We start from the raw sequence: 64,069 nt of genomic DNA, 5'->3' as shown, positions 1-64,069 counted from the left end.
GCCCATCGAATCTTCAATGAAATGCAGGTTAAAAATGTGATTTCTTGGACTAGTATTATGTCTGGGTATGTGAGTTGTGGCAAGTTAAATGAGGCTAGAGAGTTGTTTGATATGAGTCCAGAAAAGGATGTTGTTCTTTGGACTGCTATGATCAATGGGTATGTGCAGTTTAACCATTTTGATGAGGCTTTAGATCTTTTTCGAGTGATGCAAATAATTGGGAGGAGTGTCAAACCAGATAGATTTACTGTTGTAGCTCTCCTTACAGGTTGTGCTCAGTTGGGAGCTTTGGAGCAAGGGAGATGGATCCATGGATACATTGTGGAGAACAATATCAAGATGGATACTGTTGTTGGTACTGCTCTTGTAGACATGTATGCAAAATGTGGGTGCATAGATAAATCTTTGGAAATATTTTGGAGAATAGAAGACAAGGATACAGCCTCATGGACTGCAATTGTTTGTGGGCTTGCTATGAATGGACAGACTGACAAAGCGCTCAAGTATTTCTTAGAGATGCTACAGCTTGGGTACAAGCCGGATGATATCACCTTCATTGGTGTTTTAACTGCTTGTAGTCACGGAGGATTGGTCGAGGAAGGAAGACGGTATTTTGACTCCATGAAGAAGATTTATCAGATAACACCTAAAGTAGAACACTACGGGTGTTTAGTTGACCTCCTTGGCCGTGCTGGACAGTTAGATGAAGCGGAAACTTTGATAGAAAATATCCCGGATGTTAATAACGATGAGGTTTTGGTACCACTGTGGTGTTCCTTGCTAAGTGCCTGCAGAATCCATAGCAATGTTGAGATGGGCGAACGTGTAGCTAAACGTCATTATCAAATTGAATCTAATAATTCTGGTCTCCATACACTTTTTGCCAATATTTATGCAGCAAGTGACAGATGGGAAGATGTGACCAAGGTTAGAAGGAAGATGAAGGATCTAGGAGTCAAGAAGATTCCTGGGTGCAGTTCAATTGAGGTGAATGGCATTGTTCATGAGTTTGTTGTTGGTGACACATCACACCCGGATGTAAGGGAAATTTATTCCCTGTTGAATGACATGGCCCGACTGTTGTTGGATTTGGAGGAAAATGTGAGAGCTAGCAAGACCTGATATCTCAACGATCTCATGCTACATAAGCCAAATTTGGTTTTTCAGCTTGAAAATTTTGTGATCCTAAATACAGTTGGCATGATATTAGAAACATGGTCAATCATTTGAGTGGAAACTATATGGCGACTCCACTTATTGATTTGTCAATCTTGCTATTGTGTTCTGACCATCCAATTTGTAAATTACTGATTGGTGATCAATTAAATCATGGAGTGGGATGCCTTGGCAACCTTCAGAGGTATAAATATTAATAATTCCAAATTGTTGTCATAGTTATGAAGGCATTGTTTATTAAGCTTTGTAAATGGTGGGAGCTCATTGTGGATGGTGCCATCAACACGTGCTCAATCGTCTTCTTTTTCGTATGTTGCATAAACTAATAAGTTTGCCGAGTTGGTTTAATTTTGCTTTCCTTCTCGTCTCTCTGTTCCTTCTTTTGCATTTGGTATGGGGATTATGAACCTATAATGCATCCTTGCTGTTTGTCATTTAATTATGAGCCTTATTCCCACTTTGTCTGCTTCACATAGTAGATTTTAATATTCCAAAAACAAAAACGTGATGAAACATCTGTGCGCATTTGTCAAAAGTATTCCACATCAGAAAGATCATATGTCAAAACATCTAAAAGAAATACGTGGTAGTCCATTTTGAATGTGATATTCATTAGGTAGTTTTATATGAACTTCCACTTGGTGGATTGCATCGAATTCATTTTGTAAAGGATAAAATTGGTATTGGACATGTGGCATAAAGAAGGTAATTTTTTTATTTTAATTTTTAGGCCATTTTTTCTTACAATGTAAAACTTTTGAGAAAAGTAGAGACTGGCGTTCGTCAAGTGGGATTAGTGCCTAACACCTTCTAATCCCGTAATGTGATCCCCAGACCCTTTTTTTTTTTGTAGTTTATTACTTTTTATCTGGTTAGAGTCATGTCTCTGTTCCTAGACCGTAAAACTAAGTAGTAACTCCTAAAAAATAAAAAGTGGATCTGCACCTGCGAATTGAAGGCACTTTCAATTGGTTCTACGTCAAACCCAACAATAAGGTTGTCCAGGCCTTCGACAGCTCAAGAAGGGGCTCTCTCGGAGAAATTGATTTGCCAGTTACTATTGCTTCTTGTACTTTTAAAGTCACCTTTGAGGTCATGGACATACCAGCAACGTTTAATCTTCTATTAGGGTGCCCATGGATTCATATTGCAGGAGTAGTATCGTCTTCTATACACTAGAGGGTCAAGTTCATAATGGGGCAAAAGATGATATTAGTTCTAGCGGAGAACCTAAATCCACCTGGCCAAACTTCGGACGTGCTGTTTATAAGCGTGGAAATGACTAAAGACAAGGAAATGTACTACTCTTACTAATTCACTGTTGTCAACCAGGTTGAGAAAGGAAGGAAAAAAAAGCAAAAGTAAAGTTGTCAAATACAAACCTAATGATTGGACGGATAATGAAGGAAGTTGGCTACTGACCCAAGCAGGGTTTAGGTCAAAGAGGAATAGGGAGAACCACCATGATCATCGCAAGTAAGCACATCCCTTACTTTGGTCTCATCTTTAGACTCACAAAAAAGGACATTGTTGACATGAACGACAAGAAAAATGAACTCCGGTTAGCAAGAAGACATAACTACGAGCCAAATGTCTGGAACCTGAGCAAGGTCTCTCGTATCAACATCAATTTCCCAATGTCACAAGCTAGACCTGACAGCCTATCCCAACAATTGCCACCAAAGCTAATAGAAAATCACATGACTATAAGTCTCAAACCAAAGCGTGTACAAAAAGACTCGATTGTTGAGTCCCAACCCTTCTTCGTGGACAACGTTGATATTTTATTCAATGGGGATTCTAATGAGAATTCACAAAAGACAACAAAAGAGCTCGCTGAAGCAAATTGCCATGAGCAAAAAGAATGATTCACCATTTCCCACCAGCATTGACTGGGCATCAATTATGGTTCCACCCAACTTGGGGGAAGCTAAGTCCGGCCCTGAAAATTGTCATTCGGAGGGAATGGTCATCTCAGAACTATCAAAACATGTTACCTTCTTACTTCATCTACCTTATAAAGGAATGGGAGATTCTGAACAATTGGGAAGAATTTTCTATCACCCTTTAAGGCTGTTAAAGCCTAAAAAAATGCCATTAGGCAAATCGAATTCACATGAGGATCATAACAGGCCCTCGTCCTCGGGAAAAGATAGTTTTGAGGGCTCCCTACATTCTAATGAATTTACATAATTGCTCTTCTTATTTCAGATATCCGAAAAATAGTAACAAAAAATTAAAAACTTTTCAAAAAACAAAAAAACCTTCAAAATCTAAATAAATAAATAAAAAATAGATATTTTTCAAAAATCAAAAAAAGAGTTTTCTCAAAATTTAAGGATTTGTCTCAATCGACTGAACCTTTGGATAGAACAGAATACGAGAGTAATGAGTACAACTTTGATCTTGAACTCGATTTTGATCTCATGAGAATCGAAGAAAAGTCAGAAGACGAAGTAGAATATTCTTTCGAAGAAATCAAAGACCTTCTTAAACATCATGAAAAAGGTGTTCAGCCAAACATTGAGGATACAGACTTGTTTAATCCCAGCACCGAAGTCGACCCACAAGTTGTAAAAATCATATCCTTGTTAACACCTTAACAAAAAGAAGAAATAATCAAACTACTGCGTGACTATCAAGACATCTTTACCCGATCCTACAAAGATATGCTTGGCCTAGACATAGAACTCGTCGTTCACAATCTACTAATCGTTCCTAGGAACAAGTTGATCAAGCAAAAATTGAGAAGACTTAAGCTAGAATAGACACTCAAGGTTAAAGATGAAGTAATAAAATAGTTCCAAGCAGGTTTCCTTGTAGTGTCTACATACCCCAAATGGCTAGCTAATGTCGTTCCGATACTGAAGGATAGTAAGTTGCGAATGTATGTCAACTATCGAGATTTGAACAAAACCAACCCTAAGGATGTTTTTCCACAATCTCATTTTGACACTCTAGTCGACAACACAGCAAGGCATGGCATATTCTCATTCATGGACGATTTCTTCGATTACAACCAAATAAAAATGGTAGAAAAAGATAATATTCATCACACCCTAAGGCACTTTTCATTATAAAGTCATGCCATTCGGGCTCAAGAATGTTGGGGCAACCTACCAACGTGCAATAATAGCATTATTCCATAATCCACAAGGAAATTGAGGTTAATGTGAATGACATGATCGCTAAGTCTAGATTAAATGGGGACCATTTAATAAACTTGAGAAAGTTATTTGATTGACTAAGAAAGTACAGTCTGAGGCTTAACCTGATAAAATGCATCTTCGAAGCAATGTTAGGAAAATTATTAGGCTTCATCGTCAGTAGAAGAGGCATCAAGCTAAATCCAACAAAGATCAAGTACCTTATCAAAATAAAGGCACCGCTGTCAGAAAGGGACGTTAGAGTATTTTTGGGGCAAAATACAATATATCAACAGATTCATAACATAACTTACATCTATTTGCGAACCAGTCCTTAAGTTGCTAAAAAAAATTTACCAAAAGCATGGAATGAGGATTGCTAGGAAGCCTTTGACAAGATAAAAAAATATCTACTCAATCCATCAGTCTTGGTTTCCCCCTGCCAGGGCAACCTTTGCTAATGTATATCTCAGTACAAGAAATGTCAATGGGCTGTGTATTGGGAAAACACAACGAGTCAGCTCAAAAAGAGCAAGTCATTTACTATCTCAGCAAGAAATTCACCGATTATGAGGCAAAGTACTCAGCACTCCAAAAAACTTGTTACGCACTAGTCTGGACATCTCAACGACTACGCCATTACCTCCTCAACTACTCAATTATACTCATCGCTTGAATGGACCTTCTCAAATACTTCTTCGAGAAACTAATACTAATAAAATCGTACCGCAAAATGACAACTGTTATTATCTGAGTTCGACATCACCTATGTCATTCAAAAGGCCATTAAGAGGCAAGTTATTGCTGACCACTTAACTGAGCACCCATTACCCGATTATGAGCCATTAAAGGCAAATTTCTCGGATGAAACCATCTTGTTGACTGAAGTTGAAGACAATGATGAAAAGCAAGGTTGGAAGATATACTTCAATGGAATTGCAAACTAGAAAAGAAATAGAATAGGGGAAGTTTTGATCAAACTTAATGGGTCTCATGTCCCAATCGTTATCCGACTGAAATTTCAATGTTCCAATAATAAGGCAGAATATAAAGCATGTATCATAAGGTTAAAGGTAAAAATTGACCTGGAAGTGGATGGAATCGATGTATTCAGGGACTCAAGTCTGGTGGTCTATCAGATAACTAAGGAATAGAAGACTCGAGAGCAGAGATTAATCTCTTACCATGAATACCTTGAAGAACTAAGCTCAAACTTCACCAGGATCTCATTCACTTTCATGTCTCAAGCCAAAAATCAGTTTGTAAATGCACTAGCCACGTTTGTTTCCATGATCAGTATCTTAGAAGACCTAGTCATCGATCCTATTGAAATCGACATCTAGAATGAGCCAACTTATTGTTTATTGGTGGATATAACATAGTCCGATAAGAAACCATGGTACTCGGTCATTAAGGCATACTCAGAAGGTCTAGTCCTCCAGTCAGATGTGACGGTAAATGAACGAAGAACCATCCAGAGATTAACAGGTCAATTATTCTTAAGTAACGAGACTCTGTTCAAAAAATCATTTCATGAGATTCTTTTTCGTTGCATTGCAGAAGCTAAGGCTAAATGATTTATCGAGACTGTACATGGGGGGGGGGGGGGGCTACGGACCTCACATGAATGGTTACATGCTCGTCAAGAAAATCATGAGAATGGGATATTACTAGATGACAATGGAAAGTGATTGCTATCAACATGTTCGTAAATGTTATCTTTATCAGATATACACCAATAAGATCAATGTTCCACTTTCGGAATTACATAGCATGACTACCTCTTGGCCTTTCTTACTTTGGGGCATAGACATCATCAGATAGATTTCACTGAAAGCTTCAAATGGACATCGCTTCATCCTAGTCACTATTGATTATTTTACAAAGTGAGTAGAAGCAGCCTCTTACACCAACGTCACAAAGACTAGTATGCTGAAATTTATTAAAAACAATATCATCTGTCGGTATGGTCTCCTAATGGGTTAATAATCGACAACACCAAAAACCTCAAGAACAAAGACATGACAAAAATAGGCGAAAACTTCCATATCACACATCACAACTCTTTACCTTATAGACCCAAAATGAATGAAACAGTTGAGGCTACTAACAATAACATGAAAAGAATCATCGAAAAGATGACAGTCACCTACAAAGATTGGCACTACATGTTATCTTTTGCCCCCCACACCTATCAAACTTTTTTTCGAACCTCAATTGGGGCAACTCCGTACTTATTAGTATATGGAATGGAAGCAGTCTTACCCCTCGAAGTTGAGATTCCCTCCTTTTAGATCTTAAAAGAAACAGAGTTGGATAAAACAACATGGGTTCAGGCTCGGTTCGATCAATTGAATTTGATATAGGAGAGATGCCTTGCAGCTATCTGCCATGGGTAGGTTTATCAACGATGAATCGCCCATGTTTAGAACAAAAATGTCAAACCTCAATTTCTCATTAGGGGACCTTGTCTTGAAAAATATTCTACCAATCCAAAAAGATGCTAGAGGAAAATTCTGACCAAACTACGAGGGACCCTTTATCGTGCAAAAAGTAATGATGTGAGGAGCTTTGATCCTCATAGAAATGAACGGACAAGTCTTTTTTCAACCAATCAATGTTGACACTGTCAAAAAATATTATACCTAAAATCTGACCCCGAGATGACGAAATGCCATAACCAACCCTAGTCAGCCATTTTGAATCATCATGTTCATTTCTTAACCTAAGACTAGGACAATTCACCATCGAAAATAAAAAACAGAAAAACCAAAGCATCAAAGTACTCTTGGCCCACATGAAGATAAACTGTGAATGGCTAAAACTCAAAAACTCGAACATTTGATCTTGAGCTTGACCCAAATCTCTAGCCTAAGAAAGTTATAAAGACGCTGAAAGGAGACATAGATCATATTTAAAATAAAAAAAATAGACAAACCTTATGTTTAGCCCACTTTAGACAGACCCAGACCTTGACCTTAACCTTTTTGTATTTTCCACTACCCATAACTTAAGCCAATGTTTTGTCCCACCAAAAGTCCTTTTAGATCAGGGAATGTTCTAAGGCATCACAATGACAATAGCAACACTACCTAAAGACATTGATAATCTTGCAACTTGATTCAGACCTCAAGTCTTATTAGTCGTTGGAAGACTCGAGAGGGGAATATAGATTAAATATTCGAAAAAAAAAAGTCTTCAAACATAGAGTAGCCAATTTCGCGGCTCAACTTGAATTGTCAAATCACGAGAAGTCGTCAGCAAACTCGAGAGAAGAATCTACATCAATCATTCAAGAAATGATGCCACTAAAAAAGTATAATCGCCGATCTCGCAGCTCAACTTGAATCATTAAGCCACAGAGACACAGAGACTCTAAGCAAGAATTGTAATGTGAAAATCTGAAAAAAAAAATAAAATAAAATAAAAAATAAAATTACAAGCATAGCTTGAAAGGGTATGGTGAAAATCCAAAAGGAGCTATGAGAAAAAAATTAGACTATGACAAGATTAAAGCCATCAGCAAGATGAAAATCCAAAAGGAAGTCGATGCGCAAAAATGTGAAAATTGGGTTTGGTGAAAATCGTAATTGATACCAAGGGCAATAAGGGAAAACAAAGCACAAATAAAATAAAATAATCAACTCCTAGCTCACATAAGTATAAACTGTGAACAGTAAAAGATTTCTCGAAATCCCAAGTCCCACGCTCAATTGATATTCACCCAATACTAGGGCATTGGGGATGACTATATAAGAACCTAAGAGCTATCAACATCTATATCCTCGGTAGTTGGCAAGAGCACAAAAATCATCGAAGTACCAAAGGATTTAAAATTTTTTTTCATATTTTATATCTACAATATTTGTTTGATAAAGAAAAATCACAAAATTCAAGTATTTTCAAAACTACTATTTTGGCCGATGAGGAAAAATCTAGGATTTATTCAAACTTCATGTTTTCAAAGCAATAGATACACCTGAGGTCAAATAAGTGAAAAGCCAATTTTATTTTCATTCAAACTCTTAAAAACTTCACATTACATTTTTGTAAACAAAAGAAAATACAAAAAATATATGGTGTAAATTATACGTCTCAATGAGAAATCAAGAAATAATCAAGTCTCTCCTCTAAGGCACGAATTTGGGCAGCTTGCCCAATCATCACCACCTCAACATCTGAAGCATCACGACTAACCAAATAAGATGTAAAAGCATTGAAACAGAGACCCTAGGCAAGTCTCTCCCGTAGATTATCAATCTCAACCCTCAAGATAAAAAACTCATCGCTCCTCAAAGACTCAAGCCGAGCTGTTTAGGTCTTCATTCATTTTCAAAACGTAGTCAAAACATCTCAATCCTCTTGTACGACACCCTCATCTCTTCTAGTTGATCACAGTGGTTATAAAATGACTTTACTCAAACTGAAGACATAAAACTAGCCTCTTTCAGCACTCCATTGTTGTATCCAAAGCCTACAGTTCAAAAAGGAATAGTCGAGAAATATGAGATGATTTAGAACCATGACATTCTTTCAAGCTTTCTCTAGCCGATCACGTATCGTCACGAGGAAGGAAAATGAGAAAATGACCCAACCAGCTCACCAAAATCACCAGACATCCAGGAAGGCAGAATCACTACCGGTCAGATGCACGTCGCGAAAGCTGGAAAAGACGGAGCCAATATCAGGATTTCTAGGAAAAAAAAAAGAAAAAAAATAATATTTTTGCAAAAGAAAAATTTAGATTGCCCAAGACTCGTTACAAAACCCTTATTTAAAAAAAAAATTTCACAAAATCGAGATCTCAAACGAGCTCCGTGCTAGGGGTCAAGAAAATCAAAAGGCTAACCCTGTCAGACTTCGTGCTTGGGTAGCCACTTCTTGTCATCAAATCCGTCAAACCAAATTGGTGTTTTCAAAACTTGTCTGAGCAAAACTTTGGGTCTATACAAATAAGGGTTTCGTCTATTCTTTGTACGTAATTCCTATAAAGAGGGGCAGTTATAGACACCCGAATTTGGACAAACCCTCCATGCAAAATGCCCCAAATCCATAAAAATTGGAATGGGCCCCAAAGCCCAAACCTTCAAGAATCTAATATTTTTTTCTCTTTTTTTCACTAAATGGCCTAAGGCCCTTCCTACATGGCCTATGGGCCAAAGACCTACCTCACCCTTCTTCTACACCATCAATACTTCTCAATCCAACCCAACCGTAGTCCAATTCAACTCAACCCATCACTATGCCTGCTCAACCTACCCCTAAGTTCATTGAACTTAAAACCCAAACACTATACCTATTCAACCCACTACTTAACCATTATCCCAAGCCCAACAATTCTACCGAAACCCAATTCCCAACCCAATCCCAAATATCACAACCAGTCATCCAAGATCATCAAAGTGGGACACATGTCACCACCTCCCTTATTCAACTACCTACTCCTATCACCTTTCTCTAACAAAATCACCTACCCACATCTCAACCCACACATTTATCTAATCTACCATCATCATTCTCTACAAACTCATCCTCACAAGTCATACCCACACTTCTTCTCTTCAATCAACTCATCTAAACACTCACCTCTATACCTTTTGGACACATGTCACCACATCCTTCACTTTTCCAAAAGCTAACCACCTAATACAACCAATTTTCTCAACCAAACACCACTTCTATTCGTCCCACCTAACACTCAACCTAAATGGGTTGAAGGATCCAATCCATTTGGGTCACAAATAACCTAGTTAAACCCCCTTTCAAAAATACCCTTCCACCACCCTCAATTCACACACCTCTCGCAAACCTCAAACCATTTTACTCATTTTCATCATTTCACCCCATCCTACCCATAAAAGTAACTCTCAAAATCCTATAAAACCCTCATCATTCCCAACACAAGCTCCCAACATGCTTGAACCCCCAAGATTTGAATTAAAAAAGTCACTCTCAACTCTCTCTACTCACTCTCTTTCAATACTCACTCAACCCACAATTCATTCTAAAATCACTTTCAACTCACAACTCCCTCTCATAACATCTACACCCACAACTCTCAATCATCAAAAGTCCAACACCTCCTCATACCAAGATTAAGTCAAGGTAACACATCATTCGAAGGTCAAGAGGAAAGCAAAGAGGAAGAAGATCAAGGATACAAACTAATAGAAGAAAAATAATCTCCCATCCCCTTCTATCCCCTTCAATTTCTCCTTTTCTACTTCTCCCCTTCTCCCTAAACTTAGACACATACCACAAAAGATTTAAGACTGAGGCCTTAGGCCCTTGCCCTATGGAAATGGGCTTTGACTAAAAAGTCTACAATTTTAAAATTGCCCAAAGGTAATAACCATAGAAGGGCCCCTTTCTCAATAAGGAGGCGCACGACAATTCAAACCAAGTCAAAGTCCCTCGCACTCAAAGGCACAAATCGGATATTTCCAACTTTTCATTTTTATTTTCAAATTAACCAAATCCAAGGTTACCTCTAATGGTGGATGGAATAGGGTAAGGTAGTCTAATGAACCTTATCCATACAAGAGTCATTAACAAAAAAATAATTTTTAAAAATTACTTTTCGGTGCCCATTCACACCATTTTCCAAAAAAAAAAATTGTGGCGACTCCAAACCCAATTAAAAGAGATATTTGGAAACAAAAATCTCATGTCTACACAGGAGACCCAATATTGATAATGGTTCGACAGCGTGCCTATATCTACTCCCAATAGATCCTACTCTAAGTTCTTGCTGTTCATTAATCAAAGAGGTTTTTGGCTCACCTCAAACTGTACATAAAATTTTTCCCTAGGCTAAATCGCATGACTTTCTTATTCGAGAAAGGTAACACTTCACTCTAACTCAAATTTTATCCTTAGGAAACTTAGAGCCTTGTCACTTGTCAAGAGTCCTAGATAACAAGTGCTTTATTTTTGACAAGGCAAAATCAAGAAACTTCATTAGAAAGTTTTCAAATTATAACAAGGACTCACTCAATACATAAGATTTGCTAAACCAAATCTTGATTTCTTCGAGTCCTTGAGCTTCACTTCTTTCGACGATTTTCACTCCTTTCTTTGAGAGATGTACCAATGTATATAAGGTGGTGAGAGAATAAGTGAAGACGATCAAGTATGACTCAATCGATGGATCTTCCAATCGAGCTCTTGAATTCTCCAAATCCTTATTCTTAGTCCTTCCATATTCTCTTTTTTGCACTTTGCTCCTTGAGTTTATCCATGTGTGTTCAAAAGAAAGGTTTGATGATGGGAGTGGGATCAAATAAGATGTCTAGAGAGGTTGAAGGTGCGTTCAACTAATGTTAGGCACTCATGTGAGTTGAGGGTGTTCTAGGACGTATGGGAGTCTTGGAAGCACAATTCCTCAAGCTTTGATCAAGTCCAAATGAAGGCAATGCTTCAAAATATATAGAAAAGACTTGGGCAACGTCTTTATGTCAGTGGCACCATCAAACATGTTAGTAACATCGACAAAGAAGCAACGGTTAGAAATTCAAAAAAATCTCACTATTGGACACTTGGTGGCACCCTCAAAAGCTGTTAGTGGCACCAATAGTAACATGCTTCTGCCACCGACAACCCTCTGAAATGTACACTTCTATTGGTGGCTGAACTTCTGCCGACAACACCAAATTCAATGGAATTTGGGCTGATTTGGGTTCAACTTTGAAAAGGTCTATGATGTACCAATTTGGTCTATTTCCAAGTCACCTAAGGTGTGTTGAGATGTTCTTGGGTGATCCATTTACCTAATTAGGTTTAACACACAAATGGTCGATCTTTGAGAATGTATGTGTCAATGTGTCGAAGTCGTGTTTGCACATGTCTTCATGTGTTTGGCATGTGTCATCACGGCTTCACGTGTCAATAACCTGTCTACCAATGAATACAGTCTCAACACATCTCAAAATCTAAAGATTGACAAAAATGAGGTACTAACAAGCATATCAAAGGCACATACTTTTATAGCAGTCTTAAAACTCTAAATTTGACTCAAATATCCATCAAGTCAAGTCAAATAAAAATTTGGGAGTCAACTTGGTCAAGTCAAACTACCCCTTGATGCTTTTTCTAGTTTGTCGGCTATAAATGTTTAAGGTTTGTGTGAATAGCAGAGCAAGAAGTACTCCGCTAAAGAGCTAAAGATGAAGGAGCTAGAGAAGTACTCTATGGAAGGATATGCATTTGGGAACTGAACTCTATGAAGTATGCCAGAAGTACTTATGCGTTGGAGTTGCATTTGGGAACCATCTTGACTTCTAAAAAAAAATAAGGCCAGAATACAATTATATATTCAACATGTTACTATTTGCGTCCTCAAATGTTATATTATGCCCCCAAACCAAATTGTTTCAGAAATTTGAATTACAAACATTAATATAATGCGTATCTAAACCCTGATCATACTAAAAATTTCAGAAAAAATTTGGCAACGCCTCCTCTAACGTTATACGAACCAATCACAATCTTGAACAAAGTTATAAACTACAACATAGTGAATACATAATATATGTCATTACGCTTTAGGTGACACAAAAAACAATGCCAACAAAATATTTCCTTTCAATTCATACCAAGAATAAGTAATGGCTTCACACCATGCATCTAATCTTTGGACAAAGTAGAAAATTCTGTAAAGCCTGCGTATTCATTTATTCATTGATTGTTTAAAAAACAAAAGACAGAGAAACAGAGATACATATAGCATCAAACAAAATCTCCCTACTTTAAAACAAACTTAAAATTGAAACAAAAAAGATAAGAAATGTGGACCATAAAATAATTAATTAAAACTCAACCCCTACTTAGAAAAAATGTGGACCACTACAATAAAATAAAATGGAATCATAAAAAAAAAAGTGGCCCTTGACCTCATGATCCCATCAGCCGGGGTCAAAGAGCTGGAATAGGATTTCAATTTTAGATTCAAACTTGGCTTCAAACCATTCCAATATCTAGAGAAAACTCAAAATAAATCTATTTTTTTTCTGCATTTAATTAATTAATTTATTATTATTATTATTATTATTTTAGAAATACAGACTGGTAGGCGAGTTTTTAAAGGTTTTCCATACCTTAGACTCAATTTCAGCCATTAAAACAAATCAGTAGTTAAGATTAAAACTCCCTAAATAACTCATAATAACAAATAATCCTTAGGCCAGAAATAAAATAACATATCTTTCATTCATTGAAATTTATAACAAAAATAAATATAACCTAATCTTAAACGTGATACAATGGACCTCTTGCCCCAAAAGCAACCCCACACACTTTTTTCATTACAGAGCCTTCTAAATGTTATTCGATATACCCATCAGAAAAATAAAAGAGTGGTGCATTTGAGGTCTTCTACCTCTAATCATCTCTTAAACCTCGGACTAGGCCCTAATAAATCCCATCCATAGCAATGACCAGAATGGAGGGATAGAGGCGTGATCATGAAGTAGAGACTGAAGAACGGAGATCATGAGCTCTGGGGAAGGTTTCAGCAATTTCATATTAGCTATTTTTCCTTCATTTACAAATCTTAAGTTATCATATTTATATATATACATTTGTGAGGGCTGAGAGAAGGCAAACTGTCATGCTTTAATCTATCACCCATTCTTAATAATTTACAAACTAGATGACCAGAATCATATAGCAGGATCCACGTAGGTTCAATAAGCGACTCCTCCACCAAAACTGTCACCATCATGAAGTAGGCTCTCTGTCAACCAATAACCGTCCCACGAACCACCAACCCTCTGTAAGAAAAGTAGCCAAAATTATCCATCTATGTGAACGAACGATTAACTAAATATACATCAAGGCATGGACTGCACTGGCATTCTCCGTTGAGTGGTGGTGTGATCTCGCAGTCTTGATAACCATAGATGATCGATTTCTTATTTCAGGAAAAAAAAAAAAAAGTAAAATAACTTCAACGGTTATTATTTTGTAGTAACTTGTGAGGAACACAAGACAAAAGCTCAAATAAGATACTTATATTTTTCAGGCATTAATTATCCATTCTAGTATTGAAAAACTAATTTAAGAAAAAAAAGCATATTATTTTTTTCATAATAAGATTATAAGGTCTGCATGTCCTACATGTCAATTTTATTATTAACAAGATTTGCATAAGAGCAAAAGTGAACAGACCTGAATCATTGTAAATTGGAATATCTCTTCTTCTCCTGGGCGGGAACCTCGTATCCAAAACCTCTGCTTGAATTGGTTCTATTGCAAAAGAAAAGTTCATATACATCAACCCATCCATCCGTCCAGTTAGAGACACAAGACTTTATAAAACCAGCAATTGGGTTAGGAATTTTGGACATTGGAATTGAAGTTATTAGCAGGTTTTATCTATAAAGTACATTGGTTGTGGCATATGTAAGCCCCAAGCCCATAACACAATCTATTTATTATTCTATTGCTTTTAACTGTTAGGCTAGAATACCTCTTTAACCCACAAACTGCTCAAGATATTCCTTTCCCTGTGCCCAAGCAAAACCCGGTAGGTTGAATGGTGGAAAATCCGCCTAAACCGCTCAAACTGCGTCGCATATTAGGAAGTCCCGCATTAAAATTAAAATTAAAATAAAAGTTAATAATTAACAACAGCAAAAACCATTACACAGTCATCAAATTAGTCAACAGTTTAGATAAAGAAGGCTCACTAACCTGTCCCAAATCAAAGAATGGTCCGAAATAGGTTGACCTCTCAAATGGATCAAAACCAGCAAACTGTCCAAGCAAAAATATTGAATATAATCTTCAGATTGCTAACCCTATTCTCCTTTTTCACAACAAAAACAGTTAAAAAATACATGTCTGCATTCACCCAGGTTGGGAGTTGGGATAGTCATTAATTACCCTGTACATCACCTCCACCCCATAATCTTGACGAGGCTGGTCATTATATTTCAGTGCATCAAGCTGGTGTTGGACTGCTTCTTCGGCACTAAACTAAAATAAGTGATTAAAGTAGACTATTAATATATTATTTAGAAATAATAATAATGATGGTTGGTAAGCATTGCTATATTCAGAAAATTACATGTAGTCTTGGGCCAAAAGGTCTTTTCCTGCGAGACTCTATCCTGCAATACAAAAGAATCAATAATCAACACATGCAAATACAAATATTCCTCTTTTATTTGAGGGTTTGATATGATTTTACCCCCCCTCAACCAGAGGTAATATTCCTTTTTTATCGAGGTGATAAAGATCGGGGATGCAACCCAATGATCACAAGGGCAATGACATTCATAGACCTTAAAGATGAGAGAGATTTGGGGACTGAGAAATGCAAACTTGTTATCTCTATTAAACCCAATAAAGTCATCATATAGAGAGAAAAATGATTTGGGTATCACTGACAGACCTGGAAAATGACCCATTTAACACCAAGAATAAAAAACTATGCTACACTTCCTTTCTACTAAGACTTCTTCCATGTATTTCTCAGTCATTCAATTCCTTGTGAACTATTTTCAAAACAGAAGGTGGGACAAATCTATTTCAAGGTTACACCCTGGTGGTACGCATGCAGCAGTAAACAAATTAGAACCCAGATGGGGAGGGGTGGTAGAAAAGGGGTTCGAGGACAGAGATGCATTTAGCTCAACCAATTTCTAACAAAAAGGGCAAGGTGCTCGATTTTCATAGTCGCAACGTTGTGGACAAAATCCACAATTTGGAATCATCCACTTAAGGGGTTTGTGAGGAATTCTCAGATCTTCATTGTCGTTTGAGCATTACTTCAATTGAAATGCTTAAGGAAGAAGTGGGGGGAACTCTTTGGAGATTCCCTTCATGAATAATCCTATCTCAGACACAGTTAGTCCATTCTTTGCAAGTCAAACAGTTTCAGTATCGGAAAGTGATTGTGATGATAAAGGGCCTTCTCTCCTTTTGAGAGTCGCAGTTGTGGACATTCCTAGCAGCTGAGAAGTGAAAGGAAATTGGGCAAATCAGTAGATTGTAGGTTGAAAGATAGTCTGTTTGGTGGTATCTACTCCTTCACAGGAGTAGAGAGTAGTTATCAATGACATTTAGAATTTTGTCATGGAATGTGAGGGGGGTTCGGGGATAAGAGGAACAGGTTGGCAATCAAGACTCTCAGAAGACTTAAGAATCCGTTCGTGATAACTCTACAAGAGTCAAAATTACTGGACTGCAATGACAACATCATAAAAGACCTTTGGAATAAAAACATTGGTTGGGAGTGGCTTCCACCTATTGGGAACCTCAGGGGGAATCATAGTGATGTGGAACAAGTCTTACATAAAAGTGTTAGATCATTTGGTGGGTGCATTTGCAGTCTCCATCATTTTTAGTTATGTAAATGAGGTTTTCCAATGGGTATTATCTAGAAGTTTATGGTTCAAATAAAGGTTCAGAGCAAAATCAGTTTTGGGAGGAGTGATGTAACAAAGTACTAAGGGAGACCGTGGTGCTTAGAAGGGGATTTCAACATCATCAATTTCCCATATGAGAAGAGAGGGGAATTGACAATCACGATGGGGATGAGAAAACTCAATTGTTTTATCAATCGTCATTCTTCAGTGGATATCCCCCTAAATTGGAATTTATTCACTTGGTCAAACAATCAAGTCCCTCCGAGCATGTCAAGATTGGATAGATTACTAGTTTGATCAATGGGACCAATTCTGCACAACAACCCATTCTTCAATAGAAAATCCAATGTCAGATCACTTTCATGTTCTTTTGGAGAGGAGGGAGGGGGGGAGTGGGGGGGAGGGGGATTCAAAATAGACAGATTTTTATTCAAGTTTGACAATACGTGGTTACTTTCACCCGAAGTTTCATGAGCCTATGGAAGAATGGTGAAATGATTTTTCTTTTTCTGGGAACTGAAGGTTTATCTTTAAAAGTAAACTTAAGACTCTAAAAAAGAAATTGAAGGTTTGGAACAAAGAAGTTTTTGGGAAAGTAGAGTTGAAAAACAATTCCATCCTCCATGAAATTGAGAGCATAGATAAAACAGAGGAAGATGGAAATTTGTTGCTAGAAGAGAAGTTGAGATGAGCAAATGTGAGGATGAAATTTTAAAAGGTGGCAATGTTGGAGATCAGTTGGAAACAAAAGTCAAAAACTTGTTGGCTGAGAGAAGGAACAATAATACTAGGTTTTTCATAGGATGGCAAACTACCATAGGAAGTATCACCACATTTCAATGGTAGTGATTAATGGTGTGCTATTGGAGGATGAGCAAGAAATAAGGGAAGGAATTGCGGGGGTTTACAAGGATCTCTATTCAAACAAGGTAGTTGGTAGACCACACCTAAAAATATGGAATTCGATGTCATTCCACGGAAAAATGAGTGCGGCTAGAAAGACCAATTGAGGAGAAGTCTTTTTGACAATCACCTTTATGTGTGGAGAAAAAACTCCTACACTTGATGGGTTCACAATTGCCTTCTACAAAATAAGTTGGGACATAGTTTCTAAGGATCTCATGAGAGTGATAAAGGATTTCCAAGGGAGGAATTATTTGGACTACGGTTTGGATAGTACTTTTGTCACGCCCCAAAAACTCAACCCGAATCCCCATGATTCTCAAGTTGAATCCCGAGGCATGATATAAAACCCATATCACGATAATCAATACATAAACGTAAATGACAAATAATATAACTATATGTCATACCTGATCATTACTCAATAGAACAGATACGTATCCTCAAATATCAGAACACTTGACATATATACATAACACAGTAATGACATAATATGGTGTTCATAATTACATAACAAAAACGACAGCTAAAGACTTAAACCTAACTCTAATTTAAGCCCCATTACTAGTAATACCCATGCTCCACTCCTGGAAGCTTGGACTGATCATCTATAAGGCCCTGACACTGAGCCTCCTCGGAAGGATCACCTAAACCAGGTGCGCCTGAAGTTTGTGATGTCGTAGGGGTGAGTAATAGGGGAGTTACCCAATAGGGGAATTTTACAATTCTAAATAACAGCATCCTATATGCAGTTTAAACATTCTAAGAATTCATAAATCATGCATATTTGATATTTAACACATAATTGAAAATAATTGAACACCGATATCATAAAATCTAGTAGGAAATTGAAACACTTAAAATCTAACGAAACAATTGTTCCTAATATAACATCAAATAATATAGTACAATAATAGAGAGTTAAGGGTCACGACTGATATAAACATCTCAGTCAAAATACGATTATTCCAATACTTCACCAATGTGGAACCCCACCGTTAGTTCCTGATTCTATAGCCAGCCTCTGCCATAATTTGGGTAACTATTTTCCGACTTAGGTTAGCCGTTGACCAAGGCCTTAAGAAACGGGCCAAATCAAGTAGGTCATTCTTCCTTTACTCTAGACTATTAATGATCATTAACTAGCCATCTTCATCTATGCCAATCTGGCGTGCATGTGATCCTCGATACTCTCTACAATCATACAACTATCTACATCTTGTTCTCTATTAAAGATAGAAAAGAAATTCCCTGATTCCTGTTGTGATGTTGTGTTCTTATGCATCCCATAATACATAAGAACTCAAACAACGCAACTATTATCCTAGAATAACACATCATTCCGGAAATGTCACAACATATTATTCATTTTAGGTTTTCACAATCTCTTTAATAAATCATTAAAATACTACATATAAGTATTTATTTTCTTTTCAAAACGTAATGAAAGTAAAACATACACGTATTTTAAATACCCAGTCCAATCTTTAATGTACAGTCTCATCTCTCTTTTCTTTTTCTTTCTTTCGTGTCTTACACAGTCTATGACTGAAGAATCACTTCATCTTTTCTCTCATTTTCGTGTCTTATACGACATACGCCGAAGCATCTTACTAACTGGGTATTTTAAACGCACGACATTCAATTGAGAACTCGTTCTCATATTTATTTTAATAAATTACTTTTCTACCCAACTTTTTAATTAGAAATATTTCTTGGAAATCCATCACTAAAATGATTAAAGTAAACTGTCTACCAGTTTAACTTATTCAAAAATCATGTATGTTTATAAAAAAAATGTGAAAAAAATATATGTATTGGGTGTAAAAACAGCAACTTATATAGTTGCTGTATTTTCTTTTTGACAAGTACAAAATACATATAAAATACGTATAAACTATGTATAAAATACGTATAAAGTAATAAATATTTTGAGCATTCAATTAAAATATACATAGTAAAATATTAGATAAAAACAACTTTCATAGTTGCTGTATTTTATATTTAACACGTATAAATATGTATAACGTACGTATAAAACACGTATAACATACGTATAAAGCAACCATTTTTTTTTTATATATCATATCTAGCATACATGTTGTCAATTTAATACAAAAACAACTTTCATAGTTACTGTATTTTGTTTTTAGCATATATAATTACATATAAAACATGTATAAAGTATATGCATGTTGTTAAAAATTTACAAAAACAACTTTAGCTTTAAAATTACTAAATCAGAATTGTTTTAAAAACAAAACAAATTCTATTTTTTTTCAATTATAAAATCAGCAATATATATATTTTGTTAAATTACTAAAACTATTATAAAGAGTTGTAAGGGCCTACATTCTTTCTTTTCCTTTCCTTCTTTTCTTTTTCTTCCTTCTTTCTTTTCTCTTCTTTGTTTTTTTTCTTCTTACTTTTCTCTTCTTTCTTTGTGTAAAGAAAATGAAACAACACATAAAAAATCAGCTAATATCTTATTTGATATTTTCAAAAAAAAATATCTAGATATTACAAAAATTCTAATTCTTTTAGAATTTCTTAAAAAGATCTTAGTCAAAGTTATTTGACTAGTCAACAATAATTGACTTGACTTGAGTCAACAATAGTTGACTTGACTTGAGTCAATAATGGTTGACTCAGTCAACCTTAGTTGATTTGGTCAACATTTTTTTTTTTAAACATTACAACTTTTGTGGCCCTTATCCCAAAAAAAGTTGGGACTAAAGATGTGGTTGATTTTAGACCAATTAGCTTGGTGGGTGCAACGTATAAAATCATTGCTAAAGTTTTAGCCTTAAGATTAAAGGAAGTGTTAGAAGACATAATAGAACCAAAGCAAGGGACATTCATAAAAGGTAGACAAATTCATGACAGAGTTTTAGTTGCAAACAAATGCATTGACTCTAGGGCCTTACTTGTTTGCATTGCAAAGACCCTCAAATAGGCGGAAACATAAAAGATTGTGGCAATTTGCGTTTTTAGTGTGCTTGATGGTCTGAGTATCTTGTGAGCTCACTCGTAAAAGAACATGAAAACTAGGTAAATAAATCAGAACTTTTTATGGGAAAAAAAGGTCCCCACAAATTTGTGGAAACCTAATCGTACCGTCTCATCTCCTTTCCATCCACTCTCCTCTACCATGCAACGACAACTAAGGTTCTCTCTCTCTCTCTCTCTCTCTCTCTCTCTCTCTCTCACATTAAATCTGTCTCACTCATCTAGGGTTTTTGAAAACCCTAAAACAACCATCTCCTATTCAAACAAGAATTCAAACTTGCTCCGTTTCACTTCCATGAGGCCATTTCTAGTGGTCGCAAGTTAAGAATATCCATTCTCAATCCTTTATCTTGATTCAATTCATGTTGTTCTTTTCACGATTTGCAGAATTCTTGGCTCTTATTTTTTTATTTTTCTTGTTTTGAAGTTTTCTATATCCAAAGTCCACCAAAATAGATGTGATTTGCAACATAATTTGGTCCGAATCAGGTCCATGGATGAGGCATTTTGTGCTTTACGAGAGAATCTACTAATAAATGTGATCATATGCACTGGTAACTTGTTCAGAGATTGAGGGAGTGTTTGGCAATGGAAATAAGTTAATTCTGACATATTTCCTTCCTTAATAATATAGCTATCTGGTTGATTTATGGGCTTTATTTAGTTGCAGACCCAATTTAATAGTCTCAAAAAAAATTGCAGATGAACCAAAATAGTGGCTTTTAAGGAAATAGGTTTCTAGTTTCATAGACCAGCAAGTGAGGCAAAGATTTTTATTAAAATGATAGTTTTAAAAGAAAAAATTGCGTATTTTGGTGTTTGCATAGTAATCAAGCACCTAATAAACATTACATCAGATATACCAAGCACTCCACTTGCAAAAAGATGTAAAAGTCTATAATTACAAACTTCCATAAACACAAAACTTTGTGATTACTGAATTTCACAGTGCAAACAAGTAGAGCCTAGATTAAAAGAAAAGAGGATAGGGTTAATGGAAAAGATGACATGCAAAAGCATATGATCATGTGAGTTGGGATTTTCTACAGTACTTGATGATAAGAATGTGATGGGGACATCAAAGCTTGAAGAGTATATTTTCTTTTTAGGATATTTTTTTTAGTTTATTTTCAATCATGAACTTTATTGTTAGAATGAAACAACATTAGGTTTATTCACAATTATGATAATTATAGGGGTCTATGACTAATTCTTATTAGTTGTAGGCGTTGTAACCATTTAAAAAGTTTATTTTTGTTGTTTTAGAAACCTATGGTACGTGGAGATCAAATCTTTGTTTGATTTTGTTTTTATTTTAGTAGTCTAACTTGTTCGAACTCTAGGATTATATTTCTTATTTGGTATTTTAGTTTTATTAGGATTCTTAGATAGTTCATATATATATAGGGGGAGTACTAACATCCAAGACCTTATGGGGACGTTAGCATTCTCCAACACTTTATTTTTCCAATAATACTCCTATTCATTTTGTCTTTTAGTGAAAACAAATAAGGGTATGATGGTCTTTTACATAACAAATGCTTGTTTGCATTGATTGCCAAATCATTTATTGCAACAAGACATTTAATTCTAAAGATTAAATGCCCTTAGCATTTATTATGAAAGAAACAAGTATTAATTAAATAAATAAGCATTTATTATGTAAAAAGACTAATATACCCTTGTCTTTTTCACTAAATGACAATAACAAAATGAGTAGGTGTAATGTTTAAAAAAAAATGTTGACCAAATCAACTAAGGTTGACTGAGTCAACCATTATTGACTCAAGTCAAGTCAAACTATTGTTGACTCAAGTCAAGTCAATTATTGTTGACTAGTCAAATAACTTTGACTAAGATCTTTTTAAGAAATTCTAAAAGAATTAGAATTTTTGTAATATCTAGATATTTAAAATATCTAGATATTTTTTTTTGAAAATATCAAATAAGATATTAGCTGATTTTTTGTGTGTTGTTTCATTTTCTTTATACAAAGAAAGAAGAGAAAAGTAAGAAGAAAAAATAAAGAAGAGAAAAGAAGGAAGAGAAAGAAAAGAAGAAAAGGAAAAGAAAGAAGGTAGGCCCTTACAACTCTTTATAATAGTTTTAGTAATTTAACAAAATATATATATTGCTGATTTTATAGTTGTAAAAAATAGAATTTTTTTTGTTCTTAAAACAATTCTGATTTAGTAATTTTAAAGCTAAAGTTGTTTTGTAAATTTTTTAACATACATATACTTTATACATGTTTTATACGTAATTATATATGCTAAAAACAAAATACAGCAACTATGAAAGTTGTTGTTTTTGTATTAAATTGACAACATGTATGCTAGATAGGATATAAAAAAAAAATTGTTGTTTTATACGTACGTTATACGTGTTTTATACGTACATTATACGTATTTATACGTGTTAAATATAAAATACAGCAACTATGAAAGTTGTTTTTATCTAATATTTTACTATGTATACTTTAATTGAATGCTCAAAATATTTGTTACTTTTTGCGTATTTTATACGTATTTTGTACTTGTCAAGAAGAAAATACAGCAACTATATAAGTTGCTGTTTTTACACACAATACATATATTTTGTTCACAATTTTTTATAAACATACATGATTTTGAATAAGTTAAACTGGTGAACAGTTTACTTTAATCATTTTATTGATGGATTTCCAATAAATGTTTCTAATTAAAAAGTTGGGTAGAAAAGTAATTTATTAAAATAAATATGAGAACGAGTTCTCAATTGAATGTCGTGCTTTTAAAATACCCAGTTAGTAAGATGCTTCGGCGTATGCCATATAAGACACGAAAATGAGAGAAAAGATGAAGTGATGCTTCAGTCATAGACTGTGTAAGACACGAAAGAAAGAAAAAGAAAAGAGAGATGAGACTATACATTTAAGAGTGGACTGGGTATTTAAAACACGTGTATGTTTTACTTTCATTACGTTTTGAAAAGAAAATAAATACTTATATGTAGTATTTTAGTGATTTATTAAAGAGATTGTGAAAACCTATAAAGAATAATATGTTGTGACATTTCCGGAATGATGTGTTATTCTATGATAACAGTTGCGTTGTTTGAGTTCTTATGTATTATGGGATGCATAAGAATACAACATCACAACAGGAATCCGAGAATTTCTTTTCTATCTTTAATAGAAAACAAGATGTAGATAGTTGTATGATTGTAGAGAATATCGAGGATCACATGCACGCTAGATTGGCATAGATGAAGATGGTTAGTTAATGATCATTAATAGTCTAGAATAATCAAGAAAGAATGACCTACTTGATTTGGCCTGTTTCTTAAGGCGTTGGTCAACGGCCAACCTGAGCCGGAAAACAGTTACCCAAATTATGGCAGAAGCTGGCAATAGAATTAGGAACTAACGGTAGGGTTCCACACTGGTGAAGTATTGGAATAATTGTATTTTGACTGAGATGTTCACATCAGTCGTGACCCTCAACTCTCTATTATAGTACTCTATTATTTGATGTTATATTAGGAACAATTATTTCTTCAAATTTTTAAGTGTTTCAATTTCCTACTAAGTTTTATGACATCGGTGTTCAATTATTTTCAATTGTTTTAAATATCAAATATGTATGATTTATGAATTTCTAGAATGTTTAAACTGCATATAGGATGCTGTTATTTAGAATTGTAAGATTCCCCTATTTGGTAACTCCCCTGTTACTCACCCTTACGACATCACAAATTTCAGACGCACCTGGTTTAGCTGATCCTTCCGAGGAGGCTTAGTGTCAGGGCTTTATAGATGATCAGTCCAAGCTTCCAGGAGTGGAACATGGGTATTACTAGTAATAAGGCTTAAACTAGAGATAGGTTTAAGTCTTTAGCTGTCGTTTTTGTTATGTAATTATGAACACCATATTATGTCATTACTGTTTTATGTATATATGTGAAGTGTTATGATGTTTGAGGATACGTATATGTTCTGTTGAGCAATGATCAGGTATGACATATAGTTATATTATTTGTCGTTTACGTTTATGTATTGATTATCATGATATGGGATTTTATATCATGCCTCGGGATTCAACTTAGGAATCATGGGGATTCGGGTTGAGTTTTTGGGGCGTGACAGTAAGGGTATTATTGAAAAAAAAAAAGTGTTGGAAAATGCTAACATCCCCATGAGGTCTTGGACATTAGCATTCCCCTATATATATAGAATATATATTGTATTAAGATTTTTTACAAAGAGTTTTGATGAATAAAGAATTAGTTTCTTTTCATAGAGGTTCTTGATGTGATTTCTCCATTATTCTACGTGTGACTCCAAGAAACCCTTGGTATGATTCCAAGGTTCTATCATTTTATCCATTCTCCTTTTCTTTTAATCTTATTTCTTTGTCTTTTCTTGATTTTCTTTTAATTTTCTTGTTTTTGATTTTCTGGAATTCAAGGAACCCATTTCCATCAATCCTTAATCCTTTCCCCTTTTCTTAACCCTCAATCCTCAATCTGCAACCCTTAAACCTAACCCTATTTAACATCCTTAAACCTAATTACAAGACCCTATCAAAAAATATTATGATTGGGATATGATTTGTAATCTAGATGCTTTTTAGTTTTTGCTTGCTTCTTGTTTTGTTCTTGTATTTTATGGGCCTTCTCGTCCCCATTTTCAATAAAATTATCAACTTATCAAAAAAAAAAATCTGCATTTTACCTTTCAACATATAACCACTAGGATTGTGAAAACCTTTCACAATAGCCAATAAAACCTTTTAGGTCAGAAACTTTTTTTGAAATCCATTTACTTAACCCTTAATCTTTAACTCACTCCCAAATCAGATACTCTACCCTAATATTTCATTTTCTTCCCTTACCATCTTGAATCATGATGAATTTTGGGGAGAATTGGATTGGGTGGATTATGAAATGTGTTTTTAAGGTGTCTTTTTCAATCCTAGCAAATGGTAGTCCAACCAATTTCTTTAGCAGTACTAGACGTTTGAGGCAAGGAGACCCTTTATCCTTGTACTTGTTGGTTAGTAACTGAGGATTTAGGAACACTGTTATCTAACACGATCAACATTGGTGCTTTGTCAAGGTTTAGAGTTGATGAGGATGTCCCTATAATTTCTCACATTCAGTTTGCAGATGATACAATCGTTTTCCTTAATAATTTCAATGATCACTTGAGAGTTTTGAGGGCTTTATTAAATTGCTTTGAGGCAATTTCTAGTTTACATATCAAATCCCAAAGAGCAAGTTGTTTTGAGTTGGTGTGGTTCATGATTTAAGTATCATTGCAATTATGGTGGGTTGTCGATAGAAATGTTCCCAGATGGAAACGTTCCATCCTCTTACTTAGGTCTTCCTATAGTAGCAAAAGAATCTGGGATCAGGTAATCGAGATAACAAAAAAAATGATTGATTGCCTAAAAATCAAGATACACGTCCAAGGGGGGGAGACTATAGACTACTTTTGATTAAAAGTACTCTTGCAAGCATAGTTTAAAATTTCATTCCGTTCCAGTTTGTTTTGGCCAAAATGATTTGATTTTTCAACTTTCTGGAATGAAACACCCATGCAATCGAAATAATCAACTAAACTTTGATTTTTCGGTTGAAAAACTTTGATTTCTCTTGTTATCTAAGAGATTTGGAAGAGATGAGTCTGATAAATTCAGATCTGAGAGATCTAATGATGTAGGACATCTACAATTCTAAGTATTTTCTAATTCTATTAGGATTTTTTTCTGTATTCTAGTTCTATTAGGATTTATATTTTTAGTTACTTTAGTAGTACTTTTCCTTATTAGTTTCTAATTTGTTTCAAATTCGTTTTTATTATTTAGGCTATAATTAGAAATGCTTAAAAACGTCCAATTTGAGTTCTAATAGAATTAGAAAGTTCGTATTATGTTATAGATAGATTAGGAATGTTAATTTTTAATAATTTAGTAGGATTCTAAATTGTTACGATAGAGTTATCTATATAAGGAGCTCCAAATATGAAAATTCAATTATCTTTTCTCTATATTACTTTTTAACTTGATGCTTTGTTTTCTTTTAAGTTATTGTTTGTTTATCAATTAAATCTATTGATTCAATTGATTTTGAATATTCCATTGAACACAACCTATCGAATCTATTGATTCACACGCTTCCGCTATGTCAAGTGGTATCAAAGCCTCGTTTGAAAGCTTTACAACCTTCAACATGGTTGAAGAACACCAATCTATTGTAACCAAAGATCAATTGGATAAAAAGTTCAAGGAAAAAGGTGAACATCGAAGTTGTCTTATTCGCAACTTATTGTCGGTACAACGTGTTGGTCTTTCAACTCAACATAGTCTTTTTAGAACTACATGCAAGGTATAAGGCAAGTTGTGCCAATTAATTATAATGGAAGTTCGAAAAATATAATTTCAAGCCACATGGTCGATGTACTCAAGCTACCCACTACGCAACACCTTACACCTTATTCTATAAGTTGGGTGGCCAATGAATGCAAGAAGAATGTGACAAGACAATACTCCCTTTCTTTAGCATTGGGCAATATAAAGATGAGATTATTTGTGACATCATCCCAATGAGAGCTTGCTACATCCTCTTGGAAAAGCCTTGGTTTCATGATAATGATATTACATACTAAAGCAAAACCAACATCTATTCTTTTATGTATAATGGTGTCAAAGTGATCTACACCCCTCCCATACAAAGCCCAAATCTGCCCAACCAATCGAGGAGAGAACATGTTTTACTTCTACCAACATCAATGAGAACTTAAAGAAAACACATCAAGTAATCACTGTGGTAATGCAACCTACCAATCGAGACCTTCCCATCAAGTTTCTCATCATGTACAACCCCTCCTTAAGGAATTTTCTTATCTTACTCCTTCGAAATTATCAAATACACTGTCTCTCATGGAGAATTTACAACACCACATCGATTTGGTGCTTGGTGCAAGTCTCCCAAATCTGTTCTATTATGGAATGATTCCGAAAGAGCATGACATATTAAAGAAACAAGAGAAAAAGAACCTTGAAGTTTTTCCTAATAAATACATAACCAATATCGATAAGCATAGAAGATTCAAAAGATATGAAGAACGAGACTTAGTTATGAATTATCTTAGTAAAGATCGTTTTTCCACCAGAATTTACAGCAAGACCAAGTTGAAGAAAATTGAACCCTTTCATATCTTGAAGAGGATAAGCAATAATGATTATGTGATGGATTTACTTGATGATATGTCATGATCAATTAAATTCTCTAAACAAAGTCTAAAGAACGGATATCACTGAAAATGGATTAGAGCGAGAGATGAATGGAAAACAAGAAAAAAATGCCTTCAAGAAAACTCAAGGATGAGTTTTTTAAAGAAAGGGGACCTGATGTAGTACATCTACAATTCTAAGTAGTTTCCTAATTCTATTAAGATTTTTTTTTCTATTTTCCAGTTCTATTGAGATTTCTATTTTTAGTTACTTTGGTAGTACTTTTCCTTATTAGTTTCTAATTTGTCTTAAATTTGTTTTTATCATTTAGGCTATAATTAGAAGTGTATAGAAACATCCAATTTGAGTTCTAATAGGATTAGAAAGTTAGTATTATGTTATAGATAGGTTAGGAATGTTAATTTTTGATATTTTAGTAGGATTCTAAATTGTTATGATGGAGTTATCTATACAAAGAGCTCCAAATCCGAAAATTCAATAATTATCAATTCAATTATCTTTTCTCTCTTTATTACTTTTTAGTTTGATGCTTTATTTTCTTTTAAGCTATTTTTTGTTTATCAATTAAATCTATTGATTCAAATTGAATTTTGAGTGTTCCAGAATACAACCTGTCAAATTTATTAATTCACACGCTTCCGCTACGTCATGTAAGAGATCTGGAAGAGATGGAGTATGAGAAATTCAGATCTGGGAGATTTGGAACAGATGTAACTTAAGAAATACAGATATGAGATATCTAAGAGATAGAAAGAATTGATAGAGAGAGATTCAAACTACCTGGATCGCCATCTTCGAATTTCAAGGTAGGTCGGTCAAATCTTCTTCTTCTTATCTCTTTTTTCTAATGATACAGTCGCACAGAGAAGTGTTTTGAGGAGATGACTTGCACTTGACCACAGTCACCTCTCAAAGACTCATAGATTTAGACAAACCCCCTGCATATTTGGATAAATTTGAAAAACACATGTATCTTCAAACTGATTACATGTCCCTTGATCTAGGTATCCTTTGAAAGACCTAATAAAATATTTTGATTGTTTCAAATGTCTCGATTTCATTTTAATCTTTGAGAAATCCGAAACATCGAAATGAAACGATATTTTAAATCTTTCTTACAAGCATCCCGATTTATTTCCTCTCATTATTCTCCATTCCAAAGGGAGTAGAGGGTAAAAGAAAAAGATTAATGAGAGTCTCCTTGTGGCATGACAAGTACAGTAAAAGAAAGTATCATTAGGTCAAGGGGAAACTCCTTTGTGCATAAAAAAAATGGAGACTTAGGATAAAGGATTTGAAAAGAACAATCAAAGCTTTGTTAGGAAAGTAGGTGTGGTACTTTACGGAGGAAAGATGAGGTTTATGGAGGAAAATAACCACAAAAAAATATAGGGAAAAAAAAGTGATTGGGAAAGCAAGGAGGGTTGGGTCTTCCTATGAGTGCAACATTTGGAAGGAAATTTTGAAAGTGTGTCGATAATTTAACGAGGTATCACGTTCAAGCTAAGGTGAGGAAATAAGGTTCAATTTTAAGAAAATTGGTAATGCAGAGGATCGCCTTTATCATAACAATTCCCTTCCCTTTATGCAACATCTTTGAATAAAAAAAAGGGTCAAAGATTATCTGACTCACCATAAGAGTGGGCGAACTTGGGATATGGGATTTAGGAGAAACTTCAACGACTAGAAGGTCAACAAAGTGACTTCTCTTCTAAAAACTATCAATCCTATCTACATTGTGTTGGACGAGGACAACAAAAGAGAATGGAGTGAAAATAAAGAAAAATTCTTTTTTGTGAGCTCCTTCCAAAAGGCTTTGTTGCTCCATTTCAATCTAGCATTGTTGGAGGCATCCATTTGGTCATCTCTTATTCCTTCCAAGGTGGCTTTTTTCATCTAGTTGGCATCTCTTAACGGAATTCTTACCTTAGAAAACCTGGTTAAAACGAGACATGCCTATGCCAAATTTGTGTAGCCCCTACAAGGCAAATGGAGAGTTGGAGTGCCATATTTTGATTCATTGTCCCTTCATTTCTAAAATTTGGAGTCACTTTCTCTTTATTTTCCAAGTTGAGTAGGTATTCCCAAAATCAGTTTTATCCTTATTTATAGGGGTGGAGCTACAATGTGTTATCCAGCAGAAAAAGGTATTTTTGGTTCATCCTCCTTTTCGCAATTTGCTGGGAGCTATGAAGGGAAAGGAATAGAAGAGTCTTTCAAGGAGATGAAAAATTGTTTAATGATGTGATCTTGGACAAATTGGGATTGCTCTTCTACTAGTGTAAATTAAGCAAGGTATATTTGAAGGAGTGTTTTTTGAAGACTTCGTTTTCAAATGGGAGGAGTTATGTTATTTGTAGTGTTGAGAGTGTTGGTGTGTTGTGTTTAACTTTCTAGTTGCTTTCTCTCTTTCTTTCTTTTCTTTTTTTTTTTTTTTTTGTGTATCTTTCCCTTGTTCCTTTTACTTCTAGGGGGTCATCTTGTCCTCCAGTTTCTTGATCAATAAAATTATACTTATCAAAAAAGTATTGTCAAATCCAATAGTTTGTATATTTGTGTCCGACTTTGAAAACCACACCATAATCACTACAACATAAAATGCCAATGGCAGGCAAATGTAACAATGAAACTAGTAAAAAGTCAAAATTAAGCATTTGTGTATAGACTTCCCAATGATAACTCTAACGACTAATGAGTGAATTATCGAACAATAAAAACAAAAAGGCTACATATTTTATTTATTTGGAAAAATTAAATAATAGATTGCATGGGAGGGAAGTGTTTCTAAATGCGCCCTGATTTTTGAGGTGGTATCTTAACAACCCTATCAGCAAAATGTTTCTTCCTTAATGCACTCACCCCAATGACATGACGAACCCAAGAAGTCAAGATTGATGATGCAAATCGTTGAGATCAACCATTCAAATCATCAATCTCGAAAATTTAATCATTCATCTAGATGATTAATGTTGAAAAGTCATGATCGAAAATTGTAACAAAGTCGATCTCAACAATTTGACTGTTGACCTCGATGCTTCACATTCAAATGTTGAGATTGTTCATTTACAATATTTGATCTCGACTGTTGTAAAAGGTGATATTGACGATCGGAACAAAAGTCAATCTCAATAATTTGAATCATCCATCTCAACAATTGAATGCCGGTCAGGGGGGCATTACGAAAGAAAAGGTTCACTAACTGGACCATCAAGTTACCGCCGAAAAATTAGGGTGATTTAGAAAGAAGTCCTTCCCTCAGGGTGCATTAAGTAACTTTCCCCATTTATTTCCCCTAACTGTTAAATCGTCTCCTCTTCCTCCACAGATCCGAACACCAAATGAATCGTAGAATTTAAAAAAATCTTGAAATCCAATCGAACTCTGAATAATCAAATAACCTAAAACAAGAAACCCTAGGATTCACAAAAAAAAAACCCTCGATCTCATACATTCAGAAGAGATGAAATTTGACAAAACAAAAAAAAAAAAACAAACTAATATATATATTCTTAAATTGACGAACGAAAGCGGGAAGCAAAGAAGACGGAAAAACATACCAATCCGTAGAAAGAAAGTCAGGAACATCTGCAGAAGCTTTGAAGCGAAAACTTACAGAGAAGTTATGAGGTCTGTCATCATTAAAGGGTTTTGAGAAGAGAGGGACAGTGCGAGCTTGAGTTCGGGTTTGAGGAGATGATAACGAGGAACATAACCCTATCATCTTCACCTTCTCTCTCCGTGTGTCTGTCTTACAAGGGTCCTGGGGTGGCGTACACAATATTTTTAAAACTCGACGAGTCGAATTAAATTTTTCCGACTCAACTCAATAGTTTTTCGAGCACAATTTCCAAAATGCACGTTATATGCACCAACTTCTTTGCTCCTAACACCCACTTATTGCATAAACCCCGTGTACTTGTGGGGTGTGTGTGCATCAAAATCTTGTTAGCCACATTCACCAACCGAATTTAACATACCCACCGACCGAACACAGTTAGACCAAATAACCAATTTTTCAAAGACGATTTGATTCCCTTCCATTGATCTTTGTATCGTGAGTTGATCAAACTCTCGTCACAACCTCTTTTTTAAGTATTTATTGAAACTTCTCAATGCCTCCTCAACTTCGCCATTTTAGATTTTGAACCCTACACTATATAAATTTGGTTCAAGACCTCTACAATCTCAATTGTAAGTTATAAAAGAAGTTTCATTCGATTAATTCTTAATCCTTTCATATTGGTCATTATTCATTTAAGTTAAAATCTACAAAATTTGTTCATTTATTTTTATGCCCTTGTTAGAGTATATCACATGTTTGACAAAATGCCTATTAGAGATATTTTATCAATTTATACATGTAATGATGAATGTAAGTTTTTCATTCACTTTTAAATACTAGATGTAAGTTATAAAATAGATTTAATTCAATAAATTATTCATTTTTTAATATTGTCTATCAAAGTTAAAATATAGAATTTTGTTAGTTTATTGTTATATAGTTGAAGAGTGTGTCTCACGTTTGATAAAATGCCTATAAGAGATAATTTATAAATCTATACATGTAACTATACATGGTATGTTTTTTGATCCACTTTTACATTACTTGTTAGCAATGTCTTCACGTCAAAGACAAACATCCTCATACAAGAAGCATCGTGTTATTTCTACAAGACCCCCAATTTTCAGATGGTGAAAATTAAGATGTTGGACCTTCACGTGTACAAGATGTTAGGGATGAACTCTCTGGAGGTCCCATTGATTGATCAATTCTTTAGAGCTTTAAAACCCACATTGTTTCACAGATTTGGGTTGGAAAGGTATAAACATGTTATAATTAACTATTAATTTATTTTTGTATTACTTGTAATGGATTAATTGTCATGCATCCTCTGAGGACATAGCCTTTTAGACTACTCTACTGACTAATTAGCATTAAAGGTAGAAATTATATTCTAACAACTGCGTACAAAGGAAATTGTCAAAATGATTACTACAGAGTAATAGAAATTGAACACACTATAATAGGTTCTTCGCTAGTTCTTACCCAAAAACGATTTTCTTAACAACTTCTTACATTATTACATAGGCAAAATAAAGAGAGAAAATACTATCATTATCGTGGATCCTCCTCATGACTAACCTCCAACTTACATCACCTTGAACTAATCACTACCCAATTCCTGATTTGATTATCTACAAATTTCTTTTCTAGCTAATGCAAAACACAAATCAAGTCAACAGTCAAGGGTTTCAATGAAAAATTCGTATTTATTTAGATTTTCACTTATTTAGGTCTAGATTTATCATTTTATAGTTATTTATTTAGTTTTATGGTTTAAGACCTTAATTTTATTTTTGACTTAATTTTATATATTTTATTGGCCCATGGTATTAGTATAATATTTAAAGGAAATTTAGTAACTTTAGTTTATCATTTATTTAAGTTTATTAGGATTTAAAAATTAGGAGAGAGAAAGTTACGAAAGTTAAATTTATGTATTTGGCATTTTAGTTTGACTAAGATTCTTGATTTATTTTCTTTATATACGTAAGGTCAAATTCCGGTGAACGGTGTTAATGGACTCTATCTCACTAATCTGAAATCACTCCTTCCACCTCCATATTAGCATCAATGAAGTACCTGCCAAAAACTCTCCGACGCTCAAGTTCGAATTGCAGAAGAATAAAGGTTATTATTGGTTGGACTCTCAATCGGCCAAAACATTCTTAAACATGTGCCTACTGTGCTATTTATAGATCATTTAGTGATCCTGGAGAATCCCTTGATTCCCAAGATCCTAAATGAAATGAAGATATTTGGGATTGGAATTACTACATTGGGGAGATCTCCTCCAAGATCTTAGGCATTGACATGTGCAAATCAGGATTACGAATATTCTTTTACCAGGTCTGCCCTACTTGGCAGACCAGGTTTTGCTTGATGTTGTGCTACCCTTTTAGATAGGCTAGAAGCTACCTACCTTGGCTTGCCCTTCTGTTGGGCAACACTCCATATGTTGATTTGCACATGATACCACTTAACTGACTTGGACAAGTATACAATCTGGATGATTGCAAGAATATTACCGTCTACAATTACCCTCTCTTGAGGAGACGCAAAGTCTCGCCATCTTCTCAAGACACGTATCCTTATTCTAATTGGTTGTTGTGATTCTCTATCATTGCTTCTACTCTTAATGATTCGACATATTCAATGCAACATTGTTTCAAATCTTCTTAGACGGTTGAAACGAATTGCCTCTAATCTGTGGTCATCCACATGCCCCACTAACATCTGCACTGCACCCCAAGCTGCGACGATTAAGTTGGATTAGGCTATCCTCCCAGGCATACATACTCATTTACGTTCTCCTATAAATAAGAGACTTGTACTAGCTTCTCCTCATACTGTGCTATTGTTTTTGCGATCTCATATTTATATGTTTATCATGTTTTCTTTCTCCCTCTCTCTTTTTCACCGCCATATTTACCTCTCTCAGGCTAAGGTAATCTTTTGTTCTTATCTTCTCTTTTCTGCAAACTTAATTTCTCAATGGCTACTAACATGACCCAACTTCAAAGGGGATTTTATATCCTTATCTTTGTGTCTATTCGGGTTTGCAAAGACCCCAACAACCCTAACGAGCGTCGTCAGGTGATGCGTATGATTTATGCTAGCAAGTGCACTAATCATTTCAAGTAATAACATAAGATATCGTTCCCACGAGGATTAAGTTACTAAGTACTAAAAATAATCACCTAAATTACTATTTGATGAATCGAGAATTGTAGAATTGCAAATTGAAATAACAATGAAACAAGAAAGAATGGATTCTTATGGATTAAAAACCTAGGGCTTTCGACTTCACTACAGATACTCCTATGTAATTGATTATTCAAAGTAATTCCTGCTTGCCTTATTTGGAAGTTTAATTCCCTGTACTAAATAGTATTTTCTCTCTAAATACACTAGATTACTCCTTAAAATATTAACTCAGCACATCTCTATGTGAATTTAAATACCAAAGAGTCATAAAATCTGTGGAATTATTGTAAATTGAATTACTAACCTCTTAGAACATGTTAAAGTACCTCTACCATTCATTCATTCTAACGTGATCTATTTTATTGATCTAACCTAGATTCTAATTCTCATTATAAACCTAGATCAATAAATCAATCAAAACTTTGGCCTTCAGATTTGATAGCATTAAACTCAAAATAGACACACAAATAAGTAATTGCAAAACAATGAATTGAATTTGAATAAAATAACTACGAAATTGTATCTGAGTTACATCTCAACCCTAGAAACGAAATTTAGTTCATAACGAAATACAAAACAAATATCTTGAAGTTAAACATAGAAGAAAGGAAGAATAAACCAGTAAAATTCGAGATTGCCGTAGCAATCACTTGATCTCCTCTCCCTCTTCTTCTCAAGCCTCCAAGATATCCATAAACCCTAAACAATCAACTACTTATAGCCTCCATACGTTCTGAATACAATTAGGGTTTAATCCCCTTTAAATTGGATCTAAACAATATAATAACAACACGAGACGAAGTGCAGAAAACGGGATCGCGCTGCGTGCCGCGGCAGGAATGTACCCACCGCTACGGCGGCTAGCTTCTGTCTTGGGGCCTTTGTTGATTTAAATACGAGCGTCGCGGCGAACATGTATCCACTGCTGCGGCGGCCTCTACCTCTTGTACTCCATTCTCCGAAACTTCATCTTTTCTTCTGATTTCACCCCGAATTGCTTCCTTTTCGTATTCTTATCCATTTATTACCTAAAACAATAAAAAGAACGATTACTAAATAAAATCACTCTCAAATTAGTAAAATGTCAAGTAATATTACATAGAATAAGTCGTTACAAACTGACTTATCATCAGGGGAAAATCATGATTTACACTAGCCAAATCAAAGTTGGCCTAAGTTTCTCTCTCTTCCTTCCTCAGGGAGGTGTTGAGTAAAATAAATCGGACCTCAAGCCATGTTTGGTAACTTTTATCGCCTGGTGAAAATAGTGGAGAAAATATAGATAACCTTCAATGACTTCCTTTCCAAATACAATTTGAAAGCTATTTCCCAGCATCCTGGGTACTACTCATTGTCCTCCAAGAGTGCAGTAGTTGCACTGGTTCCGTCTTTCCCTAGTACTGACAAAGGGTGGTACAAGGACCCTTTAATTGTCTTCGGGAGCTGGGAATTTTCCCCTAGCTTTTCTTGTGTGGGGTATAGGGTCCATTAGACCTTCTAGGGCAAGTCCAACTTTTAGGCACTTAGCTACGTCCCATTTTTTGGTCTTGTGTAAATTTTAATCTAATTTTGATTTTTTTTTCTTTTTTGTAGATTCTTCTACCCTTTCTACTATTGAGATTAAGAAAGAACAATACAAAACATTCAAAAATAGGGGGACTAGTGGCAGTGGGTCTACAAACCAGGGTGGCAAACAAGGTGATAAAAGGAGATCAGACCTATCTTTCCCCTTTGTCTACGCCATTTACACGATGGGCCAAGCAAATCTCAGAGGACCTTCCTTCCCCCCTAGCTTTATACATGTCCTTCCCTCTCCTTTGTTTCCCTTAGGGTCCTCCGACGTCATGAATATTGACCACTTGGAGTATCCTCTCTCCTTCACCTATGCCGTTAAAGCTACTCCTCCCTCTAACCAAGGTAAGAAGAAGAAGAAGATGAAGAATATGGCCCTGTGTGCCTCCACCCATACTAAAAAAGCAGGTCAGTTGACACTGGTGCGTGGATAGCAAGCTGTTCCTACTTCTGCTTCTACTTTTTCTTTTGCTTCTACTTCTACTATTGTTGTTGTTACTACTACTATTGAGCTTCCTAAAGTGGTTTATGCTCAGGCAATGTAGAGTTCAGACACCATTAGGGAGTCCAGCCTTGTTCTTAAGCTCCAACCACGAAAGAGGTGCAAGCTCATAAGAAAGAGCTTGATGAGCCTTTCACCCGTAAGGGAGTCTGAGCAAGAGGGCCTTAGTGACCTCTTGACTCCCCTAGAAGAATCAACTTTCTCCTAGAGGAGTCGTGGGGCATTCCTTTAAGATGGAAATGTAAACAATGATTTTTGGCCCCTTTTCAATCATGTCTTCAACAGAAGCAGCGGGGTAAGGAACCCTGTCATCGCCACATCCCTACTTTCCCATTCTATTTCTCTTAAGGACTGTGATGATGTGAACCGGGCCAATGTTGATCTGGGCTTTGGTCAATTTGTTCATGGCCTCTACTAGGTAATTTTCTGCTCTTCCCTCTTTGTTCATTACATTTTGTGCTCTATTCACTTAACTACTTTATTTTCTTGTAGGCCAACTCCTACAATACCCTGGCCTTCCTGAAGTAGCGTGAAATTGAGGACCAAGCAACTACTCTAACCAAAGAGTATGAGGAGAAAATTGTTCTGCTCCATGGTGAGTTAGCCTCCTCTAATCACTTCTCTTAGGAGGCCAGGGAGGAAATGGATGCAAATTTGGCCTAGTTTTCCTAGGTAAACTTAGTCTTGGAGTCCAATAATAAGAAATTGATAGAATCCCAGGGTATTCTTCAACTAGAACTGACCAACTTCAAAGAGAGAGTATAGAAGAAAGATGTAGAATTGGTAGATCTCTAAGAGAAAGTATAGGCTGGTTTTGAGTCAGCAAGGGTCAAAGCCAAGGAGGAAGAAACAGAAACCAAGAAATTATTAGGTCAACTGTAGGTCCAATACTCTCGGCTAGTAGAGAAAGTTTTTAATAAGGCCTATCACGAAGGTTTTGAGGCTACTTGGCTTCAGTATGAGAAGGATGAGGATAAAGAAGACAAAGAAGACTATGATGGTCCTGTTGGTCCTCTCCCTAGGGAGATTCTCAATTGGTCTGGTAACTACGGGCGAGTCCCTCCCTTCTAGCTAAATGAGGAGGGGAACCCAGTTGCTATCTTGGATCGTGTCCTTAGTAAGCTTATGGAGGCCGGGCAGATCATAGACTTGAGTCAAGTCAGACAGACCAACTCATCTACCCCTGCCAGTAATCTACTTCTTGTCCCTATTATTGACGCCGATCAGGACGAAATAGTCAATCCTTCCAACCTTGTCGAGGTCTCACCTTCTACCAACTAATCGTCTACTGCTAAATAAGGATCTGTCTCTTGGTTTTTGGTTGTACTCTGCTTTTGCTGATCTTTTCCTATACTTTCCCATTTTTGGGATTTCTTTTGTACACCTTTCAATATTAATGAAATGATCTATTTTTATGCCAACTACTACTTTACTCTTACCTTAACTGAATAGCAAAGACTTTACCTTTTCATACTGTTTGCACTATACACTAAACACTTCAATAAAAATCTGATCTATTTTTTGTATTACTTGCATTGTACACTTTTCTTTACTTAAGCATTTTAGCAAAAATTTGATCTAGTTTTTGTACTACTTGCTCTATATCACTATTTCTTCCCCCCAAGTTCTACCTTATGTTTTTCTTACTTAGGTAGAACCTTTTTTCGAATGCAGATGCGTAGGGAAATATCACTTAAGATTTTAAGCAACATAACATTCTGCTTTGGAAAGATATTTTTGAGTTACTGCCTCTAATAAAGTTCTAACTCAGTGTTATGACCATTAAGGCAGTACAAGATATCGCTCAACGTTATCAAGACATAATATCAGGCACACCCTTGTCCTCAAAAGGGTTCTATTACAGTGTTTCGTCATTTAAGAGTTGCGAGGACCTGTTTCTCAAATGAGCCCCTCTATGTGTTTTGTCACTTAGGACAGAGTGTGGTTGTCCAACTATTCACTCTACCAATTAAGGTAGAGAAGAGCTATGAGGACCTGACCCTCGAAATAGCCCAACTATGTGCTCTGTTACTCAGGACAGAGCGTGGTCGTCCAACTCTTCACTCTACCAATTAAGGTAGAGGAGAACTACGAGGACCTGACTCTCAAAAGAGCCCAACTTTATGCTCTATCACTCAAGACAGAGCATGGCCATCCAACTTTTTACTCTACCAATTAAAGTAGAGGAGAGCTACGAGGACCTGACTCTCGAAAAAGCCCAACTCTATACTCTATCAGTCAGGATAGAACGTGTCCGTCCAACTCTTTACTCTACCAATTAAGGTAGAGGAAAGCTGCGAAGACCTGATTCTCGAAAAAGCCTAACTTTGTGCTCTATCACTCAAGACAGAGCATGGCCGTCCAACTCTTCACTTTACCAATTAAGATAAAGGAGAGCTGTGAGGACCTGACTCTCGAAAGAACCCAACTTAGTGATATGTTACTCGTGTTAGAGTAGGGCCCCAATCAGCTAAATATCCTACTAATTATGGCAGAGTAGAACCACGTAGACCCAAACCCCCAAAGGGGTCCATTTTAGTGTTATATTACTCATGACAGAATAGGGCCCCGACCAGCCCCATACCCTGCCAATTAAGGCAGATCAAAATCACATAGACCTGGACCCCCAAAGGGGCCCATTTTAGTGTTTTATTACTCGTGTCAGAGTAAGGCCCCAACCAGCTCAATACCTTGCTAACTAAGGCAGAGTTGAACCACGTAGACCCAGATTCAAGTGGGGCCCAATTCAGATATTTCTACGCGCAAGTTATGGCAATCAAATGAGCTTTCTTTTATTGATAGTATCTTTTGAGATTACAAGTATTCTACGGTCTAGGCAGCTCTTGATCGAACATTATTACTAAATAGTATACTCCCTTCTGGCCTATTTTTACTACTATTTATAGTCCTTCCCAATTTATACCTTGTTTTCTGCTATTCTGCTCTTCTATATTTTAGAATACTCTACGTAGTACTAACTCTCATTCTTTGAACTGCCTGTGGCAAACTCTTTTATTGAAGTAACTCTATTTTAGAATACTCTACGTAATACTCTACGTAGTACTAACACTCTAACCTTGTCAGCATTGCTTCTCATTTTTCTTCCAGCAAATCCAACTCTTATATTATTTATTGGTTATTCTAGCCAGTCTGTACCACCTTTGAGTTATTGTAGGGAAGCTACTCTCTATTGGTAATACTGCCTTCATTCCATAGGCCATGGCGAATGGAGACGTCCTTGTAGAAGTCCTAGCAGATGTCCTATAGGCCCATAGTATTCCGTGCAAGACTACTGTCCACCTACCATTCGCTTCTCCCAACTTTTTTTAGCATATCTATCAATACTTTATTTGTGGCTTTAGCTTGTCCATTGCCCTGTAGATATTGTGACATAGAGAATAACTATGTTATCCCATACTCTTTACAAAAATCTTTGATCTACTCTCCTGTGAATTTCCTCCCATTATTTGATACTATTGTGTGTGGCATAATCGACAAATTATATTTTCCCAAATGAACTTCTAGACTTCCTACTGGCGAATTCTGACAAGAGGAAGTGATTCTGCCTACTTTGTGAAGTAATCAGTTGCCACTAGAAAGTAGGTTAGGTTTCCTGGTGCTTTGAGCAGCGCACTTACCAGATCAATCCCCCACTGTACGAACGACCATGGGCTAATTAGGGAATTGAGTTGTACTATAGGCTGATGGATAATCCTTCCATGCCTTTGACAATTATCACAATGCTTATCGTACAAAGTAGCATTTTTCTGTAAGTATGGCTAGAAATACCCTTGGGAGAGTACTTTATGAGCCAAAAACTTTGCCCCTAAGTGATTCCCTCAATTTCCTTCGTAGATCTCGCTCAGCACTTCCTCTGCTTCTTCTGGCATCAAGCAGCGTAGGAGTGGTCCACTTATAAACTTCCTATATAGTTTCCTATCCAAGATCGTGTATCTCTTTATTCTAGTTTTCATACGCCTTGCCTCTTTAAGGTCATCAAACAACAACCCTGACTAAAGGAAAGTAAAGATTGGGCTCATCCACCCCTGACTTTCGATTGTAACCGCTACTTTGATCAGCTCAGGTTCATTTATCGAGGGCCTTTCCTGGTAGTATAGTGGTAGTTATCTCTTATCTTGCTCTAACAACATTAAGGCTATGAAGGCTAAAGCGTCTGCATGTCTATTGTTTGCTATTAATATGTGCTCTATTTTTGCTTCCCCAGCTCGAAGTATGGTAGATATGATTTTTTCCAAATAGAGTTGCATCCTAGGATCTCGTGCCTTAAATGTTCCGTTGACATGGTTAACTATTAGCTGCGAGTCACTGTATACTGTAGCTTCTGTTACCCCCAATCCTGTCAACGTATTGAGGTCGAGCAATATTGCCTCATACTCTTCTTCATTATTTGATGCTCTGAACTCAAGTCTAACTGTCTTTCTATCCTAGAGCCGTTAAGAGTGATTAGTACCACCCATATACTAGATCTTTCTAAATTTGAAGACCCATCCACCTAGATCTTCCATCCAGGATGATTGCTCATCTCTTGCCCATCTTCATCATTTTCCAACTCTTTATCAGTAGATCTTTTTTTTTTTTCCTCTATTGGAAAGTCTGCGAAGAAATCAACCACTACTTGGCCTTTTAGCGAGACTTTAGGCTTGTAATCAAGCCCGAATTCTATTAGCTATATAGCCCAATTTGCCATTCTGCTTGATCCCTTCGTTTTCCCTAGGACTAATTTCAAAGGGTATTTTGTGATAACCTACACTTTGTGTACTTGCAAGTATGGCCTCAATTGTAAAATTGTGTAGACTAAGGTTAATCCTCTCTTCTTGAATCTGGAGTACCAAGTTTTTTTGTCTGTAAAGGTTTTGCTTAGGAAGTATATGGGCTGCTCAGTTGCTATCCCCATTTTTACCAAGACTAAGCTAAGCGCATACTAAGAAATTGTCAGGTACATCCCAAGTTTCTCCCTAACTTCTGGTTTGGAGAGTATAGGCGGTCGGCCCAGATATTTCTTCATCTCTGTAAAAGCATGTTCACATTCTTCTATCTACTTGAACTTGGTGTTCTTTCACAGTAGTTGGTATAGAGGCCTGCATTTATTAGAAGGCCTAGATATGAACCTGTTTAGAGCTATCACTCCTCCTCGCCAACTTTTCAACTTGCTTCTACGTTTTTGGCGAGGGCATCTCCAACAGAGCTATGATCTAGTCAGGGTTAGCTTGTATCCCTTTTTTCGTGACCAGGTACCCTAGGAACTTACCCGAAGTTAATGCAAAAGTGAATTTTTTGGGGTTAAGCTTCATTCTAACCTTCTTTACTCGAGAAAAGATCTCCTCCAGGTTAGCAACGTGATTTTTCTTCTTCTTGTTCTTCACCAGTAAGTCATCAATATAGACTTCTACGGTCTTCCCTAACAGGTCTCTGAAGAACTCCGTTACTAGCATCTAATAAGTTGCTTTTGCATTCTTCAATTTGAAGGGCATAACTTTGCAACAATATAGCCCTTGTTCAGTGATGAAGGTCGTATTCTCTTGATTTGCATGGCGAAGTTGAATCTGATTGTAGTCATAATAGCCATCAATAAATGATAGCCTTTGTAACCTGAAGTGGCGTCTTTTAACTAGTCAATCCTTGGCATTGGAATGTAAAATCGTGTTAACCCGTTTTCCACCAAATAATGAGTGGGAGTCCGATTGGTAAATTGGGTATTTTAAAAAATGGGAGTCGCCACCTAGTTTAGGTCTAGGAACCAAAGAATAACTCCAAATGGATATGGATCGATCCACAGATCAGAGAGATGGGTAAGGGTCAGGTTACGGGTTTCAAAAGGTGTTAGGCATCGAACCCGCCAGATTGAGATGATCGGTTTCTACTACGATCCAAACTATCCTACGGTCAACAGGTAAAAACTAAAGTTAAGTTAGGGTCCCATCATCATCAAATTATATAAAATGTGTTAAACGAGTTTTATATTCTCCTAAATATTACATAATTCTCGAATTTCGCACAAAATGGAAATATTTGAAAAAACCTTAATTCTAGCCTATGTTCCAAAGTCCACACGGCAATATTTCAATTACAAATCCAAATACAAAGATTTTCTACATCAACTAAAATAAAAATTTGCAAAAATTTTTCAAAATGGAAAATTGGGAAATTTGAAATTTCTAATTTGGGAATTCATGGAGTTTCTAAATTAGAAATTTGAAATTTCCTAAATTGGAAGTTTACGAAAATATGAGAAGCTCCCAAATTGGAAACTTGAAAATATAAACTTCCTGAAATAGAAATTTCCAAATATAAGAATCCCAAATTAGAAATTTGTAAAAAGGATTTTCAAAATTAGATAATCATCAATATTGAATTTTCCAAATTAGCAATTACAAATATTAATTTTCCAAAAATAGAAAATCATGATTTTAAAAAAGTCACAAATCAATGAAAAAATCATACATCCCCAAAATTAGCAAGTTATGATTTTTCAAAAATTCATTTTTGCCATGTGAATTCTTCGAATTTCACATAATGAAATCTCATGATTGAAAATGGCACAAAAAGGATGAATTGACTCTGTCACACTTTGGAAGAATAGAAATCAATTTTAATGCCACGTGCACACAAATCAACGAGTTAACTCGATGTCGACATTTTGAAAAGTAAAATAAGTTTTCACTTCCCAATGTCCACAAAATCAGTGAGTCAACTCACATGTCCACTTTATAGAAAAATTATTTTAGGCTTCCAATGCACACAAATCAATGAGTTAACTCGATATCCATTTTAGTAAAAAAATTGATTTTGAGATTCCTATGCACACACAAATCAGTGAGTTAACTCGATGTCCATTTTAGTAAAAAAATCGATTTTGAATTTTCATGTACATAAAAATCAGTGAGTTAACTCGATGCCCATTTCATTAAAAAATCGATTTTGAGATTCCCAATGTACACCAAAAATCAGTGAGTTAACCAATATAACAAAATAAATTGTTGAATAATAAAAAATTAGGAACGCATTGCAAATCATCGAATCAACTATTCACATGTACGTGCAAAGCTTTTGACTAATTTAAAAAGACAAACACATTGCCAATCATCGAATCAACTATTCACACATATATAAAAAAATCAAGACCACGTGACAAATTATCGAATCAAAAGATATACGAATACGTGACGAATCATCGAATCAGAAAAAATCCTAAACACGTGGCCAATCTACAAACCAAAACTCATGCATATGTTCAACATTTTTTGATCAAGAAAAAAATTAAAAACACGTGATGAAATGAGAGAGCAGAGAAAATAGTGAATAAAAACTATGAAATAAAAAGAAAAGAAAGGAAAACACACAAAAAATATTACCTTTGTGATAAAAAGGTGGCAACTATTATTCCTTCAAAATTGAGAAGCTAACGAGAGGTTGAAGATAAGTTGATGAGAAACGATCCAAGAGAGAGAGGTTATCCGATGGAAGCAAATAAAGGAGTGTTTGGGCTATTAATGGGGGCTGTAATGGAGGGTATTTGGGATGTTAGTGGGGGGCTATAATGGAGGGTGTTTGTGATGATGGTTGGGGTTGCTAATGGAGCTGAAAAAGATAAAGTAGAAGGGAGATGGTTGGGACTGTTAATGGAACTGTTAAGGACGATGGTTGGGGTTACTAATGGAGGGTTCTTGGGCTGTTAATGGGGGAGGTAATGGAGGGTGTTTGGGATGATGGTTGGGGCTGCTAATTGAGGGTGCTTGGGCTGTTAATGGGGGTTGTTGTCCTCCTTTTTTGCTGATCATTTTCTTGTTGTAAAACAAAAGAACTCTCCCCTTTTGTTGCTCCAAAAAAACGTTAGACTCCTTGCTGTTTGTCAGCCTTTTCTTGTCAAAAAAATCAAACCTCTTGCTATTTGTCAGCCAAAAACGTCAGCATCCCCCTTTTTTAAGAGAGAGAGAGAGAGCTCTCTTTTATAGGTTATTCTTTCCATTTTTTTATTCTTTCTTTTATTTGTTTTTTTTTACTTTTTGTTTTATTTTTTATTCTTTCTTTGATCGAACCAAGAGATAATATCTCTATCTTTATTTTATTTTAGAAGAAAAGGGACCATGATCCCGTGCTTTGCAACACACGGTACATTGGTGGATAATCATTGATTAAATTTCAATTTTTAATTTTTAATTTTGATTTGATTTTAATTTGATGGGTAATTGTGTTTCACTTTCCGATCTTGATTGGTTAATTATATTTTTATTTAAATATTGATTGGTCGATTAAGTTTTAAATTCAATTTGATTGATCGATTGAGTTTTAATTTCAAGGTTAATTGGTTGATTGGATTTTAATTCAAATGTTGATGGATTGATTGGATTTTAATTTCAATTTAATTAGTTGATTGGATTTTAATTTCAATTTGATTGGTTGATCGAATTTTAATTTAAATGTTGATGGGTTGATTAAATTTTGAATTGAATGTTGATTTAAGGTCTTCAAGTTGATCGTTTGAATTATAATTTTTGTTTTGATTTAAAAAGTTTTAAGTTGGTTGTTTTATTTTGATTTTCCTAATTGTCAAGGTCTCTATTTACAAGTTGGACATCAAGGGGTGTTTTGGTCATTTTATAATTTTTTCATAAATTTTTCTCCGATTTCAGCAATTTGGGTCCCGTTAGACTCAAAATCCCATTCTGAGTGCAATAGATGTACTTTCAAGACTTTTTGAAGGTCCGAAATTCATAAGGGGTATTTTCATCATTTTATCAATTTTTATCTATTTTGGTGAATTTTGGCATGAAATTTTTTTTAGTCTTAACGTGATTATTTATAAGTCTCGAGGTCATATTTTCCTAGTGTAGTGAGGTTTCTAAGTTATCCAAATGTGTAGCAAACCTAAACGTACATGCTTGCTAAGTCAGGTGGAAAGTTTAGCAATCCTAAATGTGCGTAATTCTATGTCGCGTGGCTAGGAGAAAGAAAATAGTGGAATTAAAAGACAAAGGGAATTGGAATGAGGCTTTTCACAAGTTTTCGAGTTCTTTGTGATCATCATTAGGAATCCACAGTAACTGGGTGATGAATCGCCAAGTCAGGGGATGTAAAAATGGGGTGTCTATAGAAAGCTATCCTTAGAGCAGGTCTTATTTAGGTTTGTAAAGTCAATACAAACTCTAACTTTCCCATTCTTTTTTGGTACTGCCATTATATTAGCTATCTAGTCAAGGAACTGCACTTCCCTGATAAACCCTGTTGATCAACTTGTTTACCTCTTCATCTATTGATTTCTTCAAACGAGGTGTTAGTTTTTTTGGCTTCTACTTTACTAGTTTTACTGCTGACTCAACGTTTAAGTGATAGCAGATCATTTCGGGGCTAATCCCCGGCATCTCTTCTATGGACCAGGAAAAAACATCTATGTTCCTCCTCAGACAATCTACCAGCTCTTTCAGCTCCTCTGTGCCCAGTTCTGCCCCTACCTCGATATATCTTTCTTCTCTCACATCCATCATCCAGATGTTCTCCAAGCATGGACTAGGCTTAGCTTCCTCCCATTGTAACTATTATTGTTGAGTTTTTCTCGAAGAGCTCTTCTTTGTCCAGCGTGGACTCCTAGGCTGCTACTTGATCCCTTTGGATGTCCTACATCCCCTGCGGTATTGGGAATCTCAATACTTAATAGTACGTTGAGGGTATGGCCCTCATCTCGTGGGTCCACCATTTGCCCAATATGGCATTGCAAGGGGAGTTTGCTTTAATGACCACAAATCTGGTTATCAAAATTATTGGCATTACTTGCACAAGCAAGATTATCTCTCTTCACGATTGGCTTGTATTCCCATCAAACCCAATCAAAAGGGCTCTTGTTTGGATGAGTATGCTTATGTTGAGACCCATCTTCAAAAAGCTAAGGTGTACAAAATGTTGACTGAGCTACTGTTGTCAATCAACACCATTTTCAAAGTGAAAATGCCTACTTGGAGGGTTACCACCAACGCGTCATAATGTGGCCTAGCCACCTCTTCCAAATATTTTTCCATGAAAGCCACGGTCTGCTATTCATAGGGCTCAATCTATTATGTGGGCTCATTCCACGTTGTATAGTCGTATGTGAGGTGCTCTGCCTGCCTTCTTTTAACTCTTTTGTCAGTTTTGTCTAGGCCTGACCTCGTAGGTTTTTACTTTAGGACAACATGAATAACCGCTGCCCTTCCATCTTGCCCTTCAATAGATGGTTGATTTTGCCTCTGATTCTTGTCTTAGGGAGGATTTTCTATATGCCTTTTAGGTAGGTCCCTTAGTCAGCCTTCTCTGCTAACCTCTAAAGAAATCTTCTCAAGGCTTAGCACATTGTTGGTAATATGAGCCCGTACCTTATGATACTCGTAGTATCGCTCATCTTGCTTTATTTTATCTCGAGGGAGATGTGGTGGCCACTTGAAATACAGTTCATTCGTGATGATGGGTAGGATTTTACTAGAAGGTATAGAGAAGTATGTCCCCTCTCTCCTCTGCTCTCTACCCTATTTGACTGGTTTCTTCCTATTTTGTTGCTTGGTAGGCTTCATCATAGTATGTATGACCTTACTATTTCTAGTTGAATTTTGCAGGTCATCTTCTAGCCTGATGTATTTTTTTGCTCTTCTAAACAATTCACTTAGTGTTTCTGGTCTCCTCTTCACAAGAGACCTATATAATTCGGAGCCAGATGGCAAAGAGTTCTTGAACGCTACTACTGTCGTTCTCCTGTTACAACTTTCTAGGGCCATCGCATTTTCCCTAACTCTTCTCGTAAACTTTTTGAGGTTCTCCCCAGATTGCATTCTCATGCTAAGTAGAGCATCTACATCTTCGCCAATCTTATTGTTGTCAATGTATCGAGTTACAAAAGCAGTATAAAGTTCCTTAAAGGAAGCTATTGACCCACATTGTAACTTGTGAAACCAAGTAAGAGCATTTTCCTACAAGCTAGAGGAAAAAACTCTACACATCAAACCCTCGTTCCCCTCTCAAAGTGTGAACATCTATTGGAAGTAGAATAAGTGTTCCATTGGGTCTTTCATCCCAGAGTAAAGGGTGAAACATGGCGGTACAAATTTCTTTAAGATCACTTCAATCAAGATCTCCGTTGTGAAAGAGGATCTCTGAGTACCCCTGACGACTTGATCCGCCACAATGGTTATGTCCGTATCCTTCACCGTCTCCTTCTCCTTCCAAATCATTACTCTGATCTTCTCTTGAGTTAAATCCATCGTGGGTTCAACTTGAGTAGTGGCAGTGACAGCTTCTGTTTCTTCCTTTCCAGTTGGGTTTCGTGATTGAGAACTAGCTTCCTTTTGCATTCGAGGCGATATTGTAGACACCTCATTTTGGCATTTGCCTAATTCGACAATTTGTCACCCGATTTTGGTAGATTCCTAATAATGAATATAAAAGAACTCGAAGGCTTGTGAGTATTGCTTGATTCTTTCCGTTTTTAGTCTTTTCATCCCCCCTACTCGTCATGATTCAACATAGAAAGTTACGCACGCTTAGGATCGCTACATCTTACATCCGACTTAGCAAGCAGGTACGCATAGGTTCGCTACACAATTCTATAACTTAGAGACTTCGCTACACTAGAAAAATATAACTTTTGAACTTAGAAATAATCACACAGGGACTGAAATAAACCTCACGCTGAAATCCCAGAAAATCTGTAAAAATCATAAAAATGACGAAAATACCATTCATAAATTTTGGATCTCCAAAAAGTCTCGAAAGTACCTCTATTGCACTCAGAATGTGATTTCGAATCTAACGGGACCCAAATCGATGAAAACAGAGAAATTTGAGGAAAATCTATAAAAAAATCATCAAAATGACGAAAATGCCCCTCATAAATTTCGGACCCTCGAAAAATCTCAAAAATACCTCCATTGCACTCAGAATGTGATTTCAAGTCTAACGGGACCCAAATTGATGAAAACAGATAAATTTGAGGAAAATCGTGAAAAATCGTAAAAATGACCAAAACGCCCCTTAACACCCAACTCTAACATAGAGATCTTGATCCCCAGGAAAATAAAATTCAAATAAAAAATTAAACCAAAATAAAATTCAAGTTGAAAATTGAACTAAAATTTAACTAAGATCCAATTAAAATCTAAAATTTAAAATCATAAAATCAAATTAAATTTTAATTAAAATACAAAATAAAAATTACATTTAAAAATCAAGAAACCAATTATCAAAATCAAAATCAAATTAAAAATCAATTTAAAGATCATTCAACCAATCAAAATGCAAAATTGAATTAAAACTTTAAAATCAAAACCAAATCGGTCAATCAAAGTGCAGTCAACAAATTAAAATGCATCCGATCAAACTAAAATCCAATTAACCGACTAATTAAAATTTAAAGTCAATTTAAAATTAAAATTAAAATTAATCAACCCGTTCAAAATTTAAATTAAAAATTAAATTCAAATTAAACAATTAAAATTCAAATTAAAATCAAATTGAAAATCACTCAACCAATTCAAATGTAAAATAAAATTAAAATTGAATGATCAACCAATCGAAACAAAATCAAATCGACCAACAACCAATAATAAAATAAAAATTGAAATTAAATTTTAATCGAAATTCAAAATTTAAAATTAAATATAAATTCAAATGTAATTTAAAACATCAAATTGAAATTCAAATCAAAATGTCTACTCAAATAAAAAAAAATTCGAAATCAACCAATCGGAAGGAAAATTAAATCGACCAATCACGACTCATTGGCGGAGAATTACCGTAGTAAGAGTAGCGTAGGATCCCCCTCTTTCATTCTTTTAAAAAAATAAAAGAAAATAATTAAAAAAAATTCAAAAATAAAAAATAAAAATAAAAACACATTTTTCCCTCTTTTTCCCCAACGCCTTCTTTTCCCTTCTCTAACCGCTATCTTCATCCCCACATTGGACAGCAGCCACGTCCACAACCTCTTCTCTATAACCAACCATATTCTCCATCTCCCCTAAAAAAAAAGATAAAAAGCTTGCTGTCCCAAGCTATTAAAAAAAATGAGCAGCCATTAAGAAGGAGAAAAAGGAGAAAAAAGAAGGAAAAATGAGGAAAAGGACTGCAACCCTTTCTCACGTCTTCCACTTAGGCTTCCTCTTTAAAAACAACAGAGAATAAGAAACGAGAGAGGCGTTTGGTTTGTTGCCATTAAACCTGCAACCTTTTTTTTTTTCGGAGAAAACCAGCCACCTTCTCCATTGACGCCCTCAGCTTCCACTTCTCTTCACCATTAAAAACAATAACAACCGTCTTCTCCATTTATCCTCTTCATCTTCACACCACCTCTAGTAGCAGCTGAACCACTGTTTTTCTTCATTTTTAGCCATTAAAACTAGTTGAGAAGCATACATTTTCTTCGTCTTCAACTACCCCAACCATCGTCCCTAACAACACTATTATCACTTCCATTAGCAGCCCCACAGTTCAGCCATCTTGAATCTTTGTCTTCTTCTCCAACTCGTCCCAACAGCAACGCATGTTGCTTTTCTTTTGTTTCTCTCACAGCCGGTTAACAACCACAACATTAATCACATCAACTTCATTTTGTTTTTCCTTCTTTCCTCATATTGCTAACAATTACAACCAGCCGCACAATACAACTCACAAGCTGTTTCGAGGTTTTTTTTTTAAGGAATTCAAACATCCGAAGTTATTCGGTGAAGGTGAGTCTTTATTTATTTTATATTATTTTTTATTTCCTTGATTTCTTTTTTTATGCACCTAATTTGATTAGCCGATTTTTGAGATATAAGTGGTACTAATGGTGATCTTTATGATTCCAAAATATTAATGGAACGATTCGCTCATTTTTTATGATGGATTGAACGAATTAACTCGTATATATCAAGTTGGTGAATTGGCTCATTGGGTATTCATATTATTGAGTCAATTTATCGATTTATGATGTTATTGGGCCAACCCGTTAACATTGATATTAATCAATTCACTAATTTTGATACACGTAGTGACTAAAAAAAAAATCAATTTTTTTAAAAGAATATGTGGATTAATTCATTAATTTTGGTACACGTGGAGGGTAAAAAAAAATCGAATTTTTTTATCAAGATTGTTGAGTTGACTCGTTGATGTTAGGTATATTAGAAATATTCTATGAAATTGGGTATACAGGATCGACTCAATGATTTTTGCATGCGTTGAAAGTCCCAAATCGAAATTTTTCTATGGAATGGGTGCATGAGTTAACTCACTGATTATTGTGTACATTGGAAATTTGATTCGATTTTTAAAAAAAAAAAAATTGGGCACGTAGATTAATCCACTGATTTTAGGACACGTGGCAACTCAAAATTTGTGAGTTAACCCACTGATTTTAGGACACGTGGCAACTCAAAAATCGTATTTCTTTGATTAATATTTAGTGAGTTAACCCACTGATTTTATGCACGTGATAATTTAAAAATTGAATCCTTTTGATCAATAAATGTGTGAGTTAACTCACTAATTTGGATGCACGTGACAATTAAAAAAATTTTCTTCAATTAAAATTATCGAGTTGAATCACTGAGTTTGTGTACATTGAAAAACTAAAGCTGAATTTTCCCACGAAATGGACGCATGAGTTGATTCACTGATTTTTTGTATGCATTGAATATTTCAAATTGAGATTTCCTATAAAATCGGGCATGTGAGTTAACTCATTGATCTTAATACACGTGACATTTCAAAAATCAAGATTTAAAAATTATGGATTAAAAAACTCACTAATTTAATGCACGTAACGGTTCAAAAATCGAATCTCTTTGATAAAATATCGTCAATGAGCCAATTCACTAATCTTATATACACGGCATTGAAAATCGATTTCATATTGTTCAAAATATGATCGAATTGATCCATTAATTTTTAGTGCCATGTATGCCTCATTAAATCATTTAATTATTTTAACCGTAGGATTTGTTTAGTAAATCCGATGCAATGTGATGATGATGGTTAAACCCTAGTTTGACTTTTAGTTTATAAATGTTGACCGTAGGATATTTTTGAATCGCAGTAGAGACTGATCATTTTGATCAGACGGGTTCGGTGCCTAACACCTTCCGAAATCTGTAACTTGATCCCTTACCCATCTCTTTGATCCACGGACCGACCCATATCCATTTGGAGTTAATTTTGGTTCCTAGACCTAAACTAGGTGGTGACTTCCAATTCTTTAAAAAATTGTCGAGATACGTAGATCGGACCCCTAATCCGCTATTTAATGGATGGCCGGGGGTCGAGGCAATTTCAGATATCATCTTCAATAGGAGGTCGAGGATCTCACAACGAATCTTGTCTTGTTTTCTACTGGTTTTAAGATGCTAACTCAGATTTCAGTTTTGTTCAACCAAGTCGTCTATCTTCTTTTACATATCCTTTTGTTGCTTCTTCATGGTTTCTAACATTGCTAGAAAGTGAACATTTGCGGTTGGTGCCAATGGTGGGAGTGCATCGATTTCGGTTGTTCTAGTAGATCTACCAATTGTTTTGACTAAAATCAATATGTTGTTGGATTTCCCACAGATGGCTCCACATTTGTGGGATCAGATTTCTGTGAACAGTACTGATGGATTCTGCTTCACTGATCCGAAGTCACTCCTTCCACCTCCCTGTTAGCACTAGTATGGTACCTATAAAAAACTCTCTAACGCTCAAGTTAGAGTTGTAGAAGAATAATGGTTATTATTAGTTGGACTCTCAATCAGCCAATAGATCCCTAAGCTTATGCCCATTGTGCTATTTATAGATTTTTCTTCTAAATCATGATTTCCCTTTCTTGCGACAGGTAATCTTGAAAAATCCCTTGATTCCCAAGATCCTAAACAGAATGGGGATCTTTGGGATTGGATATACTATATTGGGACGATCTCCTTCGAGATCTCTGGGCTTGACGTACGTAAACTAAGATTACAAATATCCTTTGACCAGGTTTGCCCTGCATGGCAGACCATGTCTTGTTTAGTGTTGTGATACCCTTTTAGAAAGGCCAAGCGCTTCCTACCTTGGCCTGCCCTTTTGTTAGGTAGCGCTCCATATACTGATCTGCGCATGATATTACTTAATTGGCTTGGACACATGTACGATCTGGATAATTGCGTGAATATTACCATCTATAATTCTAATTTCAATTCTTGGAAAATCTAAGTCATAAGGCTCGATTGGTCAATTAGGCGCAAAATAATGATGATGATTGGACCTTGCATTGACTCTAGTCTTCTTCTTTTGTCCTTAGGATAGTTTTGGATCGTAATAGAGACTAATTACCTTGATCGGGCGAATTTGGTGTCTAATAACTTTTGAAACCCGTAATTTGACCCCTTACCCACTTCTCGTACTCATAGACTAACCCAAGTCCTTTTGAAGTCAATTTTACGGTTCTTAAACCTAAAGTGGCGACTCCCCAAATCCCCAATTGAACATTTTTTGTTAAAAATGATCAAGGCGTTTTTAGTGGCGACTGTACTTGGGAATTTATGTCAAACTTGATCTGATTCGAGACTTCCTTTAGGTAGACGTTTAAGTCAACCTAGTTGACTCAATAAGATTTAAAATAGGCTAGCTTTTATCCTTATTTTTGTGGGTATGTTTTATGTGGTTTATTTTTGCAAATATTTATGGTAAATGTGATTATTTGTGCATGTTGATTGTTTGGGTAGTTGTTCTTGAAAATGCCAAGGGCGTACCTTGTCCCTTTGTAAAATCTATCTTCAACTTTATTCAAATCATAATTTAAAAAATCAACATATCATATATGTGTGAAATCGCCTCGACCCATTTTCACTAAATAGTGGATAGGGGTCCGATTTATTAAACGGGCGAATTTTGAAAAACGGGAGTCGCCACTTAGTTTAGGTCTAGGAACCAGAAATAACTCCAAATGGATATGGGTCGATCCACGGATCAAAGAAATGGGTAAGGGGTCAGATTACGGGTTTCGGAAGGTGTTAAGCACCGAACTCGCCCGATCAAGATGATCGGTCTCTACTACAATCCAAGATCATCTTATGGTCAACATACAGAGACTACGGTCAAGGTCACAGTCAAATCATCATCACCAATTTATGTTGGGTTTGCCAAACAAATCCTATGGCTAAAATTATCCCAATTATTACATGATCATTCGTGGAATTCCATAAAATATGGAGGGATTTGAAAAAATCCTGTTAGCTCCATGATTTAAGATCAATTAAGAAATTCCACCTGCAAGTATTCTTTAAACTGTCCAAAATAGAAAATCGTAAGAATATTCTAAATAGGAAGCTTACAAATAGAAACCTGTCAAATTGGGACTTATAATATTTTCAAATTAGGAACATAAAATTTCCTAAATCCGAATTCAAGAGATATATGCAGAATTCCCAAATTAGAAATTTCTTAAAAAATGGAATATTCCCAAAATAAAATTTTTTCAAAGATCACAATTTTGAGTTAGAAACTTCTAAATTCATAAACTTTCTAAATACAAAATTGCAAAATCATCTAAATTAGAAATTGATGAGATATGAAATTCCTAAAATAGGAATTTATAAATATATTCCTTCCCTAAATAGACAATTATGCAATTTTTATATCAGAGAGTTCCAAATATGAATTTTCCAATGGGATTACAAATAGGAGTTTCCAAATCAGGGAATTATGAATTTATGATGAATCCTCAAATTGGAAATTAACAAAATAATAATAAAGAATCCCATATTCAACCAATTCTCAAAATAATCAAACGGACATGCATTCACGAATTTTGATCTTTCCAAAATAGTTATCATTCAATAACATGCATATCTATCAATTCAAGGAGTTCGTTGATCACATGGAAAAATCTTAAAATAATACAAAGAATTCGAACATCATCATAGATCGTACACGTCCAACTCGATCATAATAACTATGCTAAAAAAAAAAATCCTATAATAATCCTAGCAACATGCGAAAATAAAAATAAAATAAAATAAAGACTAACAAATAAAAACAAGCAATATCAAACCCAAAAATATTTCCCTAACCTATTAATATGCAAAAACAATAAAAAAATAAAAAATTTAGAAAACATACACAACGAACATTTAGCTAACCCTATTGATGTTCAAAGACGAATAAATAGGGAAAAATAATACAAAAGAGAAAATTTCCCTAATAATAAAAAATACAAAGAACATAGAGAAGAGTATAAAAAGAAAATATCTTAACCTTATCAATATAAAAAGTATAAAAACATTACCAAAAAGAATACCGTCCTAGTCCTACCTATATCAAAAACATATAAAAAAAACTAAAAGAAATACATAGATCAATATCTTCCTAATCCTATTGACATAAAAATAAAGATGTATACTAAAAAATAAAAAAAGGAACAAAACTTACCTATAGAGATAGACGATGGGGGCCGATTCCTTCAGATAGGACCTCCAAAGCTTGTGAGTATCCGTGTATCGCGAAGGGGATAATGGCTGAAAGATGATTGCTGGAACTTCGGTTGAAAGCGGTGACTGGAAGAGACTGTTGGGCAGAAGGTGAGAGAGGTAATGGTTGAGAATTAAAGGATGGCTGCAGCAAGGTTGGTGGGTCTCGTTGGCCGCAATGAACACAGAGAGGATGGCTGTTGTGAGGGAGAGAAAGAGAGTGTTGGGGCGTTGGATTTCCGGGCAGCTGGCTGTGCTGTTGTTGTGGGAGCTATGAAGAGGAAGAGAGGTGTTGCAAGGGGCTGTAATGGAGGTGAGAACGTGAGAGGGAAGTGAGTTGTAGGGGGCTATGTTGTTATGGCTGCTATGGAGACGAAAACGGAGAGAAACCTTGCTGAAAAACTATGGGGCAGCAAGAACACGTTGCAGGGATTGTAGGGGAGGATGGGGGCAGCAAGGTGAAGTAGTTGTCACTGGTTTAATGGGGGATAGGAGAGTGGCAGCAAGGTTGTTGCTAATTTCACAGCAGTAGGCTGTGCTGCAAAGAGAACACAGAGAAGAGAAAGTTGAGAGAGAGGTGCAGTGAGAGAGACGAGTCAGAGATGTTCATTCTTTCTTCTTCTTCTTCACTGTTCCTTCCTTCTTCCTTCCATGGTTGCTGTCCAAGAGAACGTGGGGGAGAGAAGAGGGAAGTGGGGGGGCTGTTAGAGAACTTAAGAATGAGTAGAGGAGAGGAAGATGAAGTGCAGAAATCCGAGGACGTTGAGAGCCTTGAAGGAGAGAAGAAGATGAAGCCAAGCCCAAGGACGTTCAGCCGAAGCACGTTGAGGAAGAAGATCCTCTAGAGAGAAAACGTTCTCTCCCTTAAGTAGAAAGCTACTTTCTATTTTTTGTTTTTTATTTCTTTCTAAAAAATTTCTTCTTTCTTTTTGTTCTATACGCGTCATTTACTTTGGGGAAAATGGTAGTGGGGTGATCCCCCATTACTCGTAGCACAATAACCTCAACTTGTGAGGTCTATTCTAGTTTCGATTAAAAATTTTGTCTTATATTTTATTGATTTAAATTTAATTTGAATTTTATTGGTTTAATTGTTTAACTTTTGATTTGATTTTAATTATTTAATTTTGAATTGGATTTAAATTTTTTTTTAATTTTAGGTTTTAATTATTTAATTTCAAATTAGATGTTAATCGTTTAATTTTAAGTTTTAATTATTTAATTTTGAATTGGATGTTAAATTTTGATTTTTTAGCTTTGAATTGGATTTTAATTGTTTAATTGTGAATTAGATTTTAAATATTTTTTATATTGAATTAAATTTTATTTGTTTAATTTTAAGTTTTACTTAATTTATTGTAAATTAGATGTTACTTGTTTTACTTTTAAGTTTTAATTGTTTAATTTTTTATTTGATTTTAATTTTTAATTTTAAGTTTTAATTGTTTAATTTTTTATTTGATTTTAATTTTAAATTTTAATTGTTTAATTTTTTATTTGATTTTAATTTTTATTATATTTTCCTAAGGATCGAGATTTCTAAGTTGAGTTTGGCGGTCGAGGGGCATTTCGGTCATTTTTATGATTTTTCTTAAATTTTTCTGTTTTTGTCGGTTTGGGTCCCGTTAGACTCGAAATCCTATTCTAAGTACAATGGAGGTACTTTCGAGGTCTTTCGGAGGTCCAAAATTTATGAGGGGTATTTTCGTCATTTTATCAGATTTTTACGAATTCTGGCGTGAGGTTTCTTTTAGTCCCAACGTGATTATTTCAATGTTTCAAAGTCCTATTTTCCTAACGTGGTGAGGTCTCTAGGTTATCGAACTGTGTAGCGAACCTAAGCGTACGTACTTACTAAATCGGGTGTATCGTGTGGCAATCCTAAGCGTGCGTGAATTTCTATGTCGAGTCGTAACGAGTAGGGGAGATGAAAAGATTGGGAACAGAAGAAATCAGAGACAGTACTCACAAGCCTTCGAGTTCTTTGCACTCATCATTAGGAATTTACGGTAATCGGGTGACGAATTGTCGAGTTAGGCAGATGCAAAAATGGGGTGTCTACAATGTGGATTATGTCCTAGAACATACCCAAAACACCACTCTTGGGATGATTACGCCCTATCCCCTTTGGAATGATCATGTCTGATATCATTTTCAGGGTCGATCACACCTTCTATTCTACTCGATGAACGATCACATCCACTATATCTACCCATGTGGCAATGATCATATGCCCGCTCACTTTTCTTGGAATGATCACATCCAAGTATACATTTAGTCAGGAGATCTCGAAGTGCTTAGGTAGATTGTAACTAATTTAGGACTAGGTTATGTTTTTTGGCTATACTTATATATGATAAAAGTAATTTGATCATGTTGTGTGTTAAGATATAAATTGATATTATGTTTGGTATTTGCATATCCAAAGCACCATCGATCCGCATATGTGGATCTGATTTTGGGAATCATCACCTAGTTTTATAGTTTAGGAATCGAAAAATTACTCTAAATAAAATAAAACAAAATCTATGAAAAGATTACGGGTACGAGAATCAGATTATAGGATTGGAAGGTGTTAAACATCAATCCTGCCCGACGAAAACCGGTCTCTACTAATCTCAAAGACTTACATTACAAAAAAATGACCTAAATCTAGAATAAAGATAAACAAATTTACCTGGGCAATTGCGACGATTCTTTCCTCAAAGATTGGTGATGAGCATTCCTCGTGCAAATTTTCTTGATCTATATTTGCTCTTAGATTTTTTTTTGAGTTCTAAGATGAGAATTTCTTTTAGTAGATTTAAATGCTTTCTGACTCTGCTAGGTGTTTTTAGGGTTTTTGAGTACTTTTCGGATTTAAAATCAAGGCTTGGTGATAAGGTATTGAGTTAGGGCTCAAAATTTAGGGTTTTGGGAAAGTTTTGGAGAGTTTCTGACATATTTTCTCTAAGATTTCTGAAGTCCTACGAAATTTGGTGGTAGATATTTCCTTTTATAGAAGTTTTTTTTTTATAGGGTTTGAGTTAGATTAGGTTTTTCTAGATAGAGTCTATCTCTAACTAATCTTCAAATGATTTTAGATAAGATTTAAATGGTTTTTATTTGAATTTTATTAATTTGAGTTACATAGAATTAAATTTTTTAATTTTTCTAAGAACCCCTAGTAGAGGGTTTATTTAATTATTTAAAATTCTTTTAGACCCCCAATGGAGGGTTCTTTAATTAAAGGTCAAGTGGGCCCCACTTGAATAAATGGGCCGCTACTTGAAATTGGGCCTATGGGCTTAATTAATTATATTTATTTGTTAAATTTTTTTTTTAAATTTAATTTACTAAGATTCCTATTTACATTTGTTAAGATTTTTAGTAATTAGTTTTACATTTTTGAATTTTAGGGTTGAAAAGTTACCACTTTAAGTCCATGTGGCATGAATCGATAGACCAATTTACAAATCAATTCGAATTATAAGTGATGAGTGTCTCCAAACACTCAATTATACGCACATTTTCTGGATATTTATCTTGATTTTTGTACCTATTTCTTTATATTAAGATAATAATCATGATAAGCCTCAAACCACCACGTTGCATGTTAATTAGGCTTAATTATATATAAATAAATTCATTTACTAGATAAATCTAATTACGTGTTTCTTGTGCAGAAAATCAACAATTTGGAATCAAAATCTCAAGGCAAAAGCATTTGGGCCCACTTTGGAATGCCCTAACACTTTGGAATGCCCTAATCCTTTGGAATGCTCTAATCCTTAACTCATATTCTCCTCTTTTGTCTTTTTTTGCAAAGAAAAGTGGAGGCTACTTTTAGACTCTTCTACACACATTTTTCTCTATAAATAGAGCCTTCATTTCTAGAGAAAGGGTCCCATCTTGGTTCTCTTATCCAAGACTCCTTTAATCTAAGGCTCTTTGCCTATTCTCTTATTTTTTGTATTTTCATTTTCTAGTTATTTCCTTTTGGCTAATTAGTCATGTAAGAAGTAGAAGAAGAAAAAGTTATAATTTTCTCCATGAAATGAAGAAAAGTTCTTTCATCTCTTATCTTCCCTCTCTTGCAATGACATTAGGCTAAGTTCCCCTCCATTGGAGAGTGGAAAAGCCTAGAGCAAGTTCTTGTGTTATTTTTAATTTCATGCCTTTCTTTTATTTAAAATGCTTATGAATTCTCTTTAAGTTTCTTGCACCTATTATTCTTAATATAGATACTTTATGCTTAGATTAGATCAAGATAAAGTATGCTTAAACTAGATAATTGGTAGTAGGAAGTTTTCAAAGAATTCTACTTTGTTTTTGTTCCCTTATTTCATTTCATTTGTAAAACTTTCCGATCTAAGAAGCTAACACCAAGCCCTTACGATTGAGTTATAAAAAGACTTGAAACTAAGAATTGCTCATCAACATGTTCTAGGTAGATCCACCTCTAATGGTGTTTTAATTTCATAAGTTTACTTGCTTTTAATTTTATTTACTTTAGTTTATTTTCTAGTAATTTTACATTTTCTTATAAGTTCAAAAATACAAAGAAAAACAGTTTTAATTCCTTTTAGTTAATTTGAATTTTATCTTCTTAGCTTAACTCTATTCCTCCTTTCTCTTGGGTTTGATCCCCTACTTGCCCTACAAGTAAGGTAAACGTAAGATTATTATTAACTCCGGTGAGAAGAACAACGATAGTCTCATCAGAATTTTGGCGCCACTGCCGGGGAAAGGTAAAGGTAGTAGTGGGAAGTTTTGATTTAAAATTTATTTTTTTTCATTTTTATTTTATTTTCTTTTTTCTTTTGGTTTCTTTCTATAAGTTCAAGTGTTCTTGAGATTTTAAGAAAGAAGAAAGAAGAAAAAAAACATTGAAAAAAAAAAAAAGTCATTCTCGTTTTCTTTTTCACCCTTAACAGCAGAACTTAAACTGACTGTAACTTTCTACTCCGATCTCCGATTATCTATTAGTGTATATCGATTTGGGGTAGAACGAAATTTTCTATAAAATGTAACAAAGTTAGCAAGATTGCGGTAAGTCAGATTCTATTTTTGAGTCCATTTACTATCATTTCTGCTAACATTTCTGTTTTGCTTCTTGTAGGTGAACATTTTTTTTCGTCTTTTCTTTCAATTTCCTTTAATCTTTAGTTAGGTTTATTTTTCTGTTTTAGAAACTCTTGTATAGGATTTCTTGTAATTTTTATTAATTATCCAAGAAGGCTTGGATTGTAATAGACTAAGGAAGGACGACGGGTGGACAATACCGTCATGGCTCCTTAGGTTCGCACACCAAACTTGGAGTTGGTGGCCTAAGTCGACTCAAACCGTCTTCACCCTGTCTAGCACGGGAGGTAATCCCGAAACACCCACGCCTCTCTTTGCTAGTGGATTACTCCTTACCTTTGTATGTTATTTTTCCAATTTGCACACACTTGGAATAGTTAATTAAGTAGTAAAGAGCACCCCTCTCCTAGGGATGGCATGATAAGATAAGGATTGGAAGTCATTACCAATTCCTTGCTCTAATTAGGATAATCAATTCACTAGTCATCCAATCAAATTAATTAAAATCAATTAGACTTGACTATAGGGCCCACGAGCTCAATAGGAGAAATTCCGCTTCAAGTTGTGCCAATTGCGCTTCTTGGTCATTTTTGTATCTAGTAAGATCTTACCCTTTGAGGGGATAGACTCAGTCTATTCAAGAAAGGAAGGTATTTAAGCGTGCTCTTGCTTATGCATTATGTGCTTCCTCCGATCTGGAGATCCGAATGATTCAAACTTGACTTCATAGAACCGAGTTGGAAGGCTAGTTGCGCTATTTCTACCCAGTTAGGAGCTGTCTAGCTTTAGGCAACCTATCTAGGTCCAGTCTTTTCTTTTCATGATTGTTTGATCGACTGTGTGATTTGTATGCTTGGTAGACGTTCACAAAATAACGTGTTAGAACCATTTGATCCTGAGATCGAACGTACCATAAACTTCTATTTTCTACTGTTGCACATCCTCAAACGGATGGCCAAACTGAAGTAGTTAATAGGACACTTACTACCTTGTTGCGTGCTATCATTCAAAAAAATTTAAAACAATGTGAAAAGTGTTTACCACATATTGAGTTCGCATATAATAGGACTATTCATTCAACTACTTCATTTTCTCCATTTGAGATTGTTTATGGTTTTAATCCTTTAACGCCTGTGGATATTTTACCTTTGCCTACTAATGAACATGCTAATCTTGATGGTAAGAAAAAGGCAGATTTTGTGAAAGATTTACATGCCAAAGTTCGAGCTAACATTGACAGGAAGAATGAGCAATATGCTAAGCAAGCCAATAAGGGTCGTTTGAAAGTTATCTTCCACCCTGGAGATTGGGTTTGGGTGCACTTGCGTAAGGAGCGGTTTCCTATCCAAAGAAAATCAAAATTGCAACCTCGAGGAGATGGTCCATTTCAAGTCTTGGAACGGATCAATGATAACGCCTACAAAGTTGATTTGCCAAGTGATTATGGTAATGTTAGTGCAACTTTTAATGTTGCTGATTTATCCTTGTTTAATGTAGGTGATTCGAGGACGAATCTTTTCGAAGAAGGGGAGAATAATGGAGATCGAGTTGCTGTTTCCAAGTCTTCTCAAGAACCATTGCAAGGAATTGGCGGTCCGATGACTAGGGCAAGGACAAAGAAGATGGAAGAGGCATTGCAAGGCTTGATTGTGGAAGTCCAATACAAAGAGGCCATTCTAGAAGATTCTAAGGCTAATTTTGGAGATATCAAAGTTTCATCAAGGATGGTCAACTATCTTTTTATGCAAGAGATCAATTTGGAAGATCAATTTGAATGCTAGGGTTAATTGGGAATTGTTATGTTCTAATTGTCCTTAGTTTTGAATTCTTTATTTCCTAAGGACTAATTAGACTTTCTTTATTTTTCCAAGGACTAATTAGAATTAATCTTGATCTAATTTGTCTATAAAAGGGCACCTCATTTTGTAATTGAGACACAATTGATAATTTACATCTTATGAGATTTTGAAGTTTATTCAAAGAAACTTTAGTTTTGTTCATGATTTCTTTATGGGTTCTTTATGAGTTTTCATTCGAGTTCTTGAAGAAAAGACATGACTCTTCGACTTATCAAGGAAGTGATCAATCCTTGTGGTGTCATTAGATTGAGGTTTCAAGGACTTAGTTTCCTTGGGGTTTTAGTCCGATCAACATTTTAATTTGTTTTAAAACAATTCTAGAATATTCGAAGCCTTAGAATAAAAGGGTTCCTAGAAGAGATCATCAAGAGAAGGTCTTAATCCAAGAAGGTTCTCATCACGTACCTTAGTCGAGTCAATGCATAAGGGTCAGTTCATGAACCAGACTCCCAACCAAGCGTACGATTTCCTCGTAGAGTTAGCTGAGAGTACTCAAAACTGGAGTACTAACCAAGAAGAATTTGATAGAGACGATCCGGTTAGGAAGACAGGCATGTATGAGATGAAGGCAGACCCTGATCTCAAAAATGTCATGTGTAGTCTAGTGAGTGGGATGAATAATCTCACGAAGAAGTTAGATGCCTTTACCATCTCAGCATCCAAACCTCACCTAGACCCTCGTACAATTTCGCAAGTGAGTATCGAACCGAGTTCTTTGTGTGTCATATGCGACGGCAATGACCATTTGGTCGAGTGTTGTCCCACCTTGCCTCAAATCAAAGCTGAACAAGCAAATGCGATTAATGGCTATAGTGCTTTTAAGAAGCCAACTCCAAACTCTTTTAGCCAAACGTATCACCCAGATAATAGGTTTCATCCTAATTTCTCATACAGACAGAATGAACTCATTTAATCTAGTGGTCCGTCAGGTTACAATAGGAGTTTTCCTAGGCAATCTGGTTCTTCCAGTAACCAAGCCATTGTTCCTCAAGTCCCTTATCAACCCCAACAATCTACCGATTGTAGAGCCATCATACCAGATCCCATGACCAATTACCAGCAGCCTGCCCAACAACAGTCGTCCTTAGAATCTATGATTGCCGAGTTGATGAGGCAGCAACAGCAGTTCATCCAAACTCAACAGCAAACCCATCAAAATCAAACTCAGATTAACCAGGTCACTGCGCAATCCATAGCTAAGATGGAAGTTCAGTTGGGGCAGTTAGCTCTTTCCTTGAGTGGAAGAGAGAAAGGTCAATTTCCTAATCAGACTATCCCTAACCCTAGAGGTCAACCTTTGATTCCAAACGGATCAAAAGGTCAATACGAAGTAGGAAGCCATTCTGGAGCTCCACAAGACTCAGTCTAGGCTATCCACACCTTGCGTTAGGGAAAGAAGGTGGACAACAAGGTCCAACCTATTGACACGGGAGAAAAAGTCTTAGAAAAGGAAAAAGTTCAAAAAGAAGCCATAGAGTCTCCAACAGAGAAGAAGAAAGATTTGAAAAATCCTCCTATCATTTTGCCAATTCCAAAAGCTCCATTTCTCCATCGCCTTAGAGATTCTAAAAAAGGTAAGCAGTTTGAGGGTGTCTTAGAAGTCTTCCAAAATGTGCATATCAATATCCCATTCCTAGATACCATTAAGCAGATACCTTCTTATGCGAAATTCTTAAAGGATTTGACCACAGCTAAAAGGAAAACACCATTTCCTCGGGAAGTTATTATGGCAGTCCAAGCTTCGTCACTCATCCAACAAACGATTGCACCAAAATTTAAGGATCCTGGATGTCCGACAATTTCTATTCATATTGGAAATCAAGTGGTCGAAAAATGTCTCTTAGACTTAGGGGCCAGTGTGAACCTTTTACCATATTCGGTTTATAAACAATTAGGTTTGGGGGTTTTGAAACCCACAGATATCACGTTGAGTCTAGCCGATAGGTCCATAAAAATTCCAAAGGGTATAGTTGAGGACGTGATAGTTAAAGTCAAAGATTTCTATTTTCCTGTTGACTTT

General features: G+C 35.4%; 2 protein-coding genes across 2 annotated transcripts; one reads left to right on the top strand and one right to left on the bottom strand.

Moving 5' to 3' along the window:
- Positions 1-29: 29 nt before the first annotated feature.
- On the top strand, positions 30-1,427 carry LOC147388912 (pentatricopeptide repeat-containing protein At1g31430-like). The gene is made up of 2 exons (XM_086417546.1): positions 30-158; positions 269-1,427. The coding sequence occupies exons 1-2, from the start codon at positions 155-157 to the stop codon at positions 1,120-1,122; spliced, it is 858 nt and encodes a 285-aa protein (XP_086273672.1). The 5' UTR covers positions 30-154; the 3' UTR covers positions 1,123-1,427.
- A 12,390-nt stretch (positions 1,428-13,817) lies between these two features.
- LOC147388911 (uncharacterized) lies at positions 13,818-31,614 on the bottom strand. The gene is made up of 7 exons (XM_086417787.1): positions 31,401-31,614; positions 15,391-15,433; positions 15,207-15,299; positions 15,015-15,077; positions 14,791-14,886; positions 14,490-14,567; positions 13,818-14,092 (listed from the first exon to the last, which is right to left on the bottom strand). The coding sequence occupies exons 1-7, from the start codon at positions 31,562-31,564 to the stop codon at positions 14,006-14,008; spliced, it is 624 nt and encodes a 207-aa protein (XP_086273913.1). The 5' UTR covers positions 31,565-31,614; the 3' UTR covers positions 13,818-14,005.
- Between the last annotated feature and the right edge of the window lie 32,455 nt (positions 31,615-64,069).

The sequence above is a fragment of the Akebia trifoliata genome, chromosome 12 (genome assembly GCF_017979445.1).
Source record: "Akebia trifoliata isolate Shusen 1 chromosome 12, ASM1797944v1, whole genome shotgun sequence".
NCBI lineage: Eukaryota > Viridiplantae > Streptophyta > Magnoliopsida > Ranunculales > Lardizabalaceae > Akebia > Akebia trifoliata.
The sequence above is the reverse complement of the archived record's forward strand: the minus strand, read 5'-3'. Positions and strand labels throughout refer to the sequence as shown.

Excerpts from the sequence above, each read along its gene's own strand:
- LOC147388911 (XM_086417787.1), bottom strand. The coding sequence starts at position 31,564 with ATGATAGGGTTATGTTCCTCGTTATCATCTCCTCAAACCCGAACTCAA. Across the intron at positions 15,078-15,206 it reads GGGTGGAGGTGATGTACAGG|TTTGCTGGTTTTGATCCATT; the intron begins GTAATTAATGAC and ends TTGCTTGGACAG. Across the intron at positions 14,093-14,489 it reads TCCAATTTACAATGATTCAG|AGGGTTGGTGGTTCGTGGGA; the intron begins GTCTGTTCACTT and ends CTTTTCTTACAG.